Source organism: Chlorocebus sabaeus, chromosome 9 (assembly GCF_047675955.1).
Source record: "Chlorocebus sabaeus isolate Y175 chromosome 9, mChlSab1.0.hap1, whole genome shotgun sequence".
NCBI lineage: Eukaryota > Metazoa > Chordata > Mammalia > Primates > Cercopithecidae > Chlorocebus > Chlorocebus sabaeus.
The window spans coordinates 136185339-136255967 of record NC_132912.1 but is presented as its reverse complement, the minus strand read 5'-3'; the positions used below and the strand labels follow the sequence as shown (position 1 = coordinate 136255967).

At 51.6% G+C, this 70629-nt stretch overlaps 3 protein-coding genes and 1 long non-coding RNA gene across 8 annotated transcripts; 1 reads left to right on the top strand and 3 right to left on the bottom strand.

The window, feature by feature from the left end:
- Nucleotides 1–17351: 17351 nt before the first annotated feature.
- On the bottom strand, nt 17352–33927 carry LOC103245976 (scavenger receptor cysteine-rich domain-containing protein SCART1-like; the record flags this gene model as incomplete). The annotated part of the gene is made up of 11 exons (XM_073019538.1): nt 17352–19044; nt 19565–19690; nt 20818–20964; nt 21649–21963; nt 22040–22108; nt 22602–22916; nt 22994–23308; nt 23382–23699; nt 23841–24146; nt 32363–32677; nt 33330–33927. Coding segments are annotated over 11 exons (2946 nt in total), but the record flags the coding sequence as incomplete, so codon positions are not given.
- On the bottom strand, nt 33837–36190 carry LOC140712440 (scavenger receptor cysteine-rich domain-containing protein SCART1-like). The gene is made up of 2 exons (XM_073019509.1): nt 35922–36190; nt 33837–35429 (listed from the first exon to the last, which is right to left on the bottom strand). Exons 1-2 carry the CDS (start codon nt 35980–35982, stop codon nt 35035–35037), a joined length of 456 nt encoding a protein of 151 aa, XP_072875610.1. The 5' UTR covers nt 35983–36190; the 3' UTR covers nt 33837–35034.
- Nucleotides 36191–38412: 2222 nt separating this feature from the next.
- LOC103245978 (scavenger receptor cysteine-rich domain-containing protein SCART1-like) lies at nt 38413–53828 on the bottom strand. 5 transcript variants are annotated; one of them, XM_073019505.1, is made up of 14 exons: nt 53611–53825; nt 51116–51433; nt 50134–50430; nt 49036–49344; nt 48369–48674; nt 47910–48227; nt 47522–47836; nt 41769–42086; nt 41525–41593; nt 41134–41448; nt 40836–40874; nt 39964–40101; nt 39236–39400; nt 38415–38764 (listed from the first exon to the last, which is right to left on the bottom strand). In XM_073019505.1, exons 1-14 carry the CDS (start codon nt 53675–53677, stop codon nt 38688–38690), a joined length of 3051 nt encoding a protein of 1016 aa, XP_072875606.1. In that variant the 5' UTR covers nt 53678–53825; the 3' UTR covers nt 38415–38687. The 5 variants fall into 5 exon arrangements, with proteins under 5 accessions (XP_072875607.1, XP_072875608.1, XP_072875606.1 ...); XM_073019504.1 differs by having other exon boundaries at nt 38418–38764; nt 39236–39430; nt 53611–53823; XM_073019506.1 differs by lacking the exon at nt 39964–40101 and having other exon boundaries at nt 38413–38764; nt 39236–39430; nt 53611–53826.
- A 6858-nt stretch (nt 53829–60686) lies between these two features.
- LOC119619380 (uncharacterized) lies at nt 60687–65130 on the top strand. The gene is made up of 3 exons (XR_005235880.2): nt 60687–61215; nt 61677–61707; nt 62099–65130. It is a non-coding gene; the product is annotated as an uncharacterized lncRNA (long non-coding RNA).
- Nucleotides 65131–70629: the final 5499 nt, after the last annotated feature.

The following is a 70629-nucleotide window of genomic DNA, read 5'->3' as shown; positions in this document are numbered from 1 at the left end:
CCACTGTGTACAGCACAGCCACCACTCTGCTGTTGTCCATGGAGGAGCTGGAGCCCAGGAGCATGGAGGTGTAGACGATGGTGGAGTAGTACATGCAGACCAGCAGCAGGTGGGAGGAGCACGGGGAGAAGGCCTGCGGCTTTGCCCTCCGCGGTGCGGATGCGCAGGATGCTGCAGGGGCTGGCGATGATGCAGCGGGTGGGACACCATGGTTAGCAGGAAGTTGACCACGCCAAAATAAACGTCTATGATCATGGTCATGATGTTGCTCAGGGCTGTTGGACTGCAGGACAGCAGTCGCAGGGTGGGGACCTCACACAAAAAGTTCTGGTTCTGACCAGAGCCACAGAAGCTGAGCCTCAGGCCGTGTGCACTGACATGCTGACCACACTGACCACTCACCAGCGTGCCTAAGCAGACAGCCACGTAGCCGTCGTAGGCCATGGCGGTGAGCAGCAGCAGCTCGGCCCCCAGAAACCACATCAGGAAGAAGAGCTGGCTGTGGCCACCAGCCCCTCCGGCAATTTGGGGAGGACAATGGATGTGCAGACGATGTCTAAAAGGGCCAGGTGGGGGAGAAAGAAGTGCATTAGAATGTGGAGGCCTGGATTCAGGCTGATGGCCACGACCATGAGGATGTTTCCTGCAAGTGCATTCGGGTAAAAGAGGAGGAAAAAAAAGCAAAGCAGCAGCCCTGGAGCCGACGGTCTTCAGAGAAACCCCGCAGGACAAACTTCTGTACAGCTCTGTGGCTGTTTGCTGCCATTAGGAGTGCGAGGCCCTTACAGGTCACTGGGCACAGCTAGTGCCACCAGCACAGGAACTGGGTGGCCAGGTGACCTGTCCCCGTGCTCGCTGTCCTGCTGAGACTCTGGGAAAGTTTGCTGTTGGCAACTTTGCTGCAGAAAGCACATAATTAAGATGTTAACATGGCTCCCTGCGCCCAGGGAGAAGTCAGCATTAACCCTCCACTCTGCGGGGAGTCAGCAAGCCCAGCCTCGCTCACCCCCACGGACAGTGCTCCCTGCCTGCCTGCAGTGGGGCCCGCATCACAGTAAATAACAAAAGTGCAGCAAGAGCCTCTCATTGCTTTGACTTTAAACATTTCCTCTGTTATCCCAATACACAGAAGCTCGTGGTGTGCAAGTGTGCCTAGCCCCCGAGGCAGGCGGAGACCAAGTCAGTGACCTGGGCGCAGGACTGTGGGTCCCAGAGAAGAAAAACCACCCAGCAGGAGTGGGCCAGGCTTTACGGAGAATTGTGGGCAGAGCAGTACCCAGGTGCCGAGGCAAGAGACTGAAGGCACAAACTGTCAGTGTAATAAAGACAATAGTTAGAACAAGAATAGTCATAATACAAATCAGATATAGACATGATCATGGACAATTATCAATCATTATTATAAACATTATTAATCATTGGCTTTTAATATTACTCTTCGTTGCATTACTAATATAACCAAGGAATAACCAGCAGGCATAGGGTCAGGTGCTGAAGGGACATTGTGAGAAGTGACGAAGAAGACAAGAGGTGAGCCTTCTGTCACGCCCGCATAAGGGCCGCTTGAGGACTCCTTGGTCAAGCGGTAACGCCAGTGTCTGGGAAGGCACCCGTTACTTAGCAGACCACGAAAGGGAGTCTCGTTTCCTTGGAGGGGTCAGGGAACACTCTGCTCCACCAGCTTCTTGTGGAAGGCTGGATATTATCCAGGCCTGCCCGCAGTCATCTGGCGGCCTAAACCCCTCCCTGTGGTGCTGTGCTTCGACGGTCATGCTCCTTGTCCACTTTCATGTTCCTCCCGTACTCCTGGTTCCTCTTGAAGTTTGTAGAAGACAACGGTAGAAGAAATAGTGAAAGTCTTAGTCTTTGATCTCTCTTATAAGTGCAGAGAAGAAAACAACTGACGTATGCTGCCTTCTCTCTGTCTGCTTCAGCTACCTAAGAGGGAAGGGCCCCGTGTCCTGTGATCACGTGACTTGCTTCACCTTGTCAATCACTTAGAAGATCCACCCTCCTTACCCTGCCCCCTTGTCTTGTATGCAGTAAATATCAGCGCGCCCAGCCGTTCAGGGCCACTACCGGTCTCCACGTCTTGGTGGTAGTGGTCCCCCGGGCCCAGCTGTTTTCTCTTTATCTCTTTGTCTTGTGTCTTTATTTCTTACGATCTCTCATCTCCACACATGCGGAGAACACCCGCTGAGCTTCGTAGGGCTGGACCCTACAGAGAATTAGCCTCAGGACAGCACAGGTTTCACCTGCAGAGGCTGGGGAGGGGCATCTCCAAAGGGAGGGATGTGGGGACATCGGGGCAGTGAGTGGCTCCAACTACCGCCAGGCCAGACTCCAGCTCTTTTGGCCAGGTGACCTCAGCTGTCAGATTTCGGCTGTGGGTTGACCTCGCCACAGCTCTTTAGTGGAAACCACGACTGCGGCCCTACCTCGGCCACCCCAGGCCGCTCCCTCGGGAGGGCAGACTCTGTGCAGACGCGGGCACGGACTGGCCGTCCCTGTTCCTGGTCTGGGTGGGAGGTTTTTTCCCTCAGTGGGTGTCAGGCTGTGTCCGAGACTAGATCCATCAAAGAAAGGCACAGACCCAGCCTCAGCCCAGCCCCCAATCCAGTGTCTCCACCCAACCAACCTCACATACCTCTCCCACCACCCATCTCTGACCACCTAGCCTCCTCGGGCAGGACAGGCCCAGCCCAGGGCAAGGAGACGCGGCTTAGTCAACATCAGAGGAAACAAGGCCAAGCCCACTTCCTTCTTAGCCCAGGGAGCCCCCAGCCCAGGCAGCCCCCAGCCCTGGCAGCCCCCAGCCCAGGCAGCCCCCAACCCAGGCCAGCCCCCAGCCCAGGCAGCCCCCAGCCCAGGCAGCCCCCAGTCCAGGCAGCCCTCAGCCCAGGCCAGCCCCCAGCCCAGGGAGCCCCCAGCCCAGGGAGCCCCCAGTCCAGGCAGCCCCCAGCCCAGGCCAGCCCCCAGTCCAGGCAGCCCCCAACCCAGGCAGCCCTCAGCCCAGGCAGCCCCCAGCCCAGGCAGCCCTCAGCCCAGGCCAGCCCCCAGCCCAGGGAGCCCCCAGCCCAGGGAGCCCCCAGCCCAGGGAGCCCCCAGCCCAGGCAGCCCCCAGCCCAGGGAGCCCCCAGTCCAGGCAGCCCCCAGCCCAGGCAGCCCCCAGCCCAGGCAGCCCTCAGCTCAGGCAGTCCCAAAGACCCCCTGGCTGCCCAGTCTGAGGCCCAAAATCCACCCTCCTTCACAGGAGCCCATTTGCCTGCGGAGCTGAGGGCAGGGCTGACTCTTCCCCGGAGCCTTGCACCAGATTCACAGGAAGCTTCCAGGCCCCTCTTACAGATCCTAATCTGCCTCAGAGGCCAAACCACAGGGCTCCAGCTTCTTGCTCACCTGATCGAGGGCACAGATAGGGCACAGAGCAGGCCCACAGAGGTTCCCAGACACAGTTTCAAACGGAAACCCTCAACACAACAGCAAAGCAATTTCAGTCACCTTTTTTCCACGTTAAAGTAGGTCAGGGCAGGGTAAAATCAGACCTGACTTTTCAAAAACATTGAAAGGAAAATTAGGTGGGTCATCCCTGCAGAAGGCAGGCATGGAGGGTCACAGCCACTCACTGAGTGAGGAGTGTGGCTGGGCCAGCTCCTGTCTAAACGGAGCGTCCACATCTCCATGGACACGATGGTGCCTCAAGGCTAACGCCTGTCTCCTCCCGTCAGTGTTTCCTGTGCTTGATGCTGAGCTTTGAGTGAAGTCTGTCCCCGGGGGGTGGACGCTGAGGTTGCTAGAGGCCCATGTGCCCCCAGGAGCAGCTCTCAGGGAGCACTTACCCCACCTGGAGGTAGAAAGGGGTCCCCGTGGCAACCGCCCCCAGGCTTGAGCAGAGACAGGCCAGGGCACCTGCGGGGCTTCTGGATGATGGACCTGGGGAGAACAAAGCCAGAGCTGGCGGCTTCTCCCCAGCACCTCTGCCCTGCGCACACAAGGACCGTGTGCAACCCTCCCTGCCAGAGGATGGAATTTTATTTAAATAGACTTAATCTTTTAGGATAGTTTTAAATTTGCCCCCACCCAGTTTCCCCCGTTACTGACATATCCCATTAGCATATGTTACATTAATGTGCCAGTATCGATCCTGTACTATCCACTGCAATCCATGGCTGATTCCCATTTCCTCCGTGTTCACCTAACCGCCTTCTGTCCACATCACAATTAGGAGTTTCCTTAGGCTTCTCTGGACTGCGACATTTTCTCAGACTTTCCTTGCTTTTGATGAACTTGGTAGTTTTGGAGAATATTGGCCAGGTATTTTGTATTTGCCAGGTATTCCCTTGACTGGGATTTGCCTGATTTTTTTTTTACTCGTGATTAAAGTTATGGGTTTTGGGGAGGAAGGACACAGAGGCACGTGACATTCTCATCACACCACACCGGGCCCTACTCTGCACCCAGCAGGCCTGGCCATGTCGATGAGGCACGGCGAACCCACCGGGGATTGACTGACTGGCAGGGCTGGAACCCAGGCCCTACTCTGCACCCAGCAGGCCTGGCCATGTCGATGAGGCACGGCGAACCCACCGGGGATTGACTGACTGGCAGGGCTGGAACCCAGGCCCTACTCTGCACCCAGCAGGCCTGGCCATGTCGATGAGGCACGGCGAACCCACCGGGGATTGACTGACTGGCAGGGCTGGAACCCAGGCCCTACTCTGCACCCAGCAGGCCTGGCCATGTCGATGAGGCACGGCGAACCCACCGGGGATTGACTGACTTCCTTGTTTGGGCCAAAGGCCCACAGCTGATTGGTAAAGCATGTGTAGGTGGTCACAGAAAGTGCCCATAGGTAGAACTGAGATGTTAATCGTGCTCAGGAGAAACCTGGCAATATATCTTCGTGACCAAGTGCAGAAAATAAGACATGCAGAAAACAGCCATTGCAAAAGAACCAGAGACGTGGCCATGGCTGATTTAAAGTGGTTCTTAATTTCACAAAAGGAAGACGACTGGCCCCTTTAATTTTCCAAACCTCCTAACATCCTTCATCTCAATCAGTCGGCACATATTTTTAATATCTGGCCAATGATTATCTATTTTCCATGACAGTGTATGTAATAGCATTTCAGCAACCCAAGATTTGAACACTTCCTCTAATTTATTCAAATGTGATATAACCTTCAGCTATGCCAGATTTTCCTAATCAAACACACCACATTTCTTAAAAAATAATGTTGATTTATAAAAACATTCAGTATCAAAGGTCACTGCAACACTGATTTAAGGTTATTTCGTGGCCCACAATAAGCAACCATATTTGTAGCATTTAAACCTCAAAATCCAAGCTCAGTGGTAAGATGCGGGGAGCACCTGCTACATACCTGGAATTGTCCTAGGGCTACAGGGATCCTCGCAGCCGGGTGAGAGTCCCACATCTTCCAACGTTTTGGGATCCTCAGGCAACAGGGCCAACTCCAGCAAGGCTCAGCAGGTCTGAGTCACCTGACCACTTTCAACCGGGCACTCCCTGGGGGACCCTGTGCTCAGCCTATGGGAAACAAGCTAAGCAAAGGGGCTTCTTCAACTCTGGGGTCAGTGAGACACCCACCAACAATTAAGCGCAGGATGTTCCCTTGGGAGCGGTCTCTGTACTCACCTGTTCTTACACTGCTATAAAAAAATGCCCGAGACTCTGTAATTTATAAGAAAAGAGGTTTAATTGGCTCACGGTTCTGCAGGCTGCACAGAAAGGACAGTGGCATCTGCTTCTGGGGAGGCCTCAGGAAGCTTCCGGTCATGGTGGAAGGTCAAGGGGGAGCAGGTGCTTCACATGGCAAAACAGGAACAAGAAAGAGGGAAAGATGCCACACTCAACGACCAGATCTCAGGAGGGAGACAACACACTCAACAACTTACATCTCAGGAGGGAGATGCCACACTTTCAACTGACCACATCTCAGGAGGGAGGCTCCACATTCAATGACCAGATCTCAGGAGGGAGACGCCACACTCAATGACCAGATCTCAGGATGGAGATACCAACCACATCTCAGGAGGGAGACACCACACTCAACAACCACATCTCAGGAGGGAGACACCACACTCAACAACCAGATCTCAAGAGGGAGATGCCGCACTCAACAACTTACATCTCGAGAGGGAGACACCACACTTTCAACTGACCAGCTCTCAGGAGGGAGACACCACACTTTCAACCAACCACATCTCAGGAGGGAGACACCACACTCAACGACCAGATCTCAGGAGGGAGACAACATACTCAACAACTTACATCTCAGGAGGGAGATGCCACACTTTCAACTGACCACATCTCAGGAGGGAGGCTCCACATTCAATGACCAGATCTCAGGAGGGAGACGCCACACTCAATGACCAGATCTCAGGATGGAGATACCAACCACATCTCAGGAGGGAGACACCACACTCAACAACCACATCTCAGGAGGGAGACACCACACTCAACAACCAGATCTCAAGAGGGAGATGCCGCACTCAACAACTTACATCTCGAGAGGGAGACACCACACTTTCAACTGACCAGCTCTCAGGAGGGAGACACCACACTTTCAACCAACCACATTTCAGGAGGGAGACACCACACTCAACAACCACATCTCAGGAGAGAGACGCCACACTCAACAACTTACATCTCAGGAGGGAGACACCACACTCAACGATCAGATCTCAGGAGGGAGATGCCACACTCAACAACTTACATCTCAGGAGGGAGACGCCACATTTTCAATTGACCAGCTCTCAGGAGGGAGACGCCACACTCAATGACCAGATCTCAGGAGGGAGACACCACACTCAACGACCAGATCTCAGGAGGGAGACAACACACTCAACAACTTACATCTCAGGAGGGAGATGCCACACTTTCAACTGACCACATCTCAGGAGGGAGACTCCACACTCAATGACCAGATCTCAGGAGGGAGACATCACACTTTCAACTGACCAGATCTCAGGAGGGAGACACCACACTTTCAACCAACCACATCTCAGGAGGGAGACACCACACTCAACAACCACATCTCAGGAGAGAGACGCCACACTCAACAACTTACATCTCAGGAGGGAGACACCACACTCAATGACCAGATCTCAGGAGGGAGACTCTACATTCAATGACCACATCTCAGGAGGGAGACAACACACTCAACCAACCACATCTCAGGAGGGAGATGCCACACTTTCAACAGACCAGATCTCAGGAGGGAGATGCCACACTTTCCATCGACCAGATCTCAGGAGGGAGATACTACACTTTCAACTGACCAGATCTCAGGAGGGAGACGCCACAGTCAACGACCAGATTGCAGGAGGGAGACACCACACTTTCAACCGACCAGATCTAAGGAGGGAGATGCCACACTCAATGACCACATCTCAGGAGGGAGACAACACACTCAACCAACCACATCTCAGGAGGGAGATGTCACACTTTCAACCAACAAGATCTCAGAAGGGAGACACCATACTTCCCACTGACCAGATCTCAGGAGGGAGACGCCACATTCAATGACCAGATCTCCATAAATGAACTGACAGAGATGAAAACCACAACATGAGAACTACATGACAAATGCACAAGCTTCAGTAACCAACTCAATCAACTGGAAGAAAGATTATCAGTGATTGAAGATCAAATGAATGAAATGAAGCAAGAAGAGAAGTTTAGAGAAAAAAGAGTAAAAAGAAATGAACAAGCCTCCAAGAAATATGAGACTATGTGAAAAGACCAAATCTACGTCTGATTGGTGTACCTGAAAGTGACGGGGAGAATGGAACCAAGTTGGAAAACACTCTGCAGGATATTATCCAGGGGAACTTCCCCAACCTAGCAAGGCAGGCCAACATTCAAATTCAGGAAATACAGAGAACGCCACAAAGATACTCCTAGAGAAGAGCAACTCCAAGACACATAATTGTCAGATTCACCAAAGTTGAAATGAAGGAAAAAATGTTAAGGGCAGCCAGAGAGAAAGGTCGGGTTACCCACAAAGGGAAGCCCATCAGACTAACAGCAGATCTCTCAGCAGAAATTCTACAAGCCAGAAGAGAGTGGGGGCCAATATTCAACATTCTTAAAGAAAAGAATTTTCAACCCAGAATTTCATATCCAGCCAAACTAAGTTTCATAAGTGAAGGAGAAATAAAATCCTTTACAGAAAAACAAATGCTGAGAGATTTTGTCACCAGTAGGCCTGCCCTATAAGAAATCTGAAGGAAGCACTAAACATGGAAAGGAACAACTGGTACCAGCCATTGCAAAATCATGCCAAAATGTAAAGACCATCCATGCTAGGAAGAAACCACATCAACTAGTGAGCAAAATAACCAATTAATGTCATAATGACAGAATCAAGTTAACATATAACAATATTAACCTTAAATGTAAATGGACTAAATGGTCCAATTAAAAGACACAGACTGGCAAATTGGATAAAGAGTCAAGACCCATCAGTTTGCTGTATTCAGGAGACCCATCTCACATGCAGAGACACATACTGGCTCAAAATAAAGGGATGGAGGAAGATCTACCAAGCAAATGGAAAACAAAAAAAGGCAGGGGTTGCAATCCTAGTCTCTGATAAAACAGACTTTAAACCAACAAAGATCAAAAGAGACTAGGCCATTACATAATGGTAAAGGGAACAAGTCAACAAGAAGAGCTAACTATCCTAAATATATATGCACCCAATACAGGAGCACCCAGATTCATAAAGCAAGTCCTTAGAGACTTACAAAGAGACTTAGACTCCCATACAATAATAATGAGAGACTTTAACACCCCACTGTCAACATTAGACAGATCAACGAGACAGAAAGTTAACAAGGATATCCAGGAACTGAACTCAACTCTGCACCAAGCAGACCTAATAGACATCTACAGAGCTCTCCGCCCCAAATCAACAGAATATACATTCTTCTCAGCACCACATCGCACTTATTCCAAAACTGACCACATGGTTGGAAGTAAAGCACTCCTCAGCAAATGCAAAAGTACAGAAATTATAACAAACTGTCTCTCAGACTACAGTGCAATCAAACTAGAGCTCAGGAATAAGAAACTCAATCAAAATCACTCAACTACATGGAAACTGAACAACCTGCTCCTGAATGACTACTGGGTACATAGTGAAATGAAGGCAGAAATAAGGATGTTCTTTGAAACCAATGAGAACAAAGATACAACATACCAGAATCTCTGGGACACATTTAAAGCACTGTGCAGAGGGAAATTTATAGCACTAAATGCCCACAAGAGAAAGCAGGAAAGATCTAAAATTGACACCCTAACATCACAATTAAAAGAACTAGAGAAGCAAGAGCAAACATATTCAAAAGCTAGCAGAAGGCAAGAAATAACTAAGATCAGAGTAGAACTGAAGGAGATAGAGACACAAAAAAAAACTCTTCAAAAAATCAATGAATCCAGGAGCTGGTTTTTTGAAAAGATCAACAAAATTGATAGACTGCTAGCAAGACTAATAAAGAAGAAAAGAGAGAAGAATCAAATAGACACAATAAAAAATGATAAAGGGGATATCACCACCGACCCCACAGAAATACAAACTACCATCAGAAAATACTATAAACACCTCTATGCAAATAAACTAGAAAACCTAGAAGAAATGGATAAATTCCTGGACACATACACTCTCCCAAGACTAAACCAGGAAGAAGTTGAATCCCTGAATAGACCAATAGCAGGCTCTGAAATTGAGGCAATAATTAATAGCCTACCAACCAAAAAAAAGTCCAGGACCAGACGGATTCAAAGTCAAATTCTGCCAGAGGTACAAGGAGGAGCTGGTACCATTCCTTCCAAAACTATTCCAATCAATAGAAAAAGAGGGAATCCTCCCTGACTCATTTTATGAGGCCAACATCATCCTGATACCAAAGCCTAGCAGAGATACAACAAAAAAAGAGAATTTTAGACCAATATCCCTGATGAACATTGATGCAAAAATCCTTGATAAAATATTGACAAACCAAATCCAGCAGCACATCAGAAAGCTTATCCACCATGATCAAGTGGACTTCATCCCTGGGATGCAAGACTGGTTCAACATATGCAAATCAATAAACATAATCCAGCATATAAACAGAACCAAAGACAAAAGATATGATTATCTCAATAGATGCAGAAAAGGCCTTTGACAAAATTCAACAGCCCTTCATGCTAAAAACTCTCAATAAATTCAGTATTGATAGAACATATCTCAAAATAATAAGAGCTATTTATGACAAACCCACAGCCAATATCATACTGAATGGGCAAAAACTGGAAGCATTCCCTTTGAAAACTGGCACAAGACAGGGATGCCCTCTCTCACCACTCCTATTCAACATAGTGTTGGAAGTTCTGGCTAAGGCAATCAGGCAAGAGAAAGAAATAAAGCGTATTCAGTTAGGAAAAGAATAAGTCAAATTGTCCCTGTTTGCAGATGATATGATTGTATATTTAGAAAACCCCATCGTCTCAGCCCAACATCTCCCAACATCAAGTTGCTCCTGATAAGCAACTTCAGCAAAGTCTCAGGATACAAAATCAACGTGCAAAAATCACAATCATTCTTATACACCAGTAAGAGACAAACAGAGCCAAATAATGAATGAACTCCCATTCACAATTGCTTCAAACAGAATAAAATACCTAGGAATCCAACTTACAAGGGATGTAAAGGACCTCTTCAAGGAGAACTACAAACCACTGCTCAGTGAAATAAAAGAGGACACAAACAAATGGAAGAACATACCATGCTCATAGATAGGAAGAATCAATATCGTGAAAATGGCCATACTGCCCAAGGTAATTTATAGATTCAACGCCATCCCCATTAAGCTACCAATGACTTTCTTCACAGAATTGGAAAAAACTGCTTTAAAGTTCATATGGAACCAAAAAAGAGCCTGCATTGCCAAGACAATCCTAAGCCAAAAGAATAAAGCTGAAGGCATCACGCTACCTGACTTCAAACTATACTATAAGGCTACAGTAACCAAAACAGCATGGTACTGGTACCAAAACAGAGATATAGACCAATGGAACAGAACAGAGCCCTCAGAAATAATACCACACATCTAAAGCCATCTGATCTTTGACAAACCTGACAAAAACAAGAAATGGAGAAAAGATTCCCTATTCAATAAATGGTGCTGGGAAAATTGGCTAGCCATAAGTAGAAAGCTGAAACTGGATCCTTTCCTTACTCCTTATACGAAAATTAATTCAAGATGGATTAGAGACTTAAATGTTAGACCTAATACCATAAAAACCCTAGAAGAAAACCTAGGTAATACCATTCAGGACATAGGCATGGGCAAGGACTTCATGTCTAAAACACCAAAAGCAACAGCAACAAGAGCCAAAATTGACAAATGGGATCTAATTAAACTAAAGAGCTTCTGCACAGCAAAAGAAACTACCATCAGAGTGAACAGGCAACCTACAGAATGGGAGAAAAATTTTGCAATCTACTCATCTGACAAAGAGCTAATATCCAGAACCTACAAAGAACTCAAACAAATTTACAAGAAAAAAACAAACAACCCCATCGAAAAGTGGGCAAAGGATATGAACAGACACTTCTCAAAAGAAGGCATTTATACAGCCAACAGACACATGAAAAAATGCTCATCATCACTCACCATCAGAGAAATGCAAATCAAAACCACAATGAGATACCATCTCACACCAGTTAGAATGGCAATCATTAAAAAGTCAGGAAACAACAGGTGCTGGAGAGGATGTGGAGAAATAGGAAGACTTTTACACTGTTGGTGGGACTGTAAACTAGTTCAACCATTGTGGAAAACAGTGTGGCGATTCCTCAAGGATCTAGAACTAGAAATACCATTTGACCCAGCCATCCCATTACTGGGTATATACCCAAAGTATTATAAATCATGCTGCTATGAAGACACATGCACACGTATGTTTATTGCGACACTATTTACAATAGCAAAGACTTGGAATCAACCCAAATGTCCATCAGTGACAGACTGGATTAAGAAAATGTGGCACATATACACCATGGAATACTATGCAGCCATAAAAAAGGATGAGTTTGTGTCCTTTGTAGGGACATGGATGCAGCTAGAAACCATCATTCTCAGCAAACTATCGCAAGAACAGAAAACCAAATACTGCATGTTCTCACTCATAGGTGGGAATTGAACAATGAGATCACCTGGACACAGGAAAGGGAACATCACACACGGGGTCCTATTGTGGGGAGGGGTAGTGGGGAGAATAGCATTAGGAGATATACCTAATATAAATGACGGGTTAATGGGTGCAGCACACCAACATGGCACATGTATACATATGTAACAAACCAGCACGTTGTGCACATGTACCCTAGAACTTAAAGTATAATAATTTTTAAAAATCATCATCATCTATGAACAACAGTAATGCCAGTAAGAAGAATAAAATAATAATCTATGAACAACAGTGATGACAGTAAGGAGAATAAAATAATATAAAATAATAATCTATGAACAACAGTGATGACAGTAAGGAGAATAAAATAATATAAAATAATCTATGAACAACAGTAATGACAGTAAGGAAAATAAAATAATCATCTATGAACAACAGTGATGACAGTTTAAGGAGAATAAAATAATAGTATATGAACAACAGTAATGACATTTTAAGGAGAATAAAATAATAATCTATTAACAACAGTAATGACAGTAAGGAGAATAAAATAATAATCTATGAACAACAGTGATGACAGTAAAGAGAATAAAATAATCATCTATGAACAACGGTGATGACAGTTTAAGGAGAATAAAATAATCATCTATGAACAACAGTGATGACAGTAAGGAGAATAAAATAATATAAAACAATAATCTATTAACAACAGTAATGACAGTAAAGAGAATAAAATAATAATCTATGAACAACAGTGATGACAGCAAGGAGAATAAAATAATCATCTATGAACAACGATGATGACACTAAGGAGGAGGAGGTGAGCCCACTCCTGTGGAGCTCGCAATGTGCAGAACGTTCTTCGAATCCCTTTAAACCCAACAGCAACCTTCATCCTACTAATAACCCCATTTTATAGGTGTGCAAACTGAGGCAGAGGGAGGTCAGGAAAGGTGTCCAAGGCCCCACCACTAGCAGGTGGGAAGGGAAGGCCCCAGAGCCCACTTCTTAAGGCAGGGCCCTTCCCCACTGAGGTGAGCAGCTGCTCTCATCCCACCTGCCCTTCTCCTTCGGGGCCAGGAGGGGCTGGGGGCCCTACAGCCACAGCCAGAAAAAGGCTCAACTTTCTTTACTCAGTTGAATGAAATAATCAGGCTTTACGCTTTCTTCTACCTGTGAGGTAAGAGGCGGATCCACCCCAGCTGGGGTCCCGGGGCTGCCCGGGGTGGGGCTCTGGGTGTTAATTGTGTTCACGTGACTGAGCCAAGTTTCAGTCCTTGGGGACCGATATGTTCCCTGTAAAACGTTTCCCATCTAACAGTCGCTATGTTAAAAATCCCTGGGATTCCATTTAGTCATGATCTCCAGAGAAAAACAGAATTCAGAACTAGAGAATGAAATGAGATAAAAGTGGAAGGTTGTGGCTGGAATTCTTTCTTATACAAACCAAAATGCAGTAACAGTTTCAACACATTTGACACCATCATAAATCCAGACACATCCAGTAGGCTCACTCCATAGCTCCGGGAGCGGGGAATCAGTCACTCAGGCGCCTTCACGGACCTCTCCTGTATCCACCGTCCTCCCCGGGTTTGAGGAGCTCGGGGTCCTGCCCTGGGACACGTCTGTCTTGCCCTCGGACACTGGCTCTGCCCTTCGCCCAGCACTGCCAGGAGGCCAAACAACAAAGCAGTGGCCACGGGCTCCCTTCCTGCTGGGCCCCTTTCTGGGCAGTGCTGGTTTTCCCCTCGGAGGCCAGTCGGCCTCCCACCACTCCAGCTGCAGTCCTCACTCCACACTTCAGGGGATGCCAGGGTAGTCTCCTTCCACCCTGCCCACCCTCCTGACAGCCCCTTCACCAAACTCTCTTCAACCCCTCTCTGGGCCTGCCACCTGCCTCCTGCTGGGACTCTTGTGTTCCTGGTCATGGGCTCAAAATAGTAATACGTTTTAATTCGTTTTTTTTTTTATATTGAAAACATTAACAGAAGTCACAGTAATAAATGTGTGCAATATAAAGTTGCAGCCCTGAACACAGGCTCTCGTCCGGTTTAGCATGATCAGCTATTCCTGCGTATTTTGCGACTATAATTAGTTTCTCACGTTTGAGGAGGGGTGGCCACAAATCTGCACCACTCGCTGGCCTGCGGCCTGGCAGGGAGACCCAGCTTCCAGCTGCCCTCAGCCCAGGATCCCCTTCCTGGCCTCCTCAGCCGAGCCCCCTGCAAGGCCCTCAGGCAGAAACTCACCCTCAGGCCGGACACCAGGATAAACTTCACACAGAGGAGACAGTGAAATGCTTCCAACTACGCAGACCCCAGAAACCGAGGGCAGTGACCTTGTGACTGGATTTCTACATGGTCTGTAACATCAATATTGACTTTCTCTTTGACCCAAATTACTTGAATGAATGTTCTTAAGTATCAAGACTGTTCATTGTAGAACTCATCCTTGTGTTGTCAATTCTAACTGTGTGGACTTGCAGTCAGAGGGCATGACGAGATTGGGTCTACTTCTGAAACCTGGCTGAGACTTTCCTGTGGCCCAGTGCACACCCAGCAACAAATGCCGGGGCCCACACTGACCGGTCTGTGTGAGCTGAACGTGACATGCCTGCTGCACGTGTCGTCTCAGTCTTCTCCAGTTAAACATGAGAATTGAAGCATGATCAGGTTTTTCAAATATCCTATGGATATTTAAAAAGAATGTTAACCCTTGGAGGGGCAAGGATATTGTCTTAGTCCGCGGGGACCCCACACCTTGCAGGGGAGGTGAGAGGGGGCAGGTCGTGTGTGTCCTCGGGGCCTGCTGCGCTCTCTGGCCTGCCTCGTACCATCCTCCTGCCTCTGTGGGCACCCGGCTCCTCCCGGCTCCAGGCTGGCTCTGCATGTCTGGTCCCTCCTCATCGATAAAGCCTTGGTCTAAAGGTTACAAGAGGACTGAGACAGGGCCCAACTCAAAGTGGTCGCCGGGGCTCTCTCCTTCTCACCTCCCCACTGTCAATCTCCACACAGCATGTACTATTTGCATCATCGTCTGTCCCTTTTCTGGTGTGTTCATTAATTGTCTTCGACCTCCATGAGGAGCTCCCTGAGCCCTACCTTTCCCACCTTGTTTACAGACTGTCAAGGAGCTGGCACTGAGCCGTGCTCAGTGGGCTGTTAAGGCAGCAAACGACCAAACAGACAAGCTCTGCCCATTGCTTCAACCTGGGGGCTGATGCCATCAGAAACGGGGTACAGAGGGGCTCTGGGTGCTTAGTGTGGCCTGGCCCCCATGCCCACATCTGGGCCTGGCTGAGGCCACCCTGCAGGACTTGATTGAACACTTGCTTCCTGTGTTCCTGTTGTGGGGAGGACACCTCAGTACCAGGGCCACAGCTGGGAAAGGACCACCCCAGAGGACCTCATGAGAACACTCAAAACTCAAACAACCCAAGAAAGCCTGAGCAAACATTGTGAACAGACACTTCTACAGGGCATATCTACAAATGGCAAGTAAGCACATGAAAAGGTGTTCAGCGTCGTTAGTCCTTAGGTAAATGCAAATTAAAACCACAAGGACACAGCACTGTATATCTGCTAGAATGTCAAACATTATCAATCGAGTGTCGGAACCTTGTGGAGGAAGCAGAACACTCAGAGATTACTGGGGATCTAACGTGACGCAGCCACTCCAGAAACGGTGGAGTGTTAAACTTGCACCTACTGCACAGTCGTTCCATTCCTAGGTAGCCAAGAGAAATGAAAGCACATGTCCCTGTAATGACTCGTACATGAATATTTCTGGCAGATTTTTTTGCAATGGCCTGATACTTTAAGCAATGCAAATGTCCATCAACAAGTGAACAGGTGAACAGCACGATGGAGCGCTATTTACCAAGAGGAAGAAATGAACTATGGTTTCTCACCACATGGATGAATCGCAAGTAATTGTGCTGAGTGAAAAAAGCTAGACTCTCATCCCCCAAAACAGAGTACGTGCTATATAATCCATTTACACAAAATTCAAATAGTACGAACAGGGCACAGGAAGGGACAGGACAGACATTCAAACATAGATGAAAAACGTTGGGGGTGATGGATGCGTCCATTCTCATAGACGCTGCGATCCTTTCAGGGGTGTATGCACATGTCAAAACTTATTGCAATATATTCTTTAAATATGTGAAGTTTATTGTATGCTAATTATACCCCAATAAACCTATTAGAACAAAATCACAACATATCAAAACTCTTGGAATGCAGCTAAAGCCATGCTAAAGGGAAAGTTATAACCTAAAATACATGCATTAAAAAAGAAAAAATGCTGAACATAAACAATCTGAATGTCCATATAAAAAAGCTAGAATAAGCAGAAGTAAATCACAAAGATGAGACCAGAAAGAAATGAATTAGAAGGCAGATGTTCACTAAGAAAAATCATGACAACCAAAGGCACAAGCTCCACATGCCTTGAAAAGACTAATGAGATGAATAAGCCACCAGCAGCACCGGTCAAGAACAGCAGAGTGCCCAGAGTCCCAGCTGTGCGGGGGCTGTGAGGGAGGATCGCTAGAGCCCAGGGTTTGAGTCTGGTCTGGGCAACACGGTGAGACCCTGGTCTCAAAAAACAAGGGGGTGGGGGGAGAGAAGAGACAAATTGCCACTATCAGGATTGAAAAATGCATACAGATTTTGTAGACATTAAGGCTAGTAGAAAGACACTACTAACAAATTTATACCGACAAACTTGAAAATTTAGATTAAATGTACCAATTCATTTTAAAAAGAACTGAACAAAGCAGATCTAATAGGCAATAGAGAATCTGAATACTTCAATTATTTATTTTAAAAAATTAAATCTGGGGGAAAAAACCTTCCTAAAAAGGAAACTCCAAGCCTAGATAGAGAGCTTTACTAGTGAATTCTTCCAAATGTTTAAGAAGAAATAAAACCAATGCTACATAAATAAACTCTTGCAAATTTTTTTTATTATACTTTAAGTTCTGGGATACATGTGCAGAATGTGCAGGTTTGTTTCACAGGTCTAGAGGTGCCATGGTGGTTTGCTGCACCCATCAACCCAGTAAGTATTTCTCCTAATGCTATCCCTCCCCTAGCCCCCCACCCCCTGACAGGCCCCAGTGTGTGATGTTCCCCTCCCTGTGTCCATGTGTCCTCATTGTTCAATTCTCACTTATGAGTGAGAACATGCAGTGTTTGGTTTTCTGTTCCTGTGTTAGTTTGCTGAGAATGATGGTTTCCAGCTTCATCCATGTCCCTGCAAAGGACATGAACTCATCCTTTTTTATGGCTGCATAGTATTCCATGGTGTATATGTGCCGCATTTTCTTTATCCTGTCTATCATTGATGGGTCATCAGAATGAACAGGCAACCTACAGAATGGGAGAAAATTTTTGCAATCTATCCATCTGACAAAGGGCTAATGTCCAGAATCTACAAGAAACTTAAACAAATTTACAAGATAAAAGCAAACAACCCCATCAAAAAGTGGGTGAAGGATATGAACAGACACTTCTCAAAAGATGTTTATGTAGCCAACAAACATATGAAAAAAAAGTTCATCATCACTGGTCATTAGAGAAATGCAAATCAAAACCACAATGATATATCATCTCGTGCCGGTTAGAATGGTGATTATTAAAAAGTCAGCAAACAACAGATGCTGGAGAGGATGTGGAGAAATAGGAACACTTTTACATTGTTGGTGGGAGCCTAAATTAGCAAATATTTTTTAAAAGAGAATATACTCCTAACTCTTATGGTACCTGAATAATCCTCGTAGCAAAAATTAAACAGAAATACTACAACAAAAGAAAAAAATCACACATCATTTTCTTTTTTAAACATTGACCCAATGTATTACCAAACTAATTCCTGTGAAATACAAAAAGAATAATATATCATGATAAAGGTAAGTTTGTTTAACCCATGGTTAATGTAACATATGAAAATCAAATCATCTATCATCTTAATAGATACCAAAAAGAATTTCATAAAAGTCAACACTTATTTATGATAAAAAGCAAAACCCTTAACAAATTAGGGATAGACTGGGCTTTCCTTGATCTGATAAATAGCATCTACAAAACCGAACATCAAATATTATATTTAATAGTGAAATTAAATGTGGAACATGTTTGCTCTGAGTCCATGAATGAGATAAGATCCCCATTGGCCACCTCTATTCAACACTGGACTGAAGGGTCCCAGTCCACAAAATAAAGCACAGAAAAAGAGATTAAAGGTACATGGATTGGAAGGAGACGATAAATCTGAATATTCACAGATGACATGATTACACAAGTAGACATCTAAAAGATACTTTGGATTCAATTAGGAAGAGATTTTAAGAGAAAAGAGGAGCGTTCTGGCATGAGAAGCTCTGCAACGCACTGCTGGGTGCAGAAGATGAAGATGGCACCACGTGTCTCTAAACCACAAACGTAACCACTGATTTCTATACATATTTGCATTTGCTATAATGTGTGAGAAATCTGAAGGTTACCCAGCACACCCGTCCACAGCAGATGGCCCTCGAAGGGGATGGGGGTTAGAGCCAGGCAGGGCCTGGAAAGACTGGATTTTATACGGATGTGGAGGACATTGCAAGAGAAAGGCATCCAAGACGTTCTCACGAAATCCACTACAATTGTACAAGAGAATGAAGAGCTGTGATTTCAACAGCCAGCTGGTGGATCTCCTCCTCAGGGTGCTTTACAATGTCATCTCCTCCAGCGGAAACGCAGCCTCGTCATATCCCTGAGAAACGGGTCTGTTGGTTCCTCCCTCCGCACGTGTAGACTGTCCCTCCAGGAGGTTAGACGCCTCCCCTGAAACTGGCACAGGAGACACTGCATGACCAAATCAACACATGTGCAAGTTGTCCCCAAAGCACATTTGGCAAGCCCATAAGATGGGGACGCACAAACATGTCAACCAGAAAGCACCTGGCAACGTTCAAGGCATCTTGACATTGAAGCACCTCAAGTACCTGCAACAGCAGCGCAGTACCCACAGGTGAGGAAACTGAGGCTGAGCGAGCTGCAGCATAGGCCCCTGCCAGACCCATGGCTCCCAGCGCACCCAACAGCCCTCTTCTCCCACCCCAGGGCAGGCCTCTCCGATGGGGACTCCAGCCACTGACTCTGCCCTCATTAGTGTGGCCCTGCTCTCCCCTGCCCACGGGTCCCCTTGCATCCGTGAGCCCTGTGGTCAGCAGCCTTCTGAAGCCAGGCTCCTGTGGTCAGAGTCCCTTTCCACTGCATCTTGTGGTCAGCATCCATAGCCCACCCCAGATCTCACCCCTGAGCTGGAGCACAAACCCTCCTGCTGTTTCTGTGTCCACCTTCACCACACCTGCATCCTCCTCATCCTGGGGCACGGCCTCGGCCTCCACGATTTCCTCGTATAGTCCTGCTAGCGGCATTTCCCCAATGACATCATAGATCGCTTCTTCAGGAGATGCCTCAGATCTTCCCAGACCTGAGGCAAGGTGAACATGGTCACACACAGGCCCTCAGTGTGGACGTGGCCACAGGCAAGGGAGGGCAGCAACTCCGGGCGGGAACCCCACCCAGGCAGCAGAGAGGCAGGACGCTGTTGGCTAGGATGGGGGGGCCACAGGAACTCAGCCAGACCCCCAGTGCCCTCCCATCCCTGGCCACCGCCCCTGGTCAGTAAACCACATGATGCTTCCCGGTGAGCCCCAGTGTGCTGCCTGGGGGAACCTTCTAGGGTTCAGCTCAGTCTTGAGGGCTGGAGGCTGATGCAGATGTCTGCCACTCTCTCTGGCCAATAAAATGAGCCCTAAGTGGCCGGGCGCAGTGGCTCAAGCCTGTAATCCCAGCACTTTGGGAGGCCGAGACGGGCGGATCACGAGGTCAGGAGATCGAGACCATCCTGGCGAACACGGTGAAACCCCGTCTCTACTAAAAAATACAAAAAACTAGCCGGGCGAGGTGGCGGGCGCCTGTAGTCCCAGCTACTCGGGAGGCTGAGGCAGGAGAATGGCATAAATCCAGGAGGCAGAGCTTGCAGTGAGCTGAGATCCGGCCACTGCACTCCAGCCTGGGCGACAGAGCGAGACTCCATCTCAAAAAAAAATAAAAAATAAAAAAAGCCCTAAGTGAGACCAGCCTGCAGGCTGAAGCAACTGCCTTAGATGCAGATCCACCATGTTGACTTCTGACCAACTCCAGTTCCGGGAAGGCCTCTAGGATTTCTATTTTATCTACTGTTCCTTGCATAAGAGCATGCATTTACCGTAAATCCTGCCCTTAAGCAATTGTCCTGCACGTCCCCTTCCCCTGGGGTATATAATTTCTAGTTGTGAGGGATGATCATATAGGCATCCACCGTCAGCTAAAGGCCGTCCAAGGCACGCACATCGCTTGTCTTCATAAGTCCCTTTTAAGTGTTTCTCTCTAAGAAACTGGATTTGTCTGTCTCTTTCTTCAGCTTCTCAGTTCCCTGGACTGTGGGGGTAGGTAGGTCTGCATAGACCTGACCTATGGAGCACCCCACCTGCCTGGACCCCAACACCAGGTTGGAGCTGTGAGCTGCTCCTGCCCCCGCACCAGCTGATGGGATCAGGGTGGGCTCACGCTTACCCCTCTGCATGGCTTGTGTGACTCGAGGCAGAATCAGAAAGGCCATGAGGCCCAGAAGGAGAAGACCAAGAAGGGCTCCCAGGATGACACTGACCACCCAGAGTGTCGGGAATGGTGCTGCAGGCAGCGGGAAGCCTGGGCCAGGCTCTGAGGAAGGAGAGGTCTTGAGCCAGCAGAGTGGCCAGCGGGGACCTGCACACCCTCAGCAGGACAGGGTGGCCCCAAGGGCCCAGCCACACCCCTCCCTCATGGGGGACCTGCGAGTCGGAAGTGCTGGGGGGGGGCATCTGCTGCTTTCAGCTGCGCAGAGCACCCCAGAACGACTAGTGTCCACTGGGGGGTCTGCTTTCCAGGGACAGCCCCCTTCCTTGGTAAAACATGGCCCTCAAGCAGATGCCAGGGCAAGTCACAAGAGGTGATCAGGGCACAGAGAATGGGGGCGGCTCAGGGAAAGTTACCCACTGCTGCTATTTGTGCTAAGGTCATCGCTGTGGTTAACTGTTTGTTTTCTGCAAAGAGAATGAGGTGCAGGCTTTGGGAACAACTGAACCTGCCAACACCCAGGTGACACATACCCGAAATGAACAAGGATTGGAATAAACAAAAGGGAATTCCCAAAAAAGATTGGGGGAAACCCCAGGGCGTGCATGTCCCAAACAGGCCTCCACAGCAAATCAGCTTATCCCAGAAAAATCCCAGGGTGGAAACCAGCCCGCTAAAGCCTGGGCGTGCTCTCCTGCCCACCGAAGTGAGGAAGCAACACTCAAGACCGACCCCATCCCAGCGGCCTCTGCCGGCCTCATGACCCGTTTCCCACCGCCCCCCACTCACCCAAGCAGCGCACGCCCGCGTCCTCCTTGTGCGCGCAGTCTCCGCGTCCCCACCGCTCCGCAGGGCAGCCCCGCAGGGACGCCTCGCTGCCCCGGCACCCCACCTCGTCCAGCCACACGGGTCCGGAGCCAGGGCCAAAGGCGGCGGCCCCCAGGGCGGCGACGGCCCCACCACAGCCCAGCTGGCGGCACACGACCTCCGCGTCCGCCAGGTCCCAGCCGTCGTCACACACGGTGCCCCAGGAGCCCGCGTGCCAGAGCTCCACGCGCCCGGAGCAGCCGTCCTCGCCCCCGCGCACGCGCAGCGCGCCCTCCTCTGGAACGGGGGCTGCCGTCACTGCGGGGGCTGGACCGGGATGGGAAGGAGGACAGGGACAAGGACAGAGGGGTACCTGGGCAGCCGAGCGAGGAGGAGCAGTTGAGGGGCTCCCCAGGGTCCTCAGGAACTTCTCCTGCCTTTTCTGCACAGGAAATGGGGACCCGTTTCTGTATTTGCAAGCTCAGCAGCTAAATTATGTAAAATATTTTTCGTTTCCTTTTTCCCTCTGTCTCCCCAACACACCAATTTCTGCTAAAGAGAGAACCCTCTGTTTAAGCAAGGGATCTCCACATGGGATTACAGATTCCACAAACTGTGCTGGAGACTTTTCCAAGGGGGACGTCTCCCTGTGGGACGTCCTCAGACCATACCTGGAAGTGCAGGGGTCCTGCTTCCCTCACTGGGGGAGATCACCGGGTCTGGGAAGACTCCAGATGTTCCCCACCCAGCCCACAGCCTCAGCGCAGGGACCCCCCACCTTTGACTGGACCAGCACAGGGCAGACTCATCCAGAATAAGGAAAAGGGAAACTGACATTTCATCTCCCAGGAAAGGGCCCACGCAGACACAGTGTGGGGCCCCTCAGAGGCCCCTCTCCACCACCACTCCCCCCACACGCAGGCCCACCCACTCACCTGTGCACAGGACCCACGCTTCCTCTCCACTGGAGCATGAATGCTGGTCCCAGGGGGCTGATGGGCACTGCCACAGGGAGCGGTCATGCCTGTCCCTGCACTGGATGGAACCCACCCAGAGAAACTCAGGAGCAGACCAGCTTCCTGTCCTGGCCTGCAGCTGCCCGTGGGACCCACAGCCCAGCTGCCTACACAGGACCTCAAGGGAGGCCGCACTCAGGGTCCGGCAGACACCACCCCAGGTCCCATTGTAGAAAATTTCCAGCCGCCCTGCGCATGGCTGCCTGTGGTCCTGAAGCCTCAGATCCGTGAACTCTGCAGAGAGACAGGCCAGTCAGCAAGGCCCAGCTCGGAGTGCGGGTGGGGACCACAAGGCGGAAGCGCTGCAGGACCTGAGCACAAGACGCCGGCGTCCTCCTTGTGGCTGCAGTCGTGCCGGCCCCAGCCCGCCGACGGGCACTGCCACAGCGCAGACTCGTGGCCCTGGCAGCCCAGCTCGTCCAGCCAGATGCGCCCTGCCCCGGCTCCGAAGTGTGCGGCCCCCAGGGCGCTCAGGGCGCGGCCACAGCCCAGCTGCCTGCAGACCACGTGCGCGTCCTGCAGGTCCCAGGCGTCGTCACACACGGTGCCCCACGCGCCCCCGCGCAGCACCTCCACGCGCCCCGCACAGCGCCCCGGCCCCGCGGCCAGCCGCACCCGGAGGCTCCCTGTGGAGAGACAGAGTCAGGGCGCCCAGGACCCCGCGGCGACGGGCCATGGGGGATGCGGTTCTGCCCTCACCAGAGCACACCACGCCGGCGTCCCGCGAGGTTCCCGCGGGCTCCTGCAGGGTCGCGGACACGTTGCACTGCGTCAGGCGGGTCTCGGTGCCCAGACAGCGCGCGCGGCTCAGCGACACCTGGACGGACCCGCGGCTGGGGGCAGGTGCGTCATAGGCCTGTTCGGCCGCTCCGCACCCGAGCTGCCGGCACACCACGTCCGCGCCGCGCAGGTCCCAGGCATCGTCCAGGACGCGGCCCCACACGCCCTCCAGGGAGACCTCCACGCGGCCATCACAGCGGCTCTGTCCTTCCCTCAGCCGCACGGCGCGGGGCAGACCTGGGGATGGGGACGCACAGGGGACCCAGGGTGTCAGCGGGAGGGACCCGGAACCACCCCACAGCAGGGCCCCTCCCTCTCCGCCCCCTCTGTCCATGCCCCTCACTCACCCTCCTCCTCCACCGTCCCGGCTGCACCCACCTGAGCAGACCGCGGAGGCTGAGTTTCCCGGGGCACAGGCCGGGGCCCCCAGGGTGCTTACTGGGCAATTCCACAAGTAGGGTTCTGTCCCCCCACAGTGAAATGCGTCAGGCCAGATGGCAGCGTCCCCGTCCCCAAAATGGCCTCCTCGAGGTGCGGCCACCGCGTTGCCACAGTTGAGCTGGTGGCAGAGGACGGTGGCATCTGCTATGTCCCAGTGGGTAGCACAGAGGGGCGCCCAGGACCCCTGCACCTGGAGCTCCACGCGGCCCTCACAGCTGCTGCTGCCATTGACCAGCCTGAACTCTGGGGGAGAGGAAGAGTCAGTGTGGCTTGCACATGGCAGACACTGTCTGCAAGTTCCTTCATGTGAGCCTGAGCCTGGTTACCCAGTCCAGTACTTGGGGGACCAGACTGAGGGCATGAAAACAGCTTTGGCGAGTGACGTCACCACAATTGCCTGGGAAATCAAAAAGTGAAGGGCATCATGCCTTCACTTAGGCAGTGATTAAGTTGGGAAAATTATGGAAATATACTTTGTCAGTGCTCTGGAATGCATCCAACACAGGGGAACGCTAATAAAGGTGAAGCTGCTGAATGTTGTCTCCAATAAGCAGGAAGTGAGCACCAAGACAGAGCTCCACACACCCTCTCAGATCCTGCTTCTCATTGCCAGCCAGAGCTCTGGGAAACGGGTCAGCACCCCGGCCCCACTCCCCAGGCCCCACACATGCTGCTGCACCTGGTTCTTGGTGTGAGCCTAGTTAAACATACCCCACACCCTGCACTTCAAAGGAAATGCCTGAGGGTAAGTAGCAACAACAGTATACGTGGCAGAGTAAGGAACCCCAAAGCTCCATCTCCCTCTAATGTAATGACTAGATGATAAAACTCATAACCAACTTTTTTGAAATTCTAGTATCTGGGAACAACTTGAAAACACTTAAGGAAGAAAGAAGTGGCAAATTTGGGTCTGCATAAGGAACGAGTGAAGAATAATGCCTTAGTATTGAAGGTGTGCCCCAACAAAGAGCTAACATGCAAAGACTGGAAGAGTCGGGAGTGCTTGTCTGTCTGTTTTTCACTATGGGCATTTAAGGAAACACGTCTAATCACTAACTTCACTAACCAACAGAAAAGAGACCCTAGTGGTCACTTGCAACAAAGAGTCTTTACAAAAGGAGTTTAGAAAGTCATTAAACAGGGCCGGGCATGGTAGCTCATGTCTGTCATCCCAGCCCTTTGGGAAGCCAAGACGGGTGGATCATGAGGTCAGGAGTTCAATACCAGCCTGGCCAAGATGGTGAAACCCTGTCTCTACTAAAAATACAAAAATTAGCCAGGCACAAAATTATTACTAATTACTAATACAAAAATTAGTGGTGGGTGCCTGTAATTCCAGCTACTCGGGAGGCAGAGGCAGGAGAACTGCTTGAACACAGCGGGTGGAGGTTACAGTGAGCTAAGATCACACTGGTACACTCCAGCCTAGATGAAACAGCGAGACTCCATCTCAAAGAAAAAAAAAAAATCAGCAACAGCTAACCCTGGTGATAGAGAAAAATGTGATTTCTAGAGTTGCCACAGTATAATAATTCAAAATGTCCAGTTTCCAACAAAAAAAGATGAGACATGCAAAGTAACCATAAATTATAACACATTTATAGGGGGAAAAGGGAAATAGAAATTGTCCTTGAGGATGCTAAGTCATTAGACTTACTAGATAAATACTTTAAATACACTGTCTTAAATATGCTCAAAAAGCTATAGGAAACCAGGATAATGATATCTTACCAAATAAGGAATATTGATAAAAATATATAAATTATAAAAAGGAATTGAGTAGATTTTTCTGTAGCTTAAAAAAGTTCAATAACAAATGAAAAATTCACTAAAAGGTTCAACAGCAGATCCCTTGAGCGAGCAAAAGATAGAATCTATGAACTTGAATATAAGTCAATCCAGATATCTTATCTAGTCTGAGGAGCAGAAAGAAAAAAGAATAAAAAAAATCAATAGATCCCAAAAGACCTGCGGGACACCATTGAGGATACTAAGAGATGCATAATCAGAGTCACAGAAAGAGAGAACACTGGCTTTTCCACGGAATAACAAAAAAAAAAAAATTTTTTTTTAAGAGAGAGAGGAGAAAGTGAAAGAAAAAATATTTGAAGAAATAATAGTAAAAAAAATTCTAAGTTTGATGAAAGATATGTCTGCATCCAAGAAGCTCAACGAACTTCAAGTAGGTTATACTTAAAAATATCTGCGCTGAGACACGTTAAAATCAAACTCTCAAAAGACAAATATAAAGAGAAGAATCTTGAAAGTAGCAAGAGAGAAGCGACTCGTCATGTACAAGGGATCCTTGCTCCTCTATTACGTGAGGACACAAAGAAGGCCCCATCTGTGAGGAACAGGTCCCTCCAGACACTGAATCTGCTGGTTCCCTGACCCTAGATTTCTCAGCCTCCAGAACTCTGAGACATACATTTCTGTCATTTACAAATTACCCAGTCTACAGTGTTTTCTATAGCAGCCTAGATGGACTAAGACAATAAGACCAACGGTTGATTTCTCAGCAGAAACCATGGAAGCCAGAAAGCAGTGGAGTAGTTGGTCTTATTGTCTTAGTGCTGAAAGGAAAACCTGGTCACTCCAAAATTCTGTATCTAGCAAAACTATCCTTAAAAATGAAGGAGAACTTTAAACAAAAGCTGAGGAAATTCATTGCTAGTAGACTTGTCCTACAAGGAATGCTAAAGGGTTTAATTCAGGCTGAAATAAAGGCACTAAACAGTAAACCAAAGCCTGATGATTAATCTAATAACACTGATAAGGATAATTACATAGGAAAATATAAAGGCCAACAGTATTGTATTTGGGGTTTGCTATACCTTTGTTTGTTTGTACATGCTTTAAAAAAATAGGCATGAAACAAAATTATACATTTATGTTAATGGACAAACAATGTGTAAAGATGAATTAGGGACAATAACAATATAAGAGCAGAGATTTTGTATACTATTGAAACTAAGTTGGTTTTAGTGCAAACCAGAGGTTTGTAAATTTAAAATATTTCTTATGATCTCCAGGGAACCACTAGAGAGAAAACTAAGAAATACAACAACAAATAAAAAAACAGAATGGGAAGGGAATGAAAATGGTATACTATAAATGTCAATTAAATGCAAAAGAAGGCAGTAATGGAGGAATTGAGGAACAAAAAAATAAGACATGTAGGAAACAAATAGAAAAATAGCAGAAGTGAATACTCCTTATTGGTAATTACTTTAAATGTAAAGGGATTAAACCATCTAAATAAAAGGCAGGGAGGGACAAAATGGATTTTTAAAAAAAATTGTTTTAAAATGTGCTCTCTTCATAAAGTCACTTCAGATCAAAAGACCATTAGGTTAAAAGTGAAAGTTTGGAAAAGATATACATGCACAGAGTCACCAAAAGAGAGCTGAAGTGGCTAAACAAATATCAGACAAAATAGACCAAGTCACAGTTTGAATGTTCATGTTCCTCCAAAATTCATGCTGAGACAGAATCTGAAAAGCAACAGTATTAAGAGGTGAAGCCTTTTGGAGGTGGTTAAGCCATGAGGGCTCCATCCTCATGAAGGACATTAGCCCTTATAAAGGGCTCAAGGGAGCAATTTCATCCCTTTTCCTCTTTTGCTCCTCTATTACTTGAGGACACAAAGAAGGCCCCATCTGTGAGGAACAGGTCCCTCCAGCCACTGAATCTGCTGGTCCCCTGACCCTAGATTTCTCAGCCTCCAGAACTCTGAGACATACATTTCTGTCATTTACAAATTACCCAGTCTACAGTGTTTTCTATAGCAGCCTAGATAGACTAAGACAGACTTTAAGTTAAAAATTGTGAGGAGAGATAAGAAGAGGATTGTATAGTTATTAAAGGGTCAGTCCATCAAAAGAATATACAACAAATATAAGCATATGTGCAGCTAATAACAGAGCCAAAAGTAATAAAGAAAAAAATTGACCAAACTGAAGGCAGAAATAGATGACTGTAAATAATAACTAGAACCAAAAACATCTCACTTTTAATAATGGATAGACCATCTATGCATACAGCTAATAAGGAAAGAAATCATTGGAAGAACACTATAAACCAACTAGACCTCACAGACATGTGCGAAACACTGTGCTCAAATCAGCAAAATACACACTTTTCTGTTGTGTCCATGAAATGTTCATCAGGGTAGACACTATGTTGAGGCATAAATCAAGTCCGAATAAATTTTAAAGAACTGAAATCATAAAAAGCATCTTCTCTGACCATAAAGGAATGAAGTTAGGAATAAATTTAAAAGGGGAAACTGGGAAATTAACAAATAGAACACACCCATAAGCAACCAACCAGTAAGTCAAGGAAGAAATCACAAGGAAAATTAGAAAATACTTTTGGATGAATGAAAGTGAAAACACAACATAACAAAATTTATGGATTGAAATGAAAGTAATGCTTAGAGAAAATTTTATAGTAACGAACATCTATATTAGGAGCAAATAAATATCTCAAATCAATAATGGGATTTACACCTTAAAAAACTAGAAAAGGAAGAATAAACTAAACCTGAAGCTAGCAGAAGGAAGGAGATACTAAATGAAATATAGAATGGAAAACAATAGAGAGAATAACAAAAATAAAAGCTAAGTCTGTGAAGAGATCAACAAAAGTGACAACATTTAGCTAGACTGACCAATAAAAAAAGAGAACACCCAGCTGGGCATGGTGGCTCACGCCTGGAATCCCAGCACTGTGGGAGGTCAAGGCGGGTGGATCACAAGGTCAGGAGATTGAGACCAACCTGGCTAACATGGTGAAACCCCGTCTCTACTACAAATACAAAAAAAAAAAAAAAAATTTTGCCAGGCGTGGTGGCGGGCACCTATACTCCCAATGACTCGGGAGACTGAGGCAGGAGAATGGTGTGAACCCGGGAGGCGGAGCTTGCAGTGAGCTGAGATTGCGCCACTGCACTCCAGCCTAGGTGACAGAGTGAGACTCCATCTCAAAAAAAAAAAAAAAAAAAAAAAAAGAGAGAACACTCAAATTACCAAAATCAGAAATGAATGTGGGGGGTACTTGGTATGAAATCTACAGAAATAAAAGAGAAGTGTAAATGAACACCTTGACTAATTTCATAGTATTCACCCCCCAGTTAGATAATTTAGATCAAATGAACAGATTTCTAGAAATACACAAATTATCAAAACTGACCCAATAATGAACAGAAAATCTGAACAGAGCTATAAAAAGTAAAGGAAATAAATCAGTAAACAAAAACCTCTGAACAAAGAAAAGCCAAGCACCAGGTATCTTCACTTCACTACTAGAATGAAGGAAAAAAAAATAAAACAAAATAAAACATGATAATTTCAATTGATGCAGAACAAGCATTTGACAAAATCCAACAGACTGTCATGATAAAACATTCAACAAACCAGAACAGAAGGGAACTTCCTCAATGTGCTGAAGAACATTTATTAAAAACCCCCAACTAGCATCATACTCAATGAAGAAAAACTGAAAGCTTATCCCTTGAGATAAGGAACAAGACAAATATATACTTTTTCACCATTTCTACTCAACATTCTACTGCAAGTTCTAGCCAGAGAAATTAGGCAAGAAAAAAGAAATAAAAAGCATCTGTATTGGAAAGGAAGAGGAAAAACTATCTGTATTCACAGGTACATGATCTTACATATAGAAAATCCTACAGAATCCACCAAAAAACTGTTTAAAGCCATAAGAAATTTCAGGAAAAAAGAGGGCATGAAAAAATAGTTGCATTTCTATATTCTAAAGTATGAATAATAATAAAAGAAGACCCCAAGAATACTCAAAGCAATCCTGAGCAAAGACCAAAGCTGAAGGCATCACATTACTGGATTCCAAAGTATACTACAAAACTACAGTAACCAAAACAGCATGATACTTGATATGAAAATAGACACATAGGCCAGTGAAACAGAGAAAGAAGATAAATAAATCCATGCATTTATAGTCACTTGATTTTTAATGAAGGTGCCAAGAATACACATTGGGAAAAGGACAGTCTCATCAACAAATGGTGCTGAGAACACTGGATATCCACATGCAGAATGAAACTAGACCCCTGCCTCTCACTATATACAAAAATCAATTCAAGGTTTATTACAGACTTAAATGAAAGATCCACAACGATAGAGGCAACTAGAAGAGATCAGGGGAAGTGCTCAGGACATTGGTCTAGCAAGATTTTTTCAGATAATACCTGAAAAGCACAGGCAACAAAAGCAAAAATAGACAAATGGGTTTACAGAAAACTAACAACCTTCCATACAGCAAAGGAAACAATCGACAACATGAGAGAAAATCAGTAAGTTGAAGAGATATCTGTACCTCCATGTTTATGGCAACACTAATCACAATAGCCAAACTATGGACTCAACCCGTGTTCATCAATGGGTAAATAGAGAAAATGTGGTCTATATATCACACAAAATGAAATCTTATTCAGTCTTAAAAACAGAATGGAATCCTGTTATTTGCAGCAATGTGGATGGCCTGGCGGACATTATGTTAGGTGAAATAAGTCAGAGAAAGACAAACACCAGAGGATCCCACTTGCACATGGAATCTTGAAAAGTTGATCTCATAGAAGTAGACAGTAGAATGGGGGCTACCAGAGTTAGGGAGTGGAGTGAGGAGGAGGTATGGGGGGGACTGGTCAACTGGTAAAACGGTAGAGACAGGAGAGAGAAGTTTCAGTGTTCTACAGCACAGGCGGGTGGATACAATTAACAGTATTGTGCTATATATTTCAAAATAGGTAGAAGAGAGAAATTTGAATGTCCTCACCACAAAGACACAATCACGTTGAGGTGATGGATACGCTGAATTCCCTGATTTGATTATTATACAATATATACATGCACCGTAACCCTGCACTATACCCCCATAAATATGTGCAATTAGTATATGTCCAAAATATGTCAATTTAAAAAAGAATGAAATAATAATAATCATGTTTACCAAGGAGGCCCAAGACAGACTTATACACTGAAAAATACAAAAGATTTTTGAAAACAATCAGCGAAAACCTAAACAAATGCAAAGGCATCCTATGTTCATAGATTGAAAGATTTAATATTGTTAAGATGGCAATACTCCCAAACCAATCCACAGATTCTATGAAATCCCTATCAAAATCCCAACAACCATTTTTTGTTCAGAGATAGAACTGATCCTAAAATTCAGATGCAATTTCAAGGGACCTTAAATAACCAAAACAATACTAAAAAGAAAAACGTACAGGACTCATTTCCCTATTTCAAAACTACTACAGAGCTACGGTAATCAACACAGTATGCCACCGGCATGAAAATACACATATAAGTCAACAGAACAGATTGAATATCCCAAAATAAGTGTATCCATGTGGGGCAAAGGATTTTCACATGGTGTGAAGAAAATTCAATAGGAAAGATCACCTAATCATCACAAAAGTAAATATGTACTGACACATCACACTGTACAATTATTATGTGTCATTTTAGAAGAATAAATACATACATTCAAAACATAAGGAAAGAATAGTGCCTTCAACAAATGGACAACTGGGCGCCACACGCAAAGGAATGAATGGAACCCTTTCCTTATACCATATACAAAATGTAAGTCAAAGTCAATCAAAGATCAAATAACAGCTGAAACTATACAACTGAGAAAAAACCACAGGAGTCGTCTTCATGACCTTGGATTAGAGACTGGATTCTTAGATATGACACTAAAAGTTCAAGAAACAAAAGGGGAATAAATAGGTAAACAGGACTTCCACAAAACTAGAAGCTTGTGCCCGACGGGGCATTATCGGAAGTGAAAAACACCCCACAGAACGGGGGGAAATATTTGCCAATGATATATTGACAGGGATGTAGGGTCCGCATGGAGAAGGGTCCTGAATAAACATTCCTCCAAAGATGATCAACTCAAGGTCAACAAACACCTGCGAGAGGAAGGAAGGGAGGAAGGAAGGAGGTAGGGAGGAAGGGAGGAAAGGAGGGAGGGAGGGAGAGAGGGAGGGAGGAAGGGAGGAAAGGAGGGAGGGAGGGAGGAAAAGAGGGAGGAAGGGAGAGAGGGAGGGAGGGAGGAACGGAGGAAAGGAGGGAGGGAGGGAGGAAAGGAGGAAGGGAGGGAGGAAGGGAGGGAGGAAGGATGGAGGGAGGGAGGGAGGGAGGGAGGAAAGGAGGGAGGGAGGGAGGAAGGGAGGGAGGAAGGATGGAGGGAGGGAGGAAAGGAGGGAGGGAGGGAGGAAGGGAGGGAGGAAGGATGGAGGGAGGGAGGGAAAGAGGGAGGGAGGGAGGGGAGGAAGCTGGGGTCCCAGCAGCCCCAGGCCCAGGGCACGAGCGCCGGGTTCGGTGTCCAGGGAGTGGCGCTGCCCCCGCCCCACAGCCCCGGCCTCCCTGCCCGGACCCAGCCCCGGAGCCGCGCGGGTGACTTACTTTCTCCCGTGCACCTGAGCCCCGCGTCACGGCCGGGCCCACACTGGCTCCCGCGCGCCCGCGGGCAGTGGAACAGCAGCGACTCGTTGCCCGCACAGCGGAAGGCCTCCGTCCACACCGGCCCCGAGCCCCGGCCGAAGCGGGCGCCCTCGGGCGTGGACACCGCCACCCCGCACTGCAGCTCCCGGCACAACACGTGGGCCGTGGCCAGGTCTAGGTCCGCGTGGCAGACGGTGCCCCAGGTCAGGCCCCGCCTCACCTCCAGGCGCCCGGCGCAGGGGTGCTCGCCGCCCACCAGCCGGGCCTCGGTGTGTCCTGGGGGCAGACGCTGGGCTGGAGCACAGGGCAGGACCGGCTCGGTGTAGGCCTCTGGGATGAAGCGGCCTGACCGCTGCCCTCGGGTCCCACGGAAAGGACCGATGCGGGAGGACCCAGGACCACCTGGGCTGGCCCGGCCCCTGGGGCTCTGAAGCGGCAGGAGAGGTCCTGGGGTGTGCAGGCCGAGGCCTCTGCCACCCTCCCATCTCCCTGGCGTCCTGGCTCCGGCAGAATTCGGACAGCAACAGTCCCCACCCCAAAACAAGGATGTCTATCCCGGGGCCTGGGGCCCCCACATCTGTGTCATGGAGCCCACTCCCAGGCTGGGACCCGGACCCTGGCAGGCCACTGTAACCACCTGGTCAGTTTTAAGCCCAGTGCCCAGCCACACCCTGGCCAGAGCCCCGAGAGAGGAGCTGCCATTGGTGTCAGCCATCTCCCCAGGTGACCCCTGGGCCACCAGCCCCTCTCCCTCCTCAGGACAGGGGTACAGGAGGGCAGCAGCATAGGGTCCTTGCTGGGCAGGTGCTGAAGCCCCAGGAGACAAGATCCCCACACCCTGTAGGCCAGGGCCATCCCCTCAGTCCCCGCACACTGCTCTGAGTGGACACCTCCCGTCTCAGAGATTCTCAGGAAAGGGCGTCCGTACCTGCACACACCACCTCAGAGTCTGTTGGGAGGTCACAGTGGTCTAGGAAGTTCAGGTTGAACCTGCAGTTGAAGATGCTGGACTCTGTTCCCTGGCAGGAAATGACTTTTGAGCCCAGCCAGCCTGGGTGCCCTGTGAGGTGGGGCCTGGATGCCTGGAGTGCTGGGCCACACCCCAGCCTTCTGCAGAAGACGCCGGCCTCCTCCTGGTGCAAGCCACAGCTTATCACAGGGCCTTCTGTTATCCGGATCACAGGGGTCCCCGCACAGGGGCTGCCTCCACCACGCAGCCCCAAGGAGGCCAGCTTTCCTCCTGCACACACAGGTGCCCACTCTGGTTCCACTTCAGTTCTGCTGGGGCGTGGGCCTCCCACCCCTAACGTGTGGACTGAGGCCGTGGCCTTTGTTGGAGGATGAGGTGTGTGGGGGTCTGCAGCAGAGGCCTTTCTTTCGGGCCCAGGACCCCAGAGGGGGCAGCCAGAGACTATACCTGCCCACTTTAGGTCCCCTCTCCCTATGCCCAAGAGGCCACCTGCATAGATGGCAGGACAAGCTCCATGCCCTCTGGCTTCTGGGGCCTTGCCCACAGGGAGGGCCCATCAAGTGGAGAGGATAGCACATAGGGATCAGCCCATCTGCTCCTCTCTGAGGGGCCCTGCAGGCCAGTATCCCAGGCCTGATCATACCCCCACAGTGCTTTCCACACAGGGCCAGCTGTCTCTGGTTCTGGAGCTCATGCCTTGGAGTTTGCAGGCCAAGGCCCTCTGGTGCCAGTGGCCTCTCCTTGCCTGTGTCAATGCCCCTCATCTCTCTCTCCTCACACATGCCACTTTGAGCCTCTGCTTCCTACCAACAATCCAGCAGAGGGGAAAGGGCAGGGTCCCCGCCGGAGCCTGAGCAGGACAGGGCTGCTGAAATCTGGGGCAGATCCAGGAGCTCAGAGCCTCCTGAGTGGGTCCTGACAAGGGAGAGCACAGGAGCAGAAAGCCGAGATGAGGGCCAGGAGGGAGCACCTCACTCAGCACCAGCCTCCGCACCTGCCTGAGCCCCCAGGCCGGTGCCTGCACTCGTGCCAGCCACTCAGGGGAGGAAGAGAGGGACCCTTCACCCCACAAGGCCCTGTGGTCACCACTGGCCCCCAATGTTTGATGGTTGCCACGAGTCAACTGAACCGAAAAGGACTGAACTGGGCTGCGGTCCCGGCCAGGGATGGCCTCGGTGTGTAATATGTTCCTCAATTGGCCGGGCGCGGTGGCTCAAGCCTGTAATCCCAGCACTTTGGGAGGCCGAGACGGGTGGATCACGAGGTCAGGAGATCGAGACCATCCTGGCTAACACCGTGAAACCCCGTCTCTACTAAAAAATACAAAAAAAACTAGCCGGGCGTGGTGGCGGGCGCCTGTAGTCCCAGCTACTCGGGAGGCCGAGGCAGAAGAATGGCGTGAACCCAGGAGGCGGAGCTTGCTGTGAGCTGAGATCCGGCCACTGCACTCCAGCCTGGGCGACAGAGCAAGACTCCGTCTCAAAAAAAAAAAAAAAAAAATATGTTCCTCAATTGTGCTGTGCCATCTGGGCCTTTGGAGGGGACACACGTGGGGTCATACAGTGCCATGAGGGTCTGAGGGTCACAGCACTGGAGTCACAGGCACCCCTGGAAGAAGGGTCTTGTCTTCCACCCGGGAGGACTCAGGGAACACCCCTCCTCCCTAAAGTGAAGGTCGTGGGTGGGGACAGGGCCACAGACTGGCAGAAGTGGCTCCCGGGGCACCCATCCTACCTGAGCAGTGGACTGCACCGATGCACTCACACTCACAGCCGTTCAGTGACCCCCACTTCCCCAGGGAGCAGTCCCAGAGCGAGGCCTCCACACCCTGGCACTGCACGCCCTGCAGCAAGGACTGCTGAGCCTCCTGTGGCCACACCACATACGTGGGGACATAGAGGGCGTGACCACAGCCCAGCTGCCTGCAAATCACAGAGGCCTCCCGCAGGCCCCAGTGGTCCCCACACACCAGGCCCTGCTGCCCCAGGGACTGCACCTGCAGGAGGCCCTCGCAGCGGTTTCCACCTCTCACCAGGGCCAGGGACTCTGCAGCGGGAGCTTCGGGGACAAGAACATAGGAAAGGCGTCATGGCAAAGGTACCCTTGAGTACTTTATGCCCAGAACTTCCGAAGTTAGAAATCTAACTGTCACCTTCCAGCCCAGTTTGCACCTTACTCTTGATTTTCCCAGGTTTTCTCGCGCATTATTTGGATGTCACCAATGACATGAACAAACTTAAATATCAACAAAAATGAACAAAATGTTAACAAAAACGGCCTAAGGACCATTTTCTGAGGAAATTCAATGAAGTGAAGGTCCCAGCCTTTCGCATGCATTTGGAAGGCCCGGAAAACAAGACTGATCACTCTGCCCACTCATGAGCCCCACAGCAGACACCCCAGCCCTCTGTGGTCGCCAGCTGAAGCTCCCAGGATTCACAGCAAGGAGCAGACGGGACCACTGTGGTGTCGTGGCCCCCTCCCCCATGGAATGTCCTGCACACCGGGGCTCTGACTCCCAGCGCCCTGCAGGCAGCGGCACACACTCACCGGGAGGGCGGGTCCCGCAGGCCAGGAGCAGGGGCCACAGTCCCAGAGGGAACAATGCCATGCCTGGCCACTCTGCTGCTGCCGTGCCCCAGGCTGATGCTCTCGTGGCAGGGATGTGTGTTCTGCCCCCGGACGGAAGGTGGACGCCGACTTAGTGTGACACCTTTCTGAGAAGGAAGCCTGTACACGCCCTCGCCTCCTCCCCCCATATCAGAGCTGTCATCTGTCACCCGTGCCTCAGCCCAGACGGTGCCAGCAGCGTGTGGTGAGGCCAGGCTGGGCTTCCTGCAGCTGGTGCCCAATGCAGCCCCAGGTGTGAGATGGACCAGTGAGGGCCCATTCTCAGCAGGGCCCTGGTGGCCACGGGTGCTGACACCAGGGCCTGGCAGCGGAGGGATGGACCTTCTCTGCCTCTCACAAAAGGTGTGGCTGAAGACCTAGGGTCGTGCCAAGCTCATGCGCTGTGAACACACAGACCTAGCAATGGGGGCAAAATTCTGAAAAACGTGCGTGCCTGCGACCCGAATTCGTAAGGGATGCATGGCCTCCCTGTGAGGCTGTGTCCTTGGGAAGCCGCCAAATCCAACAGAGGATTAAATCAATGATGCGGCGTCTGAGGCAAGGCCGGAAAGGGGCAGCGTGTATGCACGGCTGGATAAACACTCGCATTTGGGCAAGTCAATACGCCAGCTACATGCTCTTAGAGATGGGGTTTCACCATGCTGCCCAGGCTGGTCTCGAACTTTTGGACTCAAGTGACCTGCCTGCCCTGGCCTCTGAAAGTGCTGGGATTACAGGCATCAGCACACCCCGTCTGGCCTGTTTTTACAATAATTAAGCATGGTATTATTTTATAAGCAGCATAATATCAATAAAGGTCAATTTCCAGTAGATTTGCCAGAGAACCAGTTCAGGACAGGGTAACTCCGGTTTCTAGACCTCTATGTGGAGACCAGGAGAGTGAGAGGGAAGCAGATTTCCAGAGAAGGTCTCAGGCCCGTCCGCCAGGCTGTGTGTGCTGGAGCCCCGCGCCTGGGGCCTGCCGCTGCCTCAGGTGCTTCCCCGCACTCTGACTTGCAAAGGGGCCTCTTTAGTGCCCTGCACGTGGAGTCAGGCAGGTGAAAGCCCTGGGGAGGCCTTGGGGGAGGTTTGCAGCTCTAGGTCCCCGTGTCTGTGCCAATCGCTGTAAAAAAAACTCATAAAACACTGCTGCTGGGAGACCGAGGGGAAGAAACAGGAGGGGCGAGGCCGGCACACACGGCAAGGCTGGGAGGGGCGAGGCCGGCACACACGGCAAGGTTGGAGCGGGCAGCAACACCAGGGTCCTCCCCGTGGCACTGACAGCTTCACTCTGCTCCCCAAGTGTCCTCCAGGTCCGTGTCTCATGCTCACACCTCATCCCATTTCCTGCCACCTCGCTGCTATCTCCCCCACAGCCCCTCCACACACCTCATGCCTCCCTGCCCTCACCCACCCCAGGGACCACCCACATCCCCTACCCCCCACCTTGCCCTAAGGACACACCTTGCACGGAGTCAAGCCAGGTTGGCCAACCCTCGATTAGGGGTTGTTGCCTGAGAGCAGGCCCTGCCGGTTCTCGGAGGGTAAGGTGTGCTCAGACGGTAGGTAAGCCCTCTGCCCCCAGCTCCACCAGGAGCCGCTCCAGTGCACCCCAAGAAGCTGGCCACACATCCTCAGCACCGCACTTCTGCCCGGAGGCCCTGTCCACGCTCTCTGGACGTCCCCTCAGCACCCTCATTGGGCTTCCTGTCTGAGGAAGAGGGCTTTTGGTTTATCTTCTCCACCCGAGGTGGTCCTTGGACCCAAGCAGGGGCCCCCCTCACAATCCCAGGAAGTTGGGACAGAGGAGGGGTTTGGGGGATGGCAGGCAGCGTGCAGAGAGACCCCAAGGGTGCAGCTGGGGTCCTCACTGCTTATGGAGCCAGTGTCAGTGAGGCCAACAGCACGCTGCCCACACGCCAGGGTAAACACAGAGGCCAGACAGAGGCCACACGGCCGAAGGACCCTACAGGTGACGACTCACTGGATGTTTAGACCTGGGTGTTACCAGTATGCTGAAACCTGAGATGAAGAAGTCAGAAAAGATCTAAGCATGCCTGATGGGGTCCTGCATGGTGGAATCCTGGGTGGGTGGGATTGTTGGTGGGTTAGGTCCTGGGAGGGTGTGGTCAGCAATGAGGATGGTCAGGGAAAGCTTCAGGGCCCATCAGAGCAATGCAGCTGTAAGAAATGGAGATTCTGACCTCAAGCGCCCAGCGGAGCCCTCATCATCCCCCTCAGCACTGTGTGTGCAGATGAAAGGCAGGAACCCAGGGGTGGTTCATCAGGGAGCCACACTGAAGGCTGGGCCCCTAACCTTGGAAGTCAGGTGGCAGCAGAGACAAGAAACGATCCAAGAGGTTGCCTGACTGGGAGACCCCTGACCCTACCTGCCTGAGTTCCAGGAGGAGTAGCCCACATCCCGACTCAGTAAAACAGTGAAAACAATGTGGACTGGAGACACACACAGTCACCCTCAGACGAGAAGACAAAGGACCAGGTGAGGCAGACAGCGGGGCCCAGAACAGAACCTGGACCATGATGGTGTCTGTTGAATGTTTCTGGATCGAATTAATGACGGATGAGTGAGTTCAAAGAGAGTTTAATAACATCTGTTTTGAGAGTGAGGACAAGGAAGACCCCAGCCTTCCCTGGTGTATCCCACTCTCTCCACACACTGACATCCCCACTGTCAGCTCCAGGTCATCACGTCCTGGGGCAGAGGCCACCATGGTCTTCCATCCCAGCCTCAGCTTCGGGACCCAGGCTGAAAGGAGCCCCACCTGTGTTTAGGGAGACAGACACAGGGTCCATTGGGGTGCTGAGCGATTTCTCAAAGCCCAGGAGTTCCCATCTCCCGGTTTCTTGCTGGGAAGCAAAGCCTCAAAGGGACAAGGATGGGACACAGTGGGTCGGGACAGTGATATGGCTTCTCACAGTGACCTGGGCTGCCCAGGGCCCCTCCTGCAGCCGACCGGGACAAGGTGCTGGAAGGACACTGCTCAGCTGCAAAAGCAACCCAAATATAGACCCATGACCTCCCTAAGTCCACATCTACCCCCTGGGAGACACAGCTTCAAAAGGACAGCCAGAAGTCCTAATGCCCCAGGCCCGAGACAGGAGAGAAAGTCACGGACACGTGAGAAGCAGCTCTCAGGTTCTTTAAATGTAGGCGCTGGCCAGAGCAGAGCCCTCTGCATAGGAGCAGTACAGCAGGAAGAGCACCATGGATGCCAGGGCACAGAGGTACACACCCGCAGGGCTCAGCAGCACCCTGGCCTCCTCCGCCTCCTCCCCAGCGCCGTCCTCAGGCTCTCCCGCATCGTCATAGTCCTCCTCCAGGCCCAGGTCCCCGGATCCTGCAGGTCCCTCGTCTTTCTCCTCCATGGGGAAGGCTCCGATGTCCTCATAGACACCCTCTGAGGACAGATGGCCTGACATGTCCCAACCTGCAAAGGCCCCACCAGAATGTTCTAGAAGAAATGCTCCTGCAGTCCAAGCCCACCCTGCCTGGCCCCTGTGGTCTCTCTTGCACACCAGGAGCACCCCTGGCTCCTCTGTCAGCAGCCCCCACAGACGGCAAAGACCCCCAGCCAGAGGCCACTTTCTACTCAGGGCCCCCAGGAATGTGGTCCTAGGGTGGGACCGGTGGCCTCAGCCTCTGAACACACCCAGGAAAGCCCCCCATTGGACATAAGTCATAAGGGGTCAGCAGAATCCTGAAGCCCATTCTCACTCCAGGCAGCCCTGGGAGTGTGGATTTCCTTGATCCAGCACATCGCGGGGGCAAAGCAAGACTCAGACTCAGGGTCCCTGAGGCCCAGACGGAGAGTCACTGAGCAGTCACCATGGGGAAGGCCACTTAGCCTGCAGGGCAGTGACCAGGACAGAAAGGGTCTGCAATGACAGGGCCCCACAGAGCATGCCCCCCAGCCTCCCCACCCCAGGCCCCTGCTCACCACACCTGGGCACGCCCACCTACCCCTGCAGGCTGCTCTGCGGCGGCACCACTGCGTGCCCAGGAACAGGGAGATGATGCCCAGGAGGGAGCCAAGGACCAGGCAGGTGATCTCAGGCAGGGCCCAGGCCTTGTAGGCAGGTGGAGGGGCCAAGGGAGGGGCTGTGGGGCACAGTGAGAGGCGGGGCCTGCTGTGCACCTGGGCTGCCTGGGCCATTGTGACCCTGGCCCTGGGGGACCTCAGCCTCACAGGGATGGGGCCACCCCAGGAGAGGTGGGCCTTCATGCTGCCTGAACGGGCACTCCTCCTGTGGAGAGACACCGTGGAGGTCGAGGCCACCACACGAGAGGCCCAGGTGGGAGAATCCAGGAGGCCTGTAGGCCCAGATAGTGGGTATGAGCGAGGAAGGCCCACGTGGGAGGGCACAGGTGGACAAATCCAGCTGTGTAGGCCCAGAGAGCGGGTACAGTTAGGAGGGCACAGGTGGGGAGGCATGAGTGCAGGGCTGAGGTGGAAGGCACAGGTGGGAAAATGCAGGTATGTGGGCCCAGATAGGAGCATCAGAGGATGATCTGGGAGGGGGTGAGGCCTGTGGAATGAGCCTAGCATCCTGACTGCCCTCAGGTCTGCCTTGAACACAGACCTAGGGTCCAAGGGGCCACAGCTTTCGAGGGCCAAGCCCCCCGCAGCCACCAAGGCAAAGACCCCAGAGAAGTGGCTGTGTGGGGCCTGGGGTCTCTGTCCTCGACATCCCCAGATCCCCATATATTCACTCAGGTGGGCACAGGGAGGGAGGGGGGTGTCCCGGTCGTGATGGTCAGCCCTGAGCCCCAGTGCAGGTCCCTGCGGGGTCTGACATACAGGAGGGGGGTGAGCATGAGAAAGAGCCACCTACCCAGCGGCGGCAGGGGCAGCACAGTGGTCTCCGGGGAACCTGCAGTAAACGGTGGCAGGTGAGGACCGGGATGGGGAGGCAGCTGCGGACCTGAGCCGCACAGACCCTCACCCAGCCCACGCAGCCTGAGCGGACAGGACTGGTCCCCGGCAGCCCGGCCAGGAGCACCCACAAGGCACCACGTCTTGGGCAGCCTCAGGGCTGGGTGCCGGGGATCCGCTTGAGGGGAAAGGGGACGGAGACCACCACAGGACTCAACCGGCGCCCCTCTTCCCAGCCCTCCCCCGGCCCCACTCACCCAAGCAGCGCACGCCCGCGTCCTCCTTGTGCGCGCAGTCTCCGCGTCCCCACCGCTCCGCAGGGCAGCCCCGCAGGGACGCCTCGCTGCCCCGGCACCCCACCTCGTCCAGCCACACGGGTCCGGAGCCAGGGCCAAAGGCGGCGGCCCCCAGGGCGGCGACGGCCCCACCACAGCCCAGCTGGCGGCACACGACCTCCGCGTCCGCCAGGTCCCAGCCGTCGTCACACACGGTGCCCCAGGAGCCCGCGTGCCAGAGCTCCACGCGCCCGGAGCAGCCGTCCTCGCCCCCGCGCACGCGCAGCGCGCCCTCCTCTGGAACGGGGGCTGCCGTCACTGCGGGGGCTGGACCGGGATGGGAAGGAGGACAGGGACAAGGACAGAGGGGTACCTGGGCAGCCGAGCGAGGAGGAGCAGTTGAGGGGCTCCCCAGCAGCCTGTGGCCTGTCCTCTGACAATCCTGCAGGTTAAACAGCAGCTCTGAGCGTGTCGGTGCCCGAAGAAGCTTCAGAAGGAAGGCTGTGGACCCCAGTGACCCCCAGGCCCAAGCTCTGATTCGATGGCATCCCCTGCCAACGACCTGTCAGGACAGATGAACCTCTTCCCGGGCACGCCCGGAGACCTCTAATGCCCACCTGCACAGGTAATCCAGACCTGCTCCCGAAGGTCACAGGAATGCGGGTGCCACGGATGGGAGGGGCATTGCCACAGGGTGGAGTTGTGCAGTGGACGGCACTCGATGTTGTCCACCCAGGCGGTCCCGGTGCCGGCAGAGGGGAAGGGCCTGTTCTCCAGCCAGCCCCACTCCCCACACCCCAGCTGCTTGCAGATGATGGACAAGGAGAGGTCCTTCAGGGCATTGCTGCACACGGCGCCCCAGGTCCCATTGTAGAACACGTCCAGCCACCCAGCACAGCAGCAGGTCCCACCTCGTAGCCTCAGAGCCACCGACTCTGCAAGGCAAGCACAGTCAGGCCAAGGAGTGCCCTGCCTGGACACCACAGGCAGTCTCAGAAGGAGGGGGCTAGACTCGGGGGGTCCCAGCGCTGAGATCAGTTATAGAAACAGTGTGGAGCTTCTTCAGAAAATTTAAAGCAGAGCTACAACACAATCCAGCAATCCCACTGCTGGGTACAGACATAGAGGAAATGAAATCAGCACAACAGAGACATCTGCACGCCCAGGTTCACTGCAGCATTACTGACAATAGCCAAGATGTGGAATCCGTGTAAATGTCCAACAACAGACACATGGATACAGAAAATACGGCAGTTACTCAGCCGTTTAAAAAAAAAAAAAAAAAGAAAGAAAGAAAATCCCATCATTTGCAGCAATACAGATTGAACTGGAGGACACTGTGTTAAGTGAAACAAGCTAGGAACAGAAGTTAAACACCCCATGTTCTCACTCATAAATGGAAGCTTTAAAAAAGTAAAATTACAGCTGGATAAGAGGAATAAATCTAGCGTGCTATAGCACTGTAGGTGACCGTAATTAACAGTGTATTATTTGGTTTCAAATCGCTGGGAGGAGGATATTGAATGTTCCCAACACGAAGAAATGAAACATGGGCCGGGCGCGGTGGCTCAAGCCTGTAATCCCAGCACTTAGGGAGGCCGAGACGGGTGGATCACGAGGTCAGGAGATCGAGACCATCCTGGCTAACACGGTGAAACCCCGTCTCTACTAAAAATACAAAAAACTAGCCGGGCGAGGTGGCGGGCGCCTGTAGTCCCAGCTACTCCGGAGGCTGAGGCATGAGAATGGCGTGAACCCGGGAGGCGGAGCTTGCAGTGAGCTGAGATCCGGCCACTGCACTCCAGTCCGGGCTACAGAGCAAGACTCCGTCTCAAAAAAAAAAAAAAAAAAAAATGAAACATGTCTGAGATGATTGTTTGCTAATTACCCTGATCTTACCACTACACATTATACGGACTGAAACACCACTATGTACCCCATACAGATGTACGAAGATTGTCGATTTAAAAAAGTAAAACAGAAATGTGGTACATAGATGCTATGGAATACTGTTCAGCTTCAAATAAAAAGGAAATTCTGTGATCCGTGACAACATGGATGAACCTGGAGGACATTATGTTAAATGAAATAAACCAGGAATGGAAAGACAAATTCTGCATGATCCCACTTACATATGGGAGCGGGAAAAAAAAAAAAAAAAAAAAAAAAGTCAACTGCATAAAAACAATAGAATGTGGTTGTCGGGGCAGCTGCTGGGGGAATGGGGAGAAGTAGGTCGAAGGGGACATGACTGTGCAGGATGAATAAATCTAGAAGCCCAACATACAGCGGGAGGAATGTCGTTAATAATATTGGATTGTGCACTGGAAATTTGCTAGGAAAGTAGATTTTAGGTGCTCTTACCACAAAACCAGCGTAACTTTGCAAGATGGTGGAATGCTCATTGGCTTGACTGTAGTAATTATTTAACTGTGTGTGTGTGTGTGTGTGTGTGTGTGTGTTTGTGTGTGTGTGCCTCAGCCCCATGTTCAGAGATAGCTTCGGTCCTGACTGATCAGTGCCCAAATATGTTCAGTGTTACCCTTGGAGCAGTGTAGAGTCCAACAGACTAATATGGTCACCTAATGGCATGTTAGACAATTCTTTAAAGCTATGCCATGAAGCACTGTAAGAACATTTTTAAAATACCTGTACCAGGATAATTGGAGAACATTGGGTATAAATTGCAACTGAAAGGATCATATCTAATTAAAATAAGCTTAGAAAAGGTACTGGAAAGAAATTCACTGTAATAGAATACAAAAGTGTCCACAAGTATCCCCTGCCTGATCCACACGCTCTCACTGAGTCCGAGCCCCAGTCCTTGAGTCCTGGCTGCCTTGGGACTTGGGCCAAGGAATAGGGTCTGAGACTCTGTGCCTGTTCCTAGGCTGACACTGCTATCATTTTCAGAACCAACGCTGGACCATGACAGAAACAGAGCCTCCACCACTCCTGCCTTCAGCCAGGGCCCAGAAGCAGGGCTCCACCTAACCATCAAGTGACGGAAGGCACTGAGGGAGCCCAGCTGGGACAGAGAACCACCAGGCTGAGCACAGCCAAAGGCAGTGACCACAGAAGTCGGAGCCGCACACATCCCTGCTGCCTGTGGTGGGGCTGGTTACTCAGCATCCATTTCAGGTATGTTACATATTCACGGTGGCTTTATCTCTGGCTGTTGCGATGACAGATGGTTTTTTCTTTCAAATTTTTTGGACTCAAATTTTAACACCATGTAACATACTTTATATTTCATTCTCTCAAAAATATTAGCAATATAGTATTTTTGTAAAGTCTATCAAGAGATATCCTCTACCTATGTCTAGAAATTAGTGTTCTAATTCTTTAAAATGGCTCCTGTCCCTCAGATATGAAAAGTCCCATCTGCTTTCCCAAAACGATTGAAGTTTGCACCCTGGACATATGGACAGGACCTTGGGCAAAGCAGCAGCACAGGCACGAGACGCAGGCCGTGTGGGCAGCCCAGAGCTGAGCAGGGCTCCGTGGCCTGCCTGTCCACCTGCCCACAAGTGGGACAGCAGGAGCCATGAGCACCCCACCCCACCCTGGGGATGCAGTCCTGTCAGGCAGGGACCCTGAGGAGCCTGGAGGGGCCAGAAGTGACCGAGGCATAGCTGAGACCCAGGTGGAAAAGAGGCAGCCCTGGGAATTGAACTGGCCGTGTCCAACGTGCTGGCTCCAGCAGACGGTCTGACGGCCAGATGCCTGCAGATGCCAGCTCAGGTGGGGTCCCCAGGATGAAGCTTCACAGACAAACAGATAAAGCAGCCACCGGAGGAAAATGCTGCAAACCAGAGACCAACGACCACATGGAAGATGCAGAGGAAGGGCTAACATCAGCCGCTTTTCACGGAAACCAGCAGCATGTTCTAGAAAATGACCTGCCATTCTCACTGAGATGCCAGAAAAAGATGGACCTCTTATGAGAGCGGAGCATAGTGTCATTAGGAGAAAACAAGCTGCTGAGAATAAAGACACAAAAATGAGGTGACAGACAAGGTGAGGAGGGCAAAATAATACACCAAAGGACCGAAGAGCAGAACCGACAGAAACGCAGATTGTGGTGTGCCACCTGGAGAAATGCCCCAAGAATGCCTGAGGAAGGAGCCACGCCAAAATATATTTCAGAAACATAGAGAAGACCCAAACTCACGAGACTCCAGCATTGCATACAAAGAACGCAATAATTGAAAAAAATGTAATAATCCAAGATACCGCTGAAGAAAACATTTCTAAAGTACAATATAAACCAAAATCAATGAGAAGAGCCCACACTTGGATGAGCTGCCGGAGACTCTGCCGGCATCCAGCTTCTCCCCCGGGGATTGCCTGGAAAGACTGCAGGTCAGGTGGGGAGCCCATGACCCGCTCACTCACAGGTTTCTCTGGAGAACCCATCCCCCAAAATGACAATATTCCATCACCCAAGAATGACCACACCTGGACAAGATGAGAACACAAAGACTCTCGGGTATGCGTGAATAATAATAATAATAATAAATCTCATCCACCACCTCAAAAATAGTCTGCAAAATGGCCCGGTACGGTGGCTCACATCTGTAATCCCAACACGTTGGGAGGCTGAAGCAGGTGGACTGCTGTGGGCGGCAAGCCACCGAGGCACTGAGGCAACAGACCGAGGGCACGAGCTGTTCCAGTGTAATAAAATATATAAAATAACAAGTGTTATACTAGATCTAGATCATAGATATGATTATGTATGAATATCATTAATCATTAGTTGGTAGCAATTACTCTTTATTCCAATATTATGATAATCCTCGCTCTACAGTCATAACCTAGGAAAAACCAGGCCATACAGAGACGGAGCTGAGGGGACATAGTGAGAAGTGACCAGAAGACAAGCGTGAGCCCTCTGTTATGCCCGGGCAGGGCCACCAGAGGGCTCCTTGGTCTAGCGGTAACGTCAGCATCTGGGAAGACACCCGTTGCCAAGCGGACTGGGGTCTAGCGGTACATTGGTGCCAAGGAAAAACACCCACTACTTAGCAGACCAGGAAAGGGAGTCTCCCTTCCCCCAGGGGAGTTCAGAGAAGACTCTACTCCTCCACTTCTTTGTGGAGGGTCTGACATCAGCCAGGCCCGCCCGCAGTTATCCAGAGGCCTAATGGTCTCCCTGTGATGCTGTGCTTCAGTGGTCACGCTCCTGGTCCGCCTTCATGTTCCATCCTGTGCACCTGGCTCTGCCTTTTAGATAGCAGTAGCAAAATTAGTGAAAGTATTAAAGTCTTTGATATTTCTGAAAAGAGCATAGAAGAAATAAGGACGTAAGCTGTCCTCTCTCTCTCTGCCTTGGCTACCTAAAAGGGAAGGGCCCCCGTCCGGTGGACATGTGACCCACGTGACCTTATCAACCATTGGAGATGGCTCACACTCTTTACCCCGCCCCCTTTTGCCTTGTATCCAATAAATAACAGCGCAGCCAGGCATTCGGGGCCACTACTGGTCTCCGTGTCTTGGTGGCAGTGGTCCCCTGGGCCCGGCTGTCCATTCTTTTATCTCTTTGTCTTGTGTCTTTATTTCTACAATCTCTTATCTCTGCACACAGGGAGAAAAACCCACTGACCCTGTGGGGCTGGACCCTACAGACTGCTTGAGTCTAGGAGTTTGAGACCAGCCTGGGCAACACGGTGAAACTCCATCTCTACAAAAATAAACATTAGCCAGACATGGTGGCACACGCCTGTAATCCCAGCTACTTTGGAGGCTGAGGCAGGAGGATCATTTGAGCCCAGGAAGCAGAGGTTGCAGTGAGTCAAGATTGCATCATTACACTCTAGCCTGAACAAGACTTTGTAAAAAAAAAAAAAAAAAAAAAAAAAAACAGTCTGCAAAAAGTTCTCCAGTACACCAAAATATGGATCAAAATTAAGACTCTGAAGCCAGTGGCAGCGCTCACTTCTGTAGTCCCAGCAGCTTGGGAGGCTGAGGCTGACGGATCCCTGGACTACAGGAGGTCAAGACTGCAGTGACATGTGATTGGGCTGCTGCACTCCAGCCTGGGCAACACAGTGAGACCATCCCAAAATAAATGTATATATACATGAATTCCGGATGGAAACTTCAAGCTCACTTGAGCTGGTGATGGTGGAAAATGAGCCCAGGCGGGGCTGCTCCAGGAAGCTGACCAGCTCCAGGTGGAGGAAACCAAAGCGCTTTGTCCGGTGCCATTTACTATACCAAGAGGAAGCTCGCCCAATACATTGTGGAAGTTCTGCATTCAAGGAAGACAACAGCTCCTGATATTTTAATATAATTCTGGAAAGCAAGTAGGCATGATTGTACGTAATAAAACAGCATGATCATTTGATACCCAACCGCCGCTCACCTGAGCAGAGGACGCCGGCGTCCTCCTTGTGGCTGCAGTCGTGCCGGCCCCAGCCCGCCGACGGGCACTGCCACAGCGCAGACTCGTGGCCCTGGCAGCCCAGCTCGTCCAGCCAGATGCGCCCTGCCCCGGCTCCGAAGTGTGCGGCCCCCAGGGCGCTCAGGGCGCGGCCACAGCCCAGCTGCCTGCAGACCACGTGCGCGTCCTGCAGGTCCCAGGCGTCGTCACACACGGTGCCCCACGCGCCCCCGCGCAGCACCTCCACGCGCCCCGCACAGCGCCCCGGCCCCGCGGCCAGCCGCACCCGGAGGCTCCCTGTGGAGAGACAGAGTCAGGGCGCCCAGGACCCCGCGGCGACGGGCCATGGGGGATGCGGTTCTGCCCTCACCAGAGCACACCACGCCGGCGTCCCGCGAGGTTCCCGCGGGCTCCTGCAGGGTCGCGGACACGTTGCACTGCGTCAGGCGGGTCTCGGTGCCCAGACAGCGCGCGCGGCTCAGCGACACCTGGACGGACCCGCGGCTGGGGGCAGGTGCGTCATAGGCCTGTTCGGCCGCTCCGCACCCGAGCTGCCGGCACACCACGTCCGCGCCGCGCAGGTCCCAGGCATCGTCCAGGACGCGGCCCCACACGCCCTCCAGGGAGACCTCCACGCGGCCATCACAGCGGCTCTGTCCTTCCCTCAGCCGCACGGCGCGGGGCAGACCTGGGGATGGGGACGCACAGGGGACCCAGGGTGTCAGCGGGAGGGACCCGGAACCACCCCACAGCAGGGCCCCTCCCTCTCCGCCCCCTCTGTCCATGCCCCTCACTCACCCTCCTCCTCCACCGTCCCGGCTGCACCCACCTGAGCAGACCGCGGAGGCTGAGTTTCCCGGGGCACAGGCCGGGGCGCCCAGGGTGCTTACTGGGCAATTCCACAAGTAGGGTTCTGTCCCCCCACAGTGAAATGCGTCAGGCCAGATGGCAGCGTCCCCGTCCCCAAAATGGCCTCCTCGAGGTGCGGCCACCGCGTTGCCACAGTTGAGCTGGTGGCAGAGGACGGTGGCGTCTGCTATGTCCCAGTGGGTGGCACAGAGGGGCGCCCAGGACCCCTGCACCTGGAGCTCCACGCGGCCCTCACAGCTGCTGCTGCCATTGACCAGCCTGAACTCTGGGGGAGAGGAAGAGTCAGCATGGCTCACAGATGGCAGACCCAGCACATGGCTGGCTGTGGTCATTTCCTTCCTTCACCCCAGTGGGGTGGGCACAGAGCCCAGCCTTGCTCTCACCAGCTCCTCTGCCCTCCTCTGCCTCAGCATGCAGCTCACACAGCTCTCCAGAAGAATCTGATCTTAGCTGCAGCCTTGGGGCACATCACTCTACACCCAGTCTCTTCCCTCCTTCTTTCGACCAACAGAAGCAAACATCCAAAGCACCCACACCTACCAGCCAGAGGCACCTTTAGGGCATGAAGGGACTTGGCAGAGAACAAGGCAGGGATGAGCCTTCACAGCCCACACACAGGACCTCACCTGAGCACCTGAGCCCTGCGTCACAGCGGGGCCCACACTGGCTCCCATTTCCCCGCGGGCAGTGGAACAGCAGCGACTCGTTGCCCGCACAGCGGAAGGTCTCCGTCCACACCGGCCCTGAGCCCCGGCCGAAGCGGGAACCCTTGGGCGTGGACACCGCCACCCCGCACTGCAGCTCCCGGCACAACACGTGGGCCGTGGCCAGGTCCAGGTCCGCGTGGCAGACGGTGCCCCAGGTCAGGCCCCGCCTCACCTCCAGGCGCCCGGCGCAGGGGTGCTCGCCGCCCACCAGCCGGGCCTCTGTGTGTCCTGGGGGCAGACATCCTCTCAGGCACGAGACAGGTGTTCTCACGTCAACTGCCTGGCCCTGAGCCTTAGACTGCAGAAGGCTTCAGCCAGGAGCCATCATCTGCATCTAGGCAGAGGGTCTGCCAAGCACAGGCAGGAACTTGCAGCCAGAGGCCCTTCCCCCCTGCACCCAGAGAAGAGCAGGCGTCTTTGGCCGAATCGCCAAGGTCAGGGTCAGGGTCACCTGCTGCAGGTGCCCACGTATTTCACAGCCTCTGCCTGTCCGGGGCCATGACAGCAACACTCTGCAATCCCAGAGGCGAGGTCAGGGCACCCCTTGGTCCACTGAGCACCACCCTCTCTGGGGTACTGCAGCAAGCAGACTATCCACCTCATTTCAGCTGCTCCTCATACAAGGCCAGGAGCTGTGAGGCCAGTGCAGCTCACACACACTTGAGGCAGGGCTGGGAGGACGTGACCTCTACCCAACCCCAATCCTTAGACATGCAGAGATCACAGCTGAGGCAGCTCCGACGTCACCAGCAGCCAGGACCCCTCGATGGCCTGCAGGTTCTGAGCCAGGACACCTCTGTGGGGCCACCAGAAACTCAGCTCCGCTCTGCTGAGAACCAGCGTGAGAGCTGAGTCCCGTTCCCTCCAGCGTGCACATGCACCACGTCTGCGCCCAATGTCTCATGTGGGACAGGGGCCCCATCCGTGGGGACGCCCACCCCCCTTCTCCCTGCTCTCCCCAGGTCCAGGCCCAGCATCATCCCAAGGGTCACTGGGAAGATCGGGTGGCAGCCTCACCTGAGCAGACCACCTCTGCATCCAGCCGCAGGTCGCAGCCGCCGCGGAAGTTGTTGTCCAGTCTGCAGCTGCGGATGGTGGGCTCAGTGCCCCTGCAGGCCAGGTACTTCCTGACGACGCCCACGTCCCGGCGGGGGGCCTGGAGCACAGGGCCGCACCCCAGCTCCCGGCAGAACACCATCGCCTCCTCCACGTGCAGGCCACAGAGGCGGTCCACCCCATTCACGTTTCTGATCTCGGGGAGCCCCGCGCAGGGACTGCGGCCCTGCACCAGCCGCAGCTCCCGGAACGTGCCGTCTGTGGAGCACAGGCCCGTCTTCCGTGAGGTATGGACCCAGCTGCCCACATGGTCACTTGGCAGCTCCTTTTTCAGGGAGGACAGTGCTGCGCTGCGGAGGGCCAGCTTCAGGGGCAGGTGACCGGGCAGTCACACAGGGCCCGGGGCTCAGAGAGGCCCCCTGTGCCCAGCTTCATGCTCTGCTGCCAGTCTCCTGAAACAAGGGTCCCCACAGGGTCCCTTCACACTGGGCCCCCAGATGATCCTGGCCAGGTGGTTCCGCTTCAGAGGCAGGACGCTATGAGGGGTCCTTACAGCCACACAAAGTCTAAGGGACAGCTGAGGACCCTCAGGCCAGACCTCAAAGGCAAAGCGTGTACCTTTCTACCATCAGCTACCCGTGTGGGCCTCAGGCGTCCACGGACCCCGCCCCCGCTGGGCTGCTGCCTCTCCACCCAAACCGCCCCCTCTCGGCTGCTACCTCCCCATGCCTGGGCCGCACTCGGCTTCCTTCGTGCACTCTCTGGCTGTCCCTGGCAGTGGTTTTTCCACAGCTGAATCTTACAGTCAGGATGGTTCTGGTGCCCAGCGAGGAGCCCCTCCCAGAGAGAGCTCCAGACCCACGGCCTCCCCGCCCACCTCGGAGACCCTCCCTGTCCTCCACTCCTCCTCCCCAGCCCACCCCCTTCACTCCTCCCTACTTACTGGAGCACAGCGCGACCACCACCCATGTGTGGGGGCACGGGCTCTGGCTCCATGAGCCAAGGCTGCACTCCCAGAGGGAGGACTCGTTGCCCCGGCAGGACACGTTGTGGAGCCAGGGCTGGGCCATCTCTCCAGGCAGCGGGACATACTTGGGGGCGCCCACGGCGGGACCGCAGCCCAGCTGCCTGCACACCACAGAGGCCTCTGCCAGCGTCCACTCCTGGTTGCACACGTATCCCCACGTCCCGTGGTGTCGGACCAGCACCACTCCGTCGCACGTGCTGTGTCTGTACGCCAGCCTCAGAGCACCTGGTCCACCTTCAGACAGACAGGTCAAGTTAGAGGGGCCAGAACCAACTAGAGTTCAGGAGGAAGATGGCAGCAATGGCAGCTCTGGCGGCAGCAGGGAACAGCCTTCGAGGCCTCAGCGGCAAGTCGGGTTCCTCTCATCCCATGAAGCAGTCCCAGAGAGGTGATGGGCGAGGCTCACACAGAAACCCTCACCCCATGTGTCTCCCCCGGGGCTGCTCCCCTCTCCGGCCCTCTGAAGCCCCAACATCATGGAGGACCCCCCTGCCGCAAGGAAGTTCCCTGTCCTCCTGGGTCTGCAGCTGGACGGTCCTCCCACCCACTCTCTGACTCCCAAGCATCATTCCTCCGCTTCCACTGGAGGCCCTGTGGTCTCCAGCCCACCACTGTCACCCCTGCCCCACCCACGTGACTGTCCACACCCCTTGGAGTGCTCCGCTCACCCCTCGCTCCTGTCCTCTGCAACCCTGAGCATCCAGGAAAACACCCCCTGCCTGCCCTCCCACTACACCAAACCCAGCCCCACTACCCCACCCACACCAGCCTTCCAGCCTGGATCTCAGTCTCCATGGTTTCCGAGCATCTCAGATGCCCCAGCACCTTCTCTCCCACCCCCAAAGGAGGCACCCCAACCACCCTCTCCAGGCTTCTGCACCCCCACATCAACACAGCCACCCCGAGAGGAAGCACCACTAGGAGGAACTCCATGTGGGTGGTGCTGTGGTCCCAGAGCAGCCTCCAGGGCCCCTGGAGGACTTTCCACACCCAGAAAAGAGCCCCCCAGATGGCAGTCAGGAGCAGAGGGGGGACCCTGCCTGGTCCAAGATGAAGACCTTTCCCTCCCACCTCGTGGGGAGCCTTGAATCCCCTCCCTCTCAGTCTTCCTCCATCCCTCCACACCCCCCAGCCTCCTCATCACCCTCCCACCTGGTTCTCCTCAGGACATGGATGTGCGCTGGTGTCTGTGATTGACTGATTGATTTACTTAGAGACAGAATCTCACTCTGTCACCCAGGCTGGAGTGCAATGGCACGATCTCAGCTCACCGTAACCTCCACCTCCAGGGTTTATGCAATTCTCGTGCCTCAGCCTCCCATGTAGCAGGGATTACAGGCGCACACCACCACGACTGGCTAATATTTGTATTTTTAGCAGAGATGGGGTTTCACCATGTTGGCCAGGCTGATCTCGAACTCCTGACCTCAGGTAAACTGCCTGCCTTGGCCTCCCAAAGTGCTGGGATTACAGGCATGAGCCACTATGCCCGCTATGAATGGCTTTTTATATTGTATTTTCTAAAGCTATTTCTTGTTGTAGTAGAGAATTCCGGCCCTTGTGCTTGCAATCCTTAACACAAAAGCAAATCCCTTCAACCCCAGGTATCCATCCATCTGTGGCCATCTGCTGCCTTTCCTTCAAATCCCAACCCCCTCTGCCCTCTCTGCAGCTGCTCACAGACTCCCACCCCACCACTGGGGGTGCAGCTCCATCCGGCACCAGGTCACCGCCCTGCTGGGCACCTGGACCAGCCCTGCCAGTGAAGTGTTCCTCAGCCTCAAGGGCACCCTCCCATGCCTCCCGCCCAGCCCCACACTCGTGTCATGGCTCCGTGCCCATGTACACAGGTCCCCAGGGCTCCCTCACCTCCAGCCTCTCCTGCTCTTCCTTCTGGCCGGACCCCCCTCTCTACAGCTGCCTGCTCTGACCCAGCAGCCCTTCCACATGGCCCCACACTGCAGTGTCCCCACCTGGGTGCAGCATCTCCGTGGGACCCCATGCTCAACCTCACTGCCAGATGCAGCCAACCCTCCCACCTCCTTCCCAGGACCTCAGCCCTGCTCCAGGGGACATGGATGGAGCAGCCCCCGCAGGACCCCTCAGGACTCTGTTGATTGGGGTCATTGGGACCAGACACTGGGCCGTGTCCCTCATTTTGTCCAGGGCCTGACCCAGCCCTGTGCCCTGGGTTCCGAGCAGTGGGGTTAGGGGCTGGGGGCCCTGAGGTCACAGGGATCCAGCCATGTGGAGCCACCTCCCTCCTGCCCCAGCATGTCCGACGCACCATGGGCTGAGTGAGACCCAGACAGACGGAAGGTCACTGCAGGGACCCTCATGCCCCGGGGCCTGGGCATCAACAGAGCTGCTGCCTCCAGAAAGTTCCATGGATGAAGGAAGGAGAAACTTACCAGTGGGGACTGCCCAGAGATTGAGAAGAAGGGGCCCGAGTCCCAGGGTCCAGAGAGCTGCGTTCATGGTCCCACAGCCCTCTGGGCTTCAGCAAGTCCTCACTGCTTAGCTGGGGCAACGGTAGAGGTCACAGCCCAGAGTCACATACACAGAGGTGGGAGCTGCCAAGGACTTCCTGGGGCCAATGGGGACAGCCACAGCCTTTCCAGAGCGAATCAGCAGCTCTGCCTCTCAGCCGTGAGCAGAGCAGCCAATGCCTTGCTGGCCTGAGCATCACCAGATAAGAGGAGGGTGCAGGCTGTGGGTTTCCTCCCACACTGATAGCTGCTGATGGGACTAGACGCAACCATCAGGCAGGTGGTCCAACCTGCCCACAGCACAGCATCAGTGAAGTCCTGCGTCTCTGCCCTCCACCCGGGCCCGTCAGCTTCAGCCATGCCACCACCACAGAAGGCAGTGACGCCAGACAGCCAGGGAGGCATCCTCCGTGCTGCCAGATGACACTAGTAAAATTAGGGGTAGGGGTAGGGTGAGGGTTTGAGTGGGAGTCCCAGCAGCACCAGAAGAATGACACGGAAGAACTTCGCAAGAACTCGGAGAACTGAACTGTCATTGGAACCAAAACTCTTGAGAGAAGATACAGCTAAGAATCACTCGTCAGATGAAGACCCAGGGACACGACCATTTCAATAAGAGACAATCGACTGAGGCCAGCACCAGGAAGACTCGGGTGTCAGAATTATCTGGCAAGGATTTTGAAACAGGCATCATAAAACTGTTTCCATAACAAATTGCAAATCCCCTTGAAATAAATGGAAAAATAGAAATCTCAGCAAAGAAACAGAAGTTATAAAAATGAAACAGTCTAGGTGCGGTGGCTCACACCTGTAATCCCAGCATTTTGGGAGGCTGAGGCAGGTGGATCACCTGAGGTCAGGAGTTCGAGACCACCCTGGCCAACATAGTGAAACCCTGTCACTACTAAAAATACAAAAATTAGCCGGGCATGGTGACATGCACCTGTAGTCCCAGCTACTCGGGAGGCTGAGACAGGAGAATCGCCTGAACCCAGGAGGCGGAGGTTACAGTGAGCTGAGATTACACCACTGCACTCTAGCCTGGGTGACAGAGTAAGAATCTGTCTTAAAAAAAAATGAAACAGTGGTAAGGATGTGGAGAAATGGGAACGCTCAGATTTTACTGGTAGACTGCAAAATGGTGCAACTGCTTTGAGAAAGTTTGGCAGTTTGTCCACATGTTAAATAGAGATATTCCAGGAAGATACCACTGGAGCCCAGGAAGGGCAGTTCCACTGCAGGGTACATATCTAAGAGGAATGTAAACTTATGTCCACACAAAAATCTCTACATGAATGTTCATGCAGCATTATTCATAATAAAGATGAAAACAGCTCACGTGTGCATCAACTGATAAATGGATAAAGAAAATGCAGTATGTCCATATTACAGAACGTCACTGAGCTGTAGAAAGGGAACGAGGCACCCACACCGACTAGATGTGCATCAACCTTGAAAACATGCTCAGTGAGAGAAGCCAGACTTAAAAGACCACATACTGGGTATGATTCCATTCATATGAGGTTTCCAGAATAGGCAAATCAATAGACATGCAAATTAGATTCGTGGTTTCCAGGGGCTAGAGGAGGAAGAAAGAGAAAAGGACTGAAAATAGTATAGTGTTTTTATTTTTTATTTTTATTTATTTATGTAATTTTTTATTGGGAGACAGAGTCTCACTTTCTTGTCCAGGCTGGAGTGCAGTGGCATGATCATAGCTCACTGCAGCCTCAACTTCCTGGCCTCAAGTGATCTTCCTACCTTAGCCTCCTGAGTAGCTGGAACCACCATGTCTGGCTGATTTTTAAAATTTTTTGTAGAGATGGAAAGTCTTGCTATGTACCCAGGCCGGTCTCAAACTCCTGGCCTCATATGACCCTCCCACCTTGGCCTCCCAAAGTGCTGAGATTACAGGTGTGAGCTACTGCAGCCAGCTACATACAGGATGTCTTCATAAGGTGATAAAAATGTTCTGAAATTAGCTAGTGGTGATGGTTGCATAATCCTGAATATACTAAAATCCTCTGCACCACACACTTTAATGATATATGAACTTCAATCAAGTTGTTTTTAAAATAAATGAATATTATAGAACTGAAAATATAATAACCGAAATGTTAAAAACTCAATGAACGGACTTGTAGAATGGAAATGACAGAGGATGGCACCAGTGAACTTGAAGATACATCAATAGAATTTACTCAATGCAAACAACAGAGAGAAAATAGAAAAATTTATAGCGCCTCAGGGATCTGTGGGACAGTAATAACAAGACTTAATCTTTGTATCATGGGAAATCCGGGAAAGTTAAGAGAGAGTGTGGGGCTGAAAATGTATTTAAAGTAACAATTACTGAAAACTCTCCAAATGTGGTGAAAGACACAAAACTACAGATTCGAGAAGCTGAGAAATCCCAAATAAGATGAATTCAAAGACATTCACACCAAGACACATAATTAAATTTTTGGAAACTAAAGGAAAAAAAATCCTAAAAACAACCAGACAGAAAGGATGCATTTACTATAAAAAATAGTCATGTGAATTACAGCTAATTTCTCATCTGAAATGGAAGCAAGTAGAAAGTGCCTTATTTTTATTTGACATGTAAGAATTGTACATATTTATGGGATACAGAGTGATATTTTGATACATGTATGCAATGCATAATGATCAAATCAGGGTAATTACCAAGCCCATCAAACATTTATCATTCATCTGTTGGGAACATTCAAAATCCTCTCTTCTAGCTATTTGAAAATACACAAGTTACTGTGAATTACAGTCACCTCACAGAGCTACAGAACACTGGAACTTATTCCTCTGTAACTTCGTATTTATTAAACAACTTCTCCCTATCTGCTTCTCCCCTAAACCTTCCCAGTCTCCAGTAACTCTAATTTTACTCTTCTAATATGAAGTCAATTTCTTAGTGCTGACATATGAGTAACAACTAGCAGTATTGCAGTATTGAACTTTTTCTACCTGATTTATTGCACTTAATATAATGTCCTACATGCACACACTGCTACAAATGGCAAGTTTTTTTTGTTTTTGTTTTTGTTTTTGTTTTTGAGATGGAGTTTCACTTTTGTTGCCCAGGCTAGAGTGCAATGGTGCAGTCTCGGCTCACTGCAACTTCCACCTCCCAGGTTTAAGCGATTCTTCTGCCTTAGCCTCCCAAGTAGCTGAGATTACAGGCACGTGGCACTACACCCAGCTAATTTTCGTATTTTTAGTAGAGATGGGGTTTTGCCATGTTGGCCAGGCTATTCTTGAACTCCTGACCTCAGACCAGAGACCTCAGGTGATCCACCTGCCTTGGCCTCCCAAAGTGCTGACATTACAGATTTCTTTATTTTTTTCTTGAGACACTCCCAGGGTCTTATTGTGTGGCCCAGGTTGGAGTACAGTGGCATGATCTTGGCTCACTGCAACCTCTGCCTCCTGGACTCAAGCAATCCCCCCATCTCAGCCTCCCTAGTAGCTGGGACCACAGGTGCATGCCACCACACCCAGCTAATTTGTTTGCATTTTTTGCAGAGATGGGGTTTCACCATGTTGCCCAGGCTGGTCTCAAATTCCAGGACTCAAGCAATCCACCCGTCTTGGCCTCCCAAAGTGCTGGGATTACAGGTATTAGCTACCATGCCGGGCCTATTTCATTCTTTTTTATGGCTTAATAGTATTCCATTGTGTATGTATATTACATTTCCTTTATATAGTTACCTATTAATGAACACTTAGGCTGATTCCATGTCTTGTCTTTTGTGAATAGTGCTGCAGTGAACATGAGGGTACAGACGTCTCTTCAATACACTGATTTCCCTTCCTTTGGATAAATACCCAGTAGTGGGATTGCTGGATTATATGGTCGTTCTATGTTTATTTTTTTGTGGAAACCCCATACTGTTTTCCATAATGGCTGTACTGATTTACATTCCCACCAACAGTGTGTAAGTTTTACCATTTCTCTGCATTCTCACCAGCATTTGTTACTGTTTGTCTTTTAGATAAAAGCCCTTCAAACTTGGTTGAGATTATATCTTATTGTGGTTTCAATTTGCATTTCTCTGGTAATTAGTGATGTTGAGGTTTTTTCCATATGTTTTGGCTCTTTATATGTTTTCTATTGAGAAATGCCTATTCAGAAACTTTCACCCATTTTTTAATCAACTTAATTTTTTTTTTTGCTCTTGAGTTGTTTGAATTCCTTACATAATCTAATTATTCACTCCTGGTCAGATGTATAATTTGCAAATATTTTCTCCCATTCTGTTGGTTGTCACCTTGTCATTTGTTTCCTGTGCTGTGCAGAGGGATTGTAGATTGGTATATGCCCATTTGTCCATTTTTGCTTTCATTACCAGTGCTTCTGGAGTTTTGTTAATAAAATCTTTGCCCAGACCAATGTCCTGACTCATTTCCCCTATATTTTCTTCTGGTAGTATTATAGTTTGGATCTTACATTTAAGTCTTTAATCCATCATGAGCTGATTTTTACATGGTAAAAGATCGAGGCCTAGTTTTATTTTCTGCATATGAATATCCAGTTTTCCCATCACCATTTATTGTAGAAGGTATACTTTCCGCAAATGTGTTCTTGGCACCTTTGTCAAAAGTCAGTTAGGGCTGTAATTATGTGGATTTGTTTATGGGTTCTGCATTTTGTTCAATTGCCCTGTGTGTCTGTTTTCATACCAGTACCATGCTGTTTTGGTTACTATAGCTTTGTAGTATGTTTTGAAGTCAGGTAGTGTGATTCCTCCAACTTTGCTCTTTTTGGTCAGGATTGTTTAGCTATTCAGAGTCTTGGTTGTTTAGCTATTCAGAGTCTTTGTGGTTTCATAGGAATTTTAAGAGTCTTTTTTCTATTTCAGTGAAGAATGTAATTTATATTTTGATAGGAATTGCATTGAATCTACAGATTGTGTGGATAATATGGTTATTTGGACAATATTAATTCTTCCAATTCATGAACATAGGATGTTTTTTCTTTCTTTTGTGTCATGTTCAATTTCTTACATCAGGGTTTTGTAGTTTTCATTGTAGAGATCTTTAACCTCCTTGGTTAAATGTATTCCTGGTGGTGGGGGTTTGTAGCTATTGTGAATGGGAATGCTTTCTTAATTTCTTTTTTAGGTAGTGTGTTACTGTTGCATAGAAATGGTATTGATTTGTGTGTGTTGATTTTGTATGCTGCAAATTTACTGAATGTATTTATCAGTATGCAAAGTTTTGGGTGGAGTCTTAAGATTTTTCTATATATAAAATCATGTCATCTGCAAACAGGGACAACTCAACTTCCTCATTTCCAATTTGGATGCCTTTTATTTCTTTTCTCTAATTGTTCTGGCTGGAACCTTCAGTACTAGGTTGAATAAGAGTGTTGAAAGTAGACATTCTTGTCTTGTTCCAGTTCTTAAAGAAAAAGCTTTCTACTTTTCCCCCAATCAGTATGATTTTGGCTGTGGGTTTGTCATATATGGCCTTTTTTTGTATTGAGATACATTCCTTCTATACCTAATTTGTTAAGAATTTTTATCATGAAGGGATTGTTGATTTGATTAAATGCTTTTTCTGCATCTCTTAAGATGATCATATGACTTTTGTCCATTCTGCTGTTGTGATATACCACATTTATTGATTTTCATATATTGAACCATCCTTGCATTCCTGAAACAAATCCCACTCAATCATGCTGTATAATCTTTTTGATATGCTGTTGGATTTGGTTTGTTAGTATTTTGTTGAGAATTTTTACATCTATTTTCACTAGGGATATTGTCCTATAGTTTTCTCTTTTGGTTGTGTCCTTGCCTAGTTTTGGTGTCAGGGCAATTCTGGCCTCATAGAATGAGTTTGGACAAATTCCCTCCTCCACCCCCCACCTTCAAGTTTCTGGAATAGTTTGAGAAGAGTTACTATTTTTTCTTTTTAAAGATTGGTAGAATTCAGCTGTGAAGCCATGCAGTCCTGGTCTTTTCTTTGTTGGGGGACTTTTTATTACTGATGCAATCTCATTACTCATTGATGGCCTGTTCATGTGTTGTATTTCTTCTTGGTTCAGTCTTGGTAAGTTATATGTGTCCAGGAGTTTATTCATTTTCTCTAGATTTTCAAACTTGTTGACATATAGCTGTTCTTAATGATCTCTGATGTTTCTTTGTATTTCTGTGGTATGAGTTATAATGTCTCCTTTTTTGTTTCTAATTTTATTTGGAGTCATCTTTATTTTTCTTAGTCTAGCTAATGATGTGTTAATTTTGATAATCTTTTCAAAAGCCTGACTTTGCTTTGTTGATCTTTTGTATTCTTTTTTAGTCTCTATTTCATTTAGTTCTGCTATCATCTTTATTATTTCTTTCCTGCTACTAATCTTGGGTTTGTTTTGCTCTTGCTTTCCTATGTCCCTCGAAGTTCAATGTTAGATTATTTATTTGAAATACTTATCTTTTTTGTTGTAGATATTTGTTGCTGTGGGCGGCAAGCCACCCAGGTGCTGAGGCAAGAGATCAAGGGCACGAGCTGTTCCAGTATAATAAAATATATAAAATAAGAATAGTTATACTAGATATAGACAATAGATATGATTATATATGAATATCATTAATCATTAGTTTGTAGCAATTGCTCTTTACTCCAATATTAAAATAATCCTTGCTCTACAATCATAACCTAGGAAAAACCAGGTCATACAGAGACAGGAGCTGAGGGGACATAGTGAGAAGTAACCAAAAGATAAGTGTGAGCCGTCTGTTATGCCCGGGCAGGGCCACCAGAGGGCTCCTTGATCTAGTGGTAATGCCAGCATCTGGGAAGACGCCCGTTGCCAAGCGGACCATGGTCTAGAGATAGCGTCAGTGTCAAGGAAAAACACCTGCTACTTAGCAGACCGGGAAGGGGAGTCTCCCTTTCCCCGGGGGAGTTTAGAGAAGACTACTCCTCCACCACTTGTGGAAGGCCTGACATCAGTCAGGCCTGCCCGCAGTTATCCGGAGGCCTAACCGTCTCCCTGTGATGCTGTGCTTCAGTGGTCACACTCCTAGTCCACCTCTATGTTCCATCCTGTACACCTGGCTCTGCCTTTTAGATAACAGTAGCAAATTACTAAAAGTACTAAAAGTCACTGATATGCAGAAATAATGGTGTAAGCTCTCTCTCTCTGCTCTTTCTCTCTGCCTCAGCTGCCAGGCAGGGAAGGGCCCCCTGTCCAGTGGACACATGACCCACATGACCTTACTATCATTGGAGATGACTCATACTCCTTACCCTGCCCCTTTGTCTTGTATCCAATAAACATCAGTGCAGTCTGGCGTTCAGGGCCACTACCAGTCTCCGCGTCTTGGTGGCAGGGGTCCCCTGGGCCCAGCTGTCCTTTCTTTTATCTCTTTGTCTTCTGTCTTTATTTCCACAACCTCTCATCCCTGCACAAGGGGAGAACAACCCACCAACCCTGTGGGGCTGGACCCTGCATGTTGCCATAAACTTCCTTCTGAGTACAGCTTTTGCTGTATTCCATAGGTTTTGGTATGTTGTGTTTCTATTTTTTTTTCCTTTTTTTTTTTTTTTTTTTGAGATGGAGTCTCGCTCTGTCGCCCAGGCTGGAGTGCAGTGGCCAGATCTCAGCTCACTGCAAGCTCCGCCTCCCGGGTTTACGCCATTCTCCTGGCTCAGCCTCCTGAGTAGCTGGGACTACAGGCGCCCGCCACCTCGCCCGGCTAGTTTTTTGTATTTTTTTTTTTTAGTAGAGACGGGGTTTCACCGGGTTAGCCAGGATGGTCTCGATCTCCTGACCTCGTGATCCGCCCGTCTCGGCCTCCCAAAGTGCTGGGATTACAGGCTTGAGCCACTGCGCCCAGCCTATTTTTTTAGTCTTAAAGTCTGATTTATCCGTCATAAATATAGCTTCTCCTGTTCATTTTTGTTTTTCATTTGAATGTAATATATTTTTTCATCCCTTTAATTTTCATCCACATGTGTCTTCACAGGTGCCGAGACTGTCTTATAGTCAGCATATAGGTGAGTCTTGTTTTCTTAATCCATTCAGCAATTCGAGATCTTTTAATTGGGGAATTTAAACTGTTTACATTCAAAGTTGTTAACGATAGGTGTAAACTTACTCAAGTGATTTTGTTAATTGTTTTCTCCTCATTTTGTATATCCTTTTTTCCTTTCTTCCTCTCTTATTGTCTATCTTTGCAGTTTGGTGGGTTTTTATAATGATAAGATTTTATTTCTTTCTCGTTCTCATTTGTGTATCTGATTTCCTAGTGATTTTTATTCTTTTGTGAGTTTTTATCATGGTGGTTAACATCCTTTCACTTCTAGATGTAGGACTCCATTAAGCATTTCTTGTAGGGCTGAGCTAGTGATGATGAATTCTCTCAATGTTTGCCTGTCTTGAATCCAGACACAGGACCCACAGAATCAGCAATGCATGCAAAGCACACCATTGATGCCAAAGCCGGTTTTCTCCAGGACTGCAAAGTTGCATTTAGAAAAAAGTTAACACTAGAAAATCAGTCACTGTAATTTGCCACACTGAAACGCTAAGGGAGAACAATCATATTGTCATCTGAAGAGATGTAAAAATTTTACTATACAATTCAGGATCCGTTTCTGATAATAAAGTGTTTGCAAACTAGAAATAGGAGGGAACTTCCTTAATCTGATAACAAGAGCATAGAAACGCAGCTCACAGCAGCGTCCCCGTCCCAGCTCTCACCGCCCCACCCGTGGCCCACTTTGCCCTGGGGGCCAAACCCAGTGCAGAAAGATGAAAAGCAAAAGGCACGATGCTTGGAGAATGAAAGTGAAGACCAGCAGGACTCACGGACACGCCGCTGGGAATGCCAAGACCCACGGGAACCGCAGATCACTTAGCCACACAGGAAAGTTTAGCGAGTTTACTGAACATAGACAAAAGTCACTTGTTTTTCTATATACAAGCAATGAACAGAAAATGACTTTTTAAAAATAGCTACCACTTACAAAGGCAACAAAACTACCAACGATCTAGGAATTAATCTAGTGAAAGACGTGGAAGGCGTTAATGCAGAAAGCTGAGAGGCGTCACAGGAAGATCTAAGTAAACGCGGAAACGCACCACGTTTCTGGGTTGGAAGCTTTCCTGTTGCAAAGATGGGAAATTTCCCCCAAAGTAAACTCTGGGAGGGAGACAGGACTTGACGAACTGACTTCAGATTTCCCTGGAAACCCAGCCCACAGCGCAGGGCGGAGAAGGCTGTGGGTTTCCCAGCCAGGCGGCCGCGGGTTCTCCCTGGGCGGTGCTGAGGAATGGGGGCGTCCGGGGGCTCCTCCCTGCCAGCCCGGCGTGGGGGGCAGGGGACCGCGTGGATGGGACCCCAAACGCGCACGGACACAGCCAGGAGGCTGCCCGGGGGCGCCGGGCCCAGGACGTGCGGATGCGGGCGCTGCGCGAGGCGGGGTCCCCGGGGCGGGGAGGGGGTGAGGGTCGCTGAGGCGGTGGCGCCCCCGTCTTGGGCTCTCAGTGAGGCGGACCCGGAGCCCTGGGAGAGACCCCGAGAAACGGGCGGGACCTGGAGTCTGCACCCGCCCGAGGCAGGGGGCGCGGTGGGGCTGCAGGGCTGGGTGGGCGGCGCCGCCACGCGGTGCGCTGCGTCCAGGAAGAGCCTCCGGCGCGTGCACAGGCCTCAGCCCGGGGCCTCCAGGCGGGGGGCTCTGCCTGTGGGTGGGTGGTCGGCCCGGAAGCTGCCCCGGGAGAAGGGGCCGCGCCAGGGCAGGGCTGGCGGGACTGGGCAGGGCCAGAGCCGCGAGTCTGCGGTGTTCGTGCCCTCAGGGGTCCTGGCCGCCCCGGCAAAGCCTCCTGGTGGGCACCGCAGGGTGGAGCCGGGCTGTGCCGCGCACACAGACCCAGTAAAGCTCCCGGGCTGCCCCCAGCACAAAACTAGAGGAGATGAGAATGGCACCTTCACCGATGGACACCCAGCCTCCGCTCTCCCCTAACCCACAGCCCCGGCCTTTGGAGCCCCGGCTCGGTCCCGACGCACCCCAATGCCCACCTCCAGCCCTGGCCCCCGCTCCACACGCCTGTGTCCACGCCTCTGCCCAACTGTTCCTCCATCTCTGAACTTGCACCCCAAAACCTTACTTCCGACTTCCCCCAGCCCCCAAAACCACGCTGACCCCAGAACCTTCTGCTTTTCCCTGTTCCACACCCACATCCGATCCATCAGCAAATCCATCGGACTGCACCCCGGCAGTGTCTGCATGATTTCAGCCGCAAGGGCTGCCCCCAACTGGGCCCTGCCCCACGCATGCTCCTCCAGCGTCCACAGGTCGAGGGGGATCCATGAAAGCAAAGTCATATCAGTCCCCACTCTGCTCACCACCCCGCAGCCGCTCAGTCGGTGACAGTCAAGGACACACCACAGGCCTGTGTGCCGCCCCCCACCGCTGAGCTCAGCCCTTCCTGCCCACTGCTGGGTCCCCCACCACGCAGGGCCCATGCCCACCTTCGCCTCTGCAGGAGCCGTCCCCTTTCCCAGCACTCTCTTCCCTCACCCCTCCAGGGTGGAACCTGGCCTTGGGTCTTCTGTCCAAGCAGTGGCCCTGATCCCACTCCTTTTCGTGCCTGCCTCTCCGTGCCACGCTCCACCCCCACGTGCGGCAGAGTTGACCGCCATTAGCTGTTGTCTGTCCCCCTCCAACACCTGATCCCCCAGGCAAAAACTCATCCGTCCACTGCTGGGTCGGGAGCCAGTGCAGAGACCCAGGAAGGGCCCGCTGACATGGCTGAAAGTGAATAGATGGGACATTTATGAATGTGGCTTTGGGGCACGAGAACACAGAGCCATACATCTGCCTCCAGCAGCCCTGGAGGTCTGTGGCCTGCGTGGATCAGGACCCCAGGCCAGGCTGTATGGACTGATCTGCTGTCCCCAGGGCCAACAAAGTCCCTTCTCCAAGCACACACAGAAGGCGGGGTCCAAAGACCCCTCAGTGGGTCCTGGGCACCTTCTCCTCACCTCCCACTGCCCTCTGCCAGCTTGAGCTGTCCAGCCTGGACCACCCCTCTGTGGGGCATCAGCCAGGCTCAGCCAACCAGGCGGGGAGCAGTCAGAGGACCTTGGTGTCCAGGGAGAGGGCTCTGTCCCAGGGCCCTGGTCCTCACGGGTCTAGGTGACGAGGGCAGAGGGTTCAGGTGCCTTTGCCTTAATAGCCCATGAAAAGGTTTCCTCAATTAACCCTGTGCCCCTCACAGTGGACTGGCCAGAGATCAGGAGGTGAGGGACAGACAGTGAGTCAAACTCCAATCTTAGCCCCGAATGCTCTGAGCAGGTAGGCGGAGTCCACCTGTGGGAGGCCCTGGGGGACTGGCACCCTCTGCTCTGAGTGGGAAGGCGGAGCCCTCCTGTGGGAGGCCCTGGGGGACTGGCACCCTCTGCTCTGAGCAGGCAGGTGGAGCCCACCTGTAGGAGGCCCTGGGGGACTGGCACCCTCTGCTCTGAGTGGGAAGGCGGAGCCCTCCTGTGGGAGGCCCTGGGGGACTGGCACCCTCTGCTCTGAGCAGGCAGGTGGAGCCCACCTGTGGGAGGCCCTGGGGGACTGGCACCCTCTGCTCTGAGTGGGCAGGCGGAGCCCTCCTGTGGGAGGCCCTGGGGGACTGGCACCCTCTGCTCTGAGTGGGCAGGCGGAGCCCACCTGTGGGAGGCCCTGGGGGACTGGCACCCTCTGCTCTGAGTGGGCAGGCGGAGCCCACCTGTGGGAGGCCCTGGGGGACTGGCACCCTCTGCTCTGAGTGGGCAGGCGGAGCCCTCCTGTGGGAGGCCCTGGGGGACTGGCACCCTCTGCTCTGAGTGGGCAGGCGGAGCCCACCTGTGGGAGGCCCTGGGGGACTGGCACCCTCTGCTCTGAGTGGGCAGGCGGAGCCCACCTGTAGGAGGCCCTGGGGGACTGGCACCCTCTGCTCTGAGCAGGCAGGTGGAGCCCACCTGTGGGAGGCCCTGGGGGACCGGCACCCTCTGCTCTGGGATGTAGGGGTTGGGAGGCATATAAGGATCCCCAGGGGGGTTCTTCCTGGCCCCCCTCTGTTCCTCCGGCTGCTGCTGGGGTGTGCAGGTATGTTTGTCAGTGCCCCACATCCTGCTCAGGCCAGATCACACCTGCCCTGTCCCACAGAGGCAGCTGGGGCGGGGCCGGTGGGCAGGTTTCCCTTCGGCCTCAAGTTCGGATTCCAGCCACTCTGGCTGATGGGCCTGGTCACAGGGAGGCAGGTCCCTTGGGCAGGTGAGAGGGACCTGTGTGCGCCACCCCAGGATAGGTGGGAAGAGCCTCTGCTCCCTCGCCCATCCCCAGCCCTCTGAGAGAAGCCCCATCTGAACAGCTTCTCTCTTCTCTGAGTTCTTCTGAGATGAGTGTCAGTGAGGGTGGAGGACGGTTGACTCTGGCCTTGTCCAGACGGGCCTCAGCTCCCAGGCTGCCCAGTACATGGCCACATTCCCTGCATCAAGGGTACAGGACCTGCGTGGACCTGCCCAGGCAGGTAGGCTTCCCCCACACCCTGACTCCTACCCTCTGAAGAACAGGGAGGAGGCCTGCTCGGCCCTGGCAGTTGCACCACAGCACATCTGCACATGCCTGTGCCTATAACTACATCGGGCAGCGAGCTGTCTGGGGTGCGCTGGTCAACAAGCTTCCCTGAAGCAGGCGGCCATGAGGAGGGGCAGCATGTCTGTGGTTTCACGTTTGTCCCTGTTTCATGGCCTTGTTTTTCCACTCGTTTCTGTGGGAAGCACGGTGCCCCAGAGGCCGGGGTGAGTGATGCCTGCCTGTCTCCTGGGCAGGAGCAGCATGTCTGCATGGATGTCTGTGTGCCGGGTCTGGATCTGCTGTGTGCGTGTTTTGTCTGCCTGCTGGGAGCCTCTGTCTGCGTGGGGGCCTGTGCTGGGGACACATGTGTCCCGGTGGGGATGCGTATAGTTCTGATGCAGGTACCTGGGTGCCCTGTGAGTGAAGCCAAGTGTGGGGTAGGGGATGCGATTCTGCACTTACGGCAGGTGTGGGGGGCATATGGGCTGTGTGAGAGCATCTCTGCAGGGCCTGCATGCCAGGCTGTCCGTGGACACCTCTGTGTATAGGGCATGAAGCTCTCCGGCTCCACACTCGGCAGCAGATGGGGTCCCTCACACCCCACGGCCCCACGGCAGCAGAGCACAGGGTGCTCCACATACCTAAATGACGAGAACTCAAAGTCTCCGCTGCAGATTCCGCCTCAGATTCTATCAGATAAGGCAACGCTGGCTGCATCTTTCGAGAGGGAACCTGAGACCGGAAGAGACAGATGTGCACCTCCAGCCCCACGGCTGCTGAATGGCAGCTTTTAGAGGAAGCTGGTGGTCACAAGTCACAGGAGCCGTGGGCAGTGAGAGGCCCAGATCGCCAGGGAGATGGCAGCATCAAGGATGGGGGCTGTGCAAAGGTGAGGGCGTTGGCCACACTGGGTCTGACCTCGCTAAGATCTGACCCAAAACCTCCCGGTGCACAGCTTCAGGCCACCCCCGACGGACACCCGAAGCCCCAGAGCGAGCTCGTCCATGGAGGACCAGCACAGGGGCTGCACCGCAGAGACTCCTGACCCCTCCCAATCCACAGGTCCAAGGTCACAAAGCAAGGGTGGGTCTGGAATTTGAATTCCAGCCCCTGTCCCAGAGCCCACACTCTGAAGAGCTCTGCTGCCTCCCATAGTCTTTTCAGGACAAAACTGCACATTTCTGCTGGCCTCACATAGGCACTGAGCCGGCTGGGGAGGGAAAGGCACAGAGGGTCTGGGCAGCCCAGGCGCAGAGGCAGGAGACGCAGTGGACGAGCAGTGCAGGGTGAGGGTGGGGGCCGAGGCTGGGGGCTGCCCTCCCAAGTCCATCCTGCAGGGTTCCTGGTCCAGGGACCTCCTTGGGGAGTGGCAGGGTGGGCAGAGCTGCCCCTGCTCATAGCATCTACTAGCTGGCCAGCCTCAGAGGCTGCCATGGCCCAGGGCTGGAGGAGCCCTCCACACACACCACCCGCCATGCCCCAAGCTCAGCTCTGTGGTGCTTGGTCGTCAGCCATTCCTGGCCCAAATGCGTTCACAAAATTACGCAGCTTGTTTATCAAACTGGCTGAGCTTCACCTTGAGGTTAAGTGGAGGATGCATGGAGGGCTTACCAGAGGCACTTACGGTGCAGATAAGCAGGAAAAGCCCAACCACACTACACACAAACAGATTTACTTTAAAACGGGGTGGGGAGAGAGGAGAAACAGGAAAACAGGACATAGGACTCAGGTGGCCAAGAATGTTACCAAACAAAAACCAAGCTGCTGGGTCACCCACTGCCCACCCATGACCCAGTCTCCATGGACGGCTGGTCCCCGGCTCTGTTGGGAGCCAGTGGGTAAAGGAGGCTGGAATCTGAGCTCACAGCCCCAGTGGACCCTGACCCAGACCCCGATGGACGCTGATGCAAACACCTATAGACCCCGACCCAGACCCCGATGGACGCTGACCCAGACCCCGATGGATGCTGACCCAGACCCTGATGGATGCTGACCCAGGCCCCGATGGATGCTGACCCAGGCCCCGATGGACGCTGACCCAGGCCCCGACGGACGCTGACCCAGACCCCGATGGACGCTGACCCAGACCCCGATGGACGCTGACCCAGGCCCCGACGGACGCTGACCCAGACCCCGATGGACACTGACCCAGGCCCCGATGGACACTGACCCAGACCCCGATGGACACTGACCCAGACCCCGATGGACGCTGACCCAGGCCCCGATGGACGCTGACCCAGACCCCGATGGACGCTGACCCAGACCCCGATGGACACTGACCCAGGCCCCGATGGACGCTGACCCAGGCCCCGATGGACGCTGACCCAGACCCCGATGGACACTGACCCAGACCCCGATGGACACTGACCCAGACCCCGTTGGATGCTAACCCAGGCCCCGATGGACGCTGACCCAGGCACTCACGAACCCCGTCCCAGGCACTGGGGGTCCCCACAGGGATTCACACCTGGTGCCCGCCCTTAGGCCCCTCCCTGCATCCCACCCTAACTGGCCCCCAGACCGTAGCACAAGGAGCCCCTGGAGAGGCTGAGCCGCTCTTCCCGGCAAATATCCTTCAGTCCCACTGCGGGGCGGGCTCTGCAGACGGCCAGGCTCGGAGACGGGACGAGGCTGCCCATGCTGAACACAGCCCAGCTTGCAGGGCCGACGGGGCTACAGCCTTGGCCTCCCGGAGGAATCTGTCCTCTGCTCCTCCTAAGAGGCTGTGAGGACAGGGAGGGCGGCAGACCAGGTGCAGGAGCCTCCAGCTCCCGGTCGAAGGCAGTGGCTCCGGGCCGGCGGAGCTGTGTGACGCCACGCAGCCTGCGTGTAGGTCAGAACCACATGGATCTGCAACAACTGCTTCAGTAATGACTGTCGATCCTGCTGGCAAGGTGGTAAAAACCGAGGACGTTCATCCAGTGTAGTGGACACTTGGGAGTCCTGAGCTTCACTCTCGGGACCAAAGTAGAAACACACAGAGGCTGAGGCTGAGGCCTCTTTCCACACTCAGGTATTGGCCTGGACATCTGGAGGGGCCTCGTGCTGACTGAAAGCCTGCAGGCCGTGGGGCCCCTGCACGCAGGGCTCACAGACACACAGACACACAGACACACAGACACACAGGCTCACAGACACACAGGTACAGGGACAGATGCCAGGGCCGTCCAAGCCCAGGGTGGCCCGGCTGCCCCGGGGTGGTGCCTGGCCTGGGGGTCTCTGGGATGCCTTTGTCTACAGGAGACACAGAGCAGGAACAGAGGGAGGAAACAGCTGCTCTGAAAGCAAGATGCCGGTGGGGTGAAGGTAGGGATTTTCAGAAGGTGGCGAAGTCAGCCATGACCCCAGTGGAACTCTGAAGACAGTGAGCCAGGGAAAGCCAGGGGGCCTGGACTTGGACACACCCAGACCTCCTCTGTGAACCAGGGGCGGCTTTGGGGGTCCCAGACTTGGACACACCCAGACCCCTGAGAGCCATGGGGAAGCTGTGGTGGTCCTGGGCTTGGACACACCCTGACCTCTGAGAGCTCAGGGGAAGCCAGGGGGTCCTGGATTTGGACTCACCCAGACCTCTGAGAGCAGACGGACAGACATCAGGGAATTGCCCGGAGGCCCCTGTACTGAACAGAGAGACCCCAGCCCCACCAGGTCCCTAGACGGTGGACAACAGCCACCGTCTCCTCCAGGCAGGACCCCAGAAGACATTCCTCTAAGGAATCTGCATGATGCTGGCAGGCGAGGGCGGGGCTTCCCCCACCAGATGACTCCGCCACGACCTGGTCAGCATTTTGAATCCCTCCAGTGTGGGCTGAGAGCCAAGGGTCACCGGACATCAGACGAGAGCCCCTAACAGGGGAGACAGACAGAGGCTGAGAGACTGAGAAGAGGCTGGAGGACACGGAGACAGAGGGCAGTGAAATCCGTGAATATCCTCACAGACAGCAGAACATGTAGTTTGCACCGTTGAAACGACAGAACACTACGAGAAAAGAAAAGAAAGACAATCAGAGAAAGAAAGACAGATAACTCACACATTGGAAACAGGATGCCAGAAATAAACTCAAGAAGGACTGGAAGAAATCACTCAACAAGTTAAACCAAAATGTGATATGGAAAATGGAGACTAAGTATGTTTTACAATTAGCCCAGTAGATCCAATATCTAAGCAGGAGAGAGTTCCACACGTCCAGAGAAAACAACTTAGTAATTCAGAGCCTCCCTTTCCGGGAGGACAACAGGATGAGTCTAATCTTCTCAAAAGCAGCCAGGGGTAGACGTGAGCGAGGAGCTGCCGGGCTGCGGGCAGGAACCCACGGGCACCAGTGAGGCAAACCCAGCACTCGGGCCCCGTGCCAGCTCCTCCAGCCC

Coding starts and splice junctions, on each gene's coding strand:
- LOC140712440 (XM_073019509.1), bottom strand. CDS start 35,982: ATGGCATTGTTCCCTCTGGGACTGTGGCCCCTGCTCCTGGCCTGCGGG. Junction 35,430..35,921: donor CTGCGGGACCCGCCCTCCCG/GTGAGTGTGTGC, acceptor TTGTCCCCGAAG/CTCCCGCTGCAGAGTCCCTG.
- LOC103245978 (XM_073019504.1), bottom strand. CDS start 53,677: ATGAACGCAGCTCTCTGGACCCTGGGACTCGGGCCCCTTCTTCTCAAT. Junction 48,228..48,368: donor AGCCTCCGCGGTCTGCTCAG/GTGGGTGCAGCC, acceptor CCCCATCCCCAG/GTCTGCCCCGCGCCGTGCGG. Junction 40,875..41,133: donor CGCGGGCGTGCGCTGCTTGG/GTGAGTGGGGCC, acceptor CGTTTACTGCAG/GTTCCCCGGAGACCACTGTG.